This window comes from Saccostrea echinata, unplaced genomic scaffold (genome assembly GCF_033153115.1).
Source record: "Saccostrea echinata isolate AGI-Se365-2 ecotype Australia unplaced genomic scaffold, CSIRO_AGI_Sech_v1 ptg000052l, whole genome shotgun sequence".
Taxonomy (NCBI): Eukaryota; Metazoa; Mollusca; class Bivalvia; order Ostreida; family Ostreidae; genus Saccostrea; species Saccostrea echinata.
In genome coordinates, this window is record NW_026889801.1 from 12,530,692 (window position 1) to 12,602,780 (window position 72,089).

At 31.8% G+C, this 72,089-nt stretch overlaps 2 protein-coding genes across 2 annotated transcripts; both read left to right on the forward strand.

The window, feature by feature from the left end:
• The first annotated feature begins 32,419 nt into the window (after window positions 1-32,419).
• On the forward strand, window positions 32,420-48,597 carry LOC133204228 (uncharacterized). The gene is made up of 6 exons (XM_061339970.1): window positions 32,420-32,450; window positions 32,933-33,427; window positions 42,361-42,615; window positions 44,972-45,208; window positions 46,750-46,871; window positions 47,089-48,597. The coding sequence occupies exons 1-6, from the start codon at window positions 32,420-32,422 to the stop codon at window positions 48,439-48,441; spliced, it is 2,493 nt and encodes an 830-aa protein (XP_061195954.1). The 3' UTR covers window positions 48,442-48,597.
• A 21,154-nt stretch (window positions 48,598-69,751) lies between these two features.
• On the forward strand, window positions 69,752-70,931 carry LOC133204059 (probable G-protein coupled receptor 139). The gene has a single exon (XM_061339839.1). The coding sequence runs from the start codon at window positions 69,752-69,754 to the stop codon at window positions 70,892-70,894; it is 1,143 nt and encodes a 380-aa protein (XP_061195823.1). The 3' UTR covers window positions 70,895-70,931.
• The last annotated feature ends 1,158 nt before the right edge of the window (window positions 70,932-72,089 follow it).

The window sequence follows — 72,089 nt, forward strand, 5'->3', positions numbered from 1 at the left end:
AGAATTGCAACGTTCAGTAGCCCACATGGCTATCAAGGATTACAATTTAGTTTAAAACCCTGAATGGATAAAGACTCTAATGATACTTTTCAACCAAAAAATAATATAAAATAAATAATAAATTATTGCTTTTTCATGCATAGGTTGGTAGATATTAATTTAGCAGGTCTGAAATTTGATAAGCTAATGTTAATTCCTCCATTTAAATTTTGCTTGTTCCTAGACGCAAATCTTTATATATCAATTTTATTTGGTTAAAGAAATTTAGAATTATTTAGACTGACCATAAATTAACACGCCATTAAAAATAAAATCAATAATGTATAGTCTTACAATCAGAAAACATACACATATTCATGTGTATGGTTCACCATGTGTATATTGTATAATTTTATCGTTACTTTTAAAAACAGTTTTAGTTTGTTTTTTTTTTTTTCAAATTATTAATCAAGCAAGAATCTACATCTAAACATTATCCAAAATATGTACATGTATTTAGAGATAAACAAAATGTAGAAAATAGCTGCTATATAGCAATTTTGTAGACAATAGAAACAGTAGGCTTGATGTTTCCATGATTTCTCTTTACATCAGAGGTTGACCATTATGTGGTGCTGTGTCTGACCAGTCAAGAAGAATTTTTAATGGGGTTGAAAAGTGATACTTGAAATAATTATCTTCATCTGTTCCCCTGGAATAAAAAACATACATGTATACTTTAAATAAATTGCCTCAAAATTCCTGCATGTGTACTTAAAAAAAGCAGGCTTCATATCACAGGTGCTTGGGGAAGGGACCCCCCCCCCCCCTGCGTTCCATACCCCAAGGGTTCTCCCCGACTTTTTTTTTTTTATATAAAATATATTTTTCTATGACACATTCACAAAGTATTGCAATTGAAAAATCCAAAAATAATTTTAAAAAATCCAAAATATAATCAAAAAATTATCATAAAAAAAAGAAAATTGAATTAATTAAATTATAGTGTACTTACAGTTGCTCATATATCCTTCATCGATGTACTATTTGAGTGCAACCTTTCATAAGTGATGCTACTGTGTCACAGTCCTAAATTGTAACAATACATAGAATTTGTATTAAATTGAAGATTAAATTTACTTTTGAAAATGCGTGAAAAATGCGTGATTGCGGGGAAACGGTATTTAGAGGGGGGCCCATCCAAAATATACATCAGATTTAAAAATTAATTTTTTCTGGTGTGGCCTTGACCCCTACCCTGACACCAAACTGGTCGCCTCCCCCCCCCCCCCCCCCTTCAAGATTCCTGGATCCGCCACTGTGTACAACGTTACCAAAATATATATAATTTTTATATTGCCTTGTGTATATTTTTCATTACATACAAACTTAAATCTTCTATTACATTCTCCTCCTTTTGATAAACTTTGTCGTTATGATTTGCCAAAGTAAGTTGCTTTCTGAAGCAAGCAAAAATTCCTATAATGCAAATATATTATTAAGATATATATCTGGAATGTCCTGCTAACACGGTGATCTTTGAATATAGAACAATTAAGTCTATTATATAAAAAAGAATATTTAATTTAAACATTATGTCAATTTATTTGAAAAAACTTCTTACATGTAGTTTTTATACAAAATGAATATTTGAAAACATTCAAATTTATACCTGTGCCTAGGGTTGTCTAACCAATCCCACTGAGTGCCGTATCTTCTGCTTGTTTTTTTCCTCCAATTGCATCTTGCATTTTTCTCATGGGTTTTAGAGTATATGGAATCCCACATGATGGGAATGCAAGTCAGACGTCATAAATTTTGTTTCAATATTTTGCAAAGTGCTACATCATTATCAAGTTGAATGCTGAGAAAGCAGTGTCACCTTCATTTGATGACTTACTTTGTCATTCACACCTGAATTCCATTTTAAAAAGTTGAAAAACACATCATTTTTCTGTTATTGTTTCATGATTTTTTTCTGGCGTCTGTTTTTGCCACATGTTTTTATAAACTTCTTTCGACTTCAATACAGGAGAGTCAACAAAGGGAAATAACACCAGTTTAATTTTATGTCTTCAGTGCAAAAGAGTCAGCAAAGGGAAATAACTCTAGGTTAATTTTTAGGAAAAGTTATAATTTGAGGGGATTGGAATATGACTTTTAACTGATTTCCCCACCTCAAATCTTTTTGCATCTTTTAGATCTAAGCTCGATCTTACTAAAAAGATCTTTTTTCTAAGTTTCAATTGCCTGCAAAAATTAATATGCATATCAAGAAATAGGCACCTTTGTATTCATTTTTATGACAAATTCATGTAAATTGATCTGTATCATATGAAATACCTTGGGTTAAATTGAATAAAATTTAGATGCACAGAAACTTTGATTACTTAGCTATAAAATGAAACCCATGTTATGTTCATAACTTTCCTACATTAAGGAAGCACGGAATTATTTTACATGGTGATGACAATCAGGTCAGTTCTGCCATAACAAAATATTTCAAAGTCGTTGCTATGGAAACCAAGGAGGTACTGTCCAAAATTTACCCACCAATAGTCTTTATATAGGACACTCTCTAATATTATAGTGATAAAATAAAATTCCATGATAGTGCGTGGCCAAGCATTTTTGGTCCTTACAGAGAATTGATGTTAAATTTCAGTTCTCTTCCGATATACCAGAATTAAAGTACAAAGAATCGATTTAATATTACAATACATAGTATAGATCTCTTCTTAAATTGTAACTGTTTAGTGATATTGCCGATGGTAATGTAAAGAGCACGGTAAGAAATCTTAAACGAACCAACAGAATCCAAAATTAGTTTCTTTCTTATTTTTTCTTTTTTATAATTAATTGACAATTTTCTCTTTCAATTCATTGTATTATTAAATGATTGTGCATTTGCTTTTTGACTTAATAGTTGAAGTACTAACAGAAATATTTGTCTCTCATGTGTTTTTTATATAAAAAAAAAACAACTTCAAAAAATGACGTCAAGTTATTTTGACAGAGCAGCGCACTTTTACCAAATTATGTGAAGTGTTTGTGAAAACGCCTAAAAAGACCGAAAGTATGCATGAGGAAACATGTAATAAATCAGTGATAAGCAGTAATAAACCAGACGTGTCTAAATAGTAAAAGTAAATTGGACCTCATTAAAAGATAATTTGGAAAGGGACGGAAAAAGATCAATGACAAAAAACTTGACATGTAAGAACGTGATTGAGAGCGATCGACCGACGTCACACAATATTTTTAGAAATAATATGTAGTTCTTGGATTTATATATAAACTTGATTTGACACACTATACTAGTACACTTGGAAAAGAAATGGTATACGGATATTTCTGCTGAGTGGATAAAGTAAAACAAAGTGTTAATTACGTTTAGATAATGAGGGCCTTTTTTATGTATGTGACAATTCAAAGAGATGTAGGTACATGTAATGGAAATGACCCTGCAAATATCTTTTAGACACAGTAAAACTACAATAGTACACCATCCCCATTCGCAGGTATACGTCCTTTATTCTAGCTTAGATTAATTTCTCTGTGAAGGATGCGTATCAGAGACATTTCTGGAATGTAAATGATGTTCCTCATTATAAAAAAAATACTGATTAAACAGGAAAACAAATTTAATATAAAATAGCTCGGTATTGAAGTTAAATAACTTAAACCTATGCGCAGAAGAGGACACTTTCCGTATCAACTTCATCAAATGCCAATAGTATATCATATGGACGGAATTTTTACAGTAGATAAATTTTTAGCAAATCTGCGTGTAGATTGCATTCGCAAAAATATTTTTCAAAAAAATTAAATCAACAACAAAAAATGTAAACGAAAATTTTGCTGAAAGCTGGTGTCTATTTTTAACTCCGTGAACGGGTGCTAGTAAGCAGTCGACGTGATAATCCGTGATAATACCTTCACTGCATTCAATAACTTCCGATGTTTTGACATGCAGTATGTCTCTTTTAAAGTATTTCTCCAAGAAAGAGTGGCCAGTTGTTTTATCTAACAACTAATCCTAGCAAGACAGATTTTTAACGAGATTTGACTTAATAAAATGTTATGAAAACTTCAAACAGTTTAGATGTTTTATCTCTTCCAATATTTTTTATCTGATCATTAAATGGAGGCATCGTTTAATGATGTATGGATATGCATAATTTATTGCATGTACATACTTTCCAGATTTACGGTATTTTGTTTTTATTAGTAACCCCTCTGGTATGCTGTACAAAGGCACAAGGAAAGAAACTCTCTTATTTATAAAACTTAAAAAAAAAATAATAAAAAATAATTAAAAAAAAAGAATTAAAAAAGTTTTAAAATATGCGAAAACCTAATTACTGTTATATAAATAAGCTAACAGGTATCATCAGGCTTGAATTATCTTTCCATACTGATAAGACATTGATTTAAGTAGTTTTGGTTACGCAATTATTTACTTTGCAGGTAGCTAGAGTTTACCTTTCTTTATTTTTAAAAATAGCTCGGTAACTGCAAATTTACACACTTAAAAAAAAATCAGCTCAATATTCGACTCAAATACACTCTGCATTTAAAAAAACGCCATTACTGAAGTGATTCATGACATTCTTTATTATTTTACGTGCATGACGATCAAACAATGTTCGTTCGTTTAAAGGGTATAAAAGGGAACAAGATTATGCAATAGTCTTTGGACATTCATACAACTGTAGTGTGTCTTTTGAACACATGTCATTGGATGAAAAGATAAATGTGATATCGATAGAACAATTTTGGAGAAAAAAAGGTAATATCAAATTTTAAGGAAAAAAGGTAATACCAAATAAACTATTGTTCTTACATATCATTTCGTTATCAAATTTTACGAAAATGGATTAAAGTGCTCAACAGTCAATACTGGGTGTTGTATATAAAATACTTTTCTTTACGAAATGAATATCCATTTGGTGACGTCTAAATGATTTTAGAGACTTCTGTAACCTGGAGGGAATTCAAAAGTATTTTGGAATTAAAGCGTCTATGGAATTATTTTTGTTGTGCTTGAAAGGTTCTACTATCCCTGGTGAACGGTACGTGAAAGATTGCGAGTGTATGATACTCTAACAGTGAGCAAAAGGTTAACAAAACTATCTGAACAGATCAAAAGGTGAGCCAATTATAGCAATTTGCATCAACTCGATCGTTTTATTAAAGTATACATAATAAAGCTTCAGTTTGTTTATGACTTAAGTATCGTGAAAAGATTGTTTAAAAACTATACCGCAAGTAAAAACTTTGTATGAATATTTTTATATAAATATTTCAAAATATTTACCACTGATCTAAAATATAAACTTACTTTGATTTTTCTAGACCAAGGCTTGATATTTACGGAAGTCCATTGAGGCCAGTTCAGAGAAGGAAATATTTTTTATTGCGTTTAAACGCAAAAGATTGCATTTAATCGCAGTAATCATTGCATTTAAACGCAAAAGATTGCGTTTAATCGCAATGGATATTGCGTTTAAACGCAAAACACTTTGCGTTTAATCGCAAAAGATTGCGATTAAACGCAATCTTTTGTGTTTAAACGCAATCATTTTGCGATTAAATGCAATACTTTCTGCGTTTAAACGCAATGAATTTTTTGCGTTTAAACGCAATAATTTTTGCATTTAAACACAATAAAAAATATTTCCTTCTCTGAACTGGCCTCAACGGGCTTCCGTAGATATTAGAGAAAGGCCCCTAAAATTTTTTTGAATTTAAATACATAATTTTATAGATTATTATCAAAAGAATCAAAATCAGTTTTTACTAACTTGTCTTTATTGACGTGAAATGAGTTTGTATTGAAACTTTTGAATGATTGCAAATAAATATCAGAACTTCATGTTACTCCTGAAAAGATCTGTTCCAATCTAATTAAAATCAGACTTCTTAGATCAGCGCCGTATACGGCGCGGATCTGGTGTCTGATTTTAATTAGATTGAAACCTGTTCCTTCATATTCTCTTTATAATACTAATACCTCATTGTAACCCACTTCACTGGGAGTATACTTTAATGAACTACTGATTGAACTTGAACTTCAGTACCTCACCGATCAGTATGTTTGCATAATAATGTAAGTAATCATGGTCCTATTGTTCTTCAGAAAAGTTAAGATAGATTTTTTTCTCCAAAAATATTTCTATCTTGACTCTGATATCCTTATGTGGTCACATCCTAGCTACCCCCAGGGTCCATGACCTGTACAAGCCTGAACCTATTCTCGCTGAAGGTTCTTGCATATTGTTACGAGTAATCATGTCCCTACTGTTCTTGTTGAAAATATTTTTAAAGTTTTTCATATATTCTCATACTTACTATTTCCATGGATCCAAGATTTGACTGATTGGTTTTTACTTGATTTACGTCCCTAGCGTGCAAGAATTTTCAATTGTCACCAAATATTATAGGGAAGGGCTTCTAATTTGACTTGTATTCAACACTCAGGGCCACAGAGCAGTAAGGATTTTTCAGCTTTCCAACGCCTGCCGACACATGATACCTTAGTTCGTAAGGCCTTGTACGACAGACTCGCAGCTGACCTCAATGGTACCGAGCGTTTGGCAAAGGGACAGTTGCCACCTATTTCTTTTATCAACTTTGTTGATTGTCTGTCGCGCCATGACTCATTCATTACAGAACAAGCGCCCCTCCGACTGAGCTAGCGTGCCGGTGAACAAACTTGCTCTTCACTAGCTGTATTGTGCCATGCTAATATTGAGAATGTATATTTGTATTGTACTTGCATGTGACATTTTGATGCCCCTTTGCTGCCACAATCTTACCCTTGATGCCATCATTTAAACAAATTTGAATCTACATTGCAAATCATAGTCATATCTAAACGACTTATCCTTCTTGTCCTGACAAGATTTTTTTTTCCTATGTATTTTCATGAACATATAAATAGTTTATTATCCATTGTTGCCCAACCATTAAGGATATCATTTATGGTAATTATATGGGGCCATATCAAAACACAAAAATGACAAAGAAACTAATTTTGCGTTTTCAAAGGAAATAATAAAGGCGATGTTTTCGTGTCCCCCCCCCCCAGATTTTCAAGTTAAAAGAACATTGTGTCAAAATATGCATACTTAAAACCGTTGAACCTCTACTCAGGAATAGACAATATTAATCAAGAAAAAAATATTTTAGATAATTGTTGTGTTTATTTGTTAAGCACAACTATAAATAGAAATGCCAATGTCATCTCTATAACATGGCATTGCACACTTGTAGTCTAATCCAGAATTGAGATTTTGTGGTGCAATATGTTTTCATATAACTGATAGGTTATTTTATTCAATTGTTACCGATATCGTCTGATACAACGCTTTTCTAAAACATATGAGCAGATCAAATAGTCTCCTGAACTGGGAATTGAACAATTGCAACAGATGATTCTCTGCGTTTATGACTCAGTATTCTTCTAGTCCTTTTTTGTAAATATGAATTACCTACAGTGTACGAGTGATGTTTACATTGTTTTATGTTAATATACAGTTTATATTACACCTGATGCACAGATATGCATTGATTAAATGTCTTATAACCAGGTTACCTAAGAACTAAGATTGAATATTAAAGTAAAATTCACAACAATCCCTGACTGAAATGATTTATATGATATCATGATGTTTGCTTGCATGACATTCAAATCTAAGTTAATGTGTACTTTGGCCTCAAACATAAAAAAGAAACAGAAACCCCAATGGGTCGTTTCGCATTAAAAAAAATAAAAAGTGTAATTACGTTTACCTTCTTATAACGTATAAATGTCTTCAACAGACAAAAATTGTCATTTTTATGCCCCCACATCGAAGATTCGAGGGTATATAATTTTTGCCCTCCCGTCCATCCGTCTGTCTGTCTGTCTGTTTGTCCGTAAAAAGAATTGCCCATAATTTTTGATTGGTTCACATATTTCACATGTGTATTCCTTGTGACATGACCATTTTTTGGTAAGCATCATATTTGACCTTTTGACTTTGGAGTTTGACCCAGTTTTGCAATTTTTTTTCCGACCTTTAACTTGGCCACAACTTTTGAAGGGTTGATGATAGGGCTTTCATATTCCAAATATGTAATCGTCGTGACAAGACCTTTCTTTGGACACCAACAACTTTGACCCTTTGACCTTTGAGTTTGACCTACTTTTGAAAAACTTTAACTTGACCATAACTTTCAAACGCTTGGTACTAGGGCTTTCATTTTTCACATATGTAATTCTTGTGATCAGTCCTTCCTTTTGATACCAACAACTTTGATCGTTTGACATTGACCTTAGAGTTTGATTTATTTTTAAAAAATTTTAACCATGGCCATAACTTTTAGACGGTTGGTGCTAGGGCTTTCATACTTCACATATGTTATCCTTTTGACAAGACCTTCTTTATATACCAACAACATTGATTCCCTTACCTTTACCTCGGAGTTTGACCTACTTTTGAAAACTTTAACTTTGGCCATAACTTTTGAACGATTGGTGCTACGGCTATCATTTTTCATATGTGTATTTCTTGTGAGAAGGCCTTACCTTTGGCACCCATAATTTTGACCATTTTATCTTAACATTTATGTTTTTCTTACTTTTGAAAAACGTAAGCCTTTTCCATATCTATTTGTATCTATCTATCATATATATTTCTGTTTGCTGCAAGGGCTTTCATATTTCAGAGGTATATTCCTCGAGACAAGACCTTACTTTGAGTAGTAACGTATTAGATTTGCATTCGAGAAAGCTTAACCTTTGCCGTAAGTTGTCATACGGGGGTATCAGTGTTTCACAAACACATCTTGTTTTTGAATAATCTAAAACATCTTTTAAGTTTAAACACGATGAAATATAATTTTTTGTCAAATTAAGTATTATGTTCGCATTTCCCTTATGCAAAATTTATAAACGTGTTTATATAGAATATTGTCTTTAAATAGAAATAAAATCCTTCACTCTGCGGTGTTAGAATGTTTTATTAAACATAGTGATCGACAGTCGTTTGAACTTTAATAATATTTTGAATCAGCACTGCAAACACATGTACAAACATAAGACTTTTGTGCACGTTTATCTCTTAATGATGGTTATAAAAATATTTGAAAACAATGATGAACATGTATACAGAATCCATATACTAGTATAGATGTTTGATTGTATATTAAGTAATTACATGTACCTATGTGTTACGATCTATTTCAGAGATGTCAAAAATAAATTACCCAGATTTTGGTTATACTACGGACTCCTGTCCTCGTAATCATTCAGAATATACAGAATCAGCTTCAAGACTTAACTGCAGTGTGGACGAAAATGGACGTAATCGGTATGCTTGTGTACCTAATATAGATTTATCTGAAATTGTGGAGTTCTGCTACAAGAGGTCTTCAATTGGACTTTACGAAAAAGGTGTTTTGCGATTATTTCTGATTTAGTATTTGTCTCATATTGGCTCAATAACTTTTTTTTCAAAAAGATATAATTTTTTTTATAAATCCTTGTCTAATTCTGATTTAAACACTGATAAATAAAAAGTATAAAATCCATCAGATTATATTCCATTTTAAAGGTAATTTATATATATATATGTTTAATTGTCCCTTTGCTTCAGATGAAATACATTATTTTAAACTCATTTAACTTCTACATTAGTTTCTTTGTTTTATGTTCAAATTTCAGATAATATCATGCTTTCTTCTCAAATGCAGGAAATTGTCTAGCCGTTTCGGATCACGGGTATATGGACCATGTTGGATGTTCTGAGTTTAGGAAAGGATGTCCTCAAAACCATTATTTTATTTCTGACTTGTATAAATGTAAGCTAAATGTACAATATTACCTTTTATATATATCTATATGAAATATCACATGAAACACTTCAAATCTGACACATCTGTTTCATATTTGCAGATTTTACGAAAGAAAGGATTTAATGGCAGATTAACAAAAAAACTTTAAGATTGCCACTTTTCTATCTTCAACTTTCCTTTTTTTAAATACCAGTATCACCTGCAAATGGAGTTTATGGCTCCAACTTGATTCGATAAACAAGAGTATGTTCTACAATTTCTAAAAGGAGGCAAACTATTGACAAATAAGTTGACGATACAAGGATATCAACAGTCTCCTTAAGTCAACATTTCGCAAATTTATGGTCGATACAATGACCTTGTTACTTGTACCAAATACAATCTATCAATAATTCGAATGTTTGAGGACATTTATCATAAAAAAGCAATTAACTTCACATTGAATGTTCTACGGATTTTTTTCCGTTTACCCGATGATGACACACGGCGGGTGTTACCGGACAACAAGGATGCTTCATCCTCCATGACACTTGATCCCACCTCTGATTTCTAGCTCACCTAAACCGAAGGCTCAAGTGCGCTTTTCTATTCGAAATTTGTCCGTTGTTTGTCGCCGTTGTCGTTGTAAACTTTTCACAATCTCATCTTCCTCCCCAGAACTACTGGACCAATTTCAACCAAACTTGGCACAGAGTATCTATAGGTAAAGGGGATTTAAATTTATTCAATGAAGGGCCACGCCCTCTTTCAAGGGAAGATAATTACAAATTAGTGAAAAATAAATTGCATCTTTTAAAAATCATCTTCTCAAGAACAGCAAAACCATGATTGATCATATTTATATGGAAGCATCCTCAGGTGGTGTAGATTCAAGTTTGTTCAAATCATGACCCCCGGGGTAGGATGGGGTCACAATGGACGATCAAAGTTTTACATAGGAATGTATAGGAAAAATCATCTTCTCCAGAACAGCAAAGCCATAATTAGTCATATTTACATGTATATGTTAGCATCCGCAGGTAGTTAGGATTCATGTTTGGTGAAATCATGACCCCTGAGGGTAGGGTTGGGCCACAATTGGTAAACAAAGTTTTACATAGGAGCATATGGGAAAAACCTTTAAAATTCATCTTCTCAAGAACAGCAAAGCCATGATTGGTCATATTCATATGGAAGCATATTCAGATAGTGATGATTCAAGTTTATACGATTCATGACCCCCTGGGGTAGGGCAGGGCCACAATAGGCGATCAAATCAAAATTTTTATATTGGAGTATATAAGATAAATCTTCTTCTCAAACACAGCAAAGCCATGATTGGTTATTAACTATTTGGAAGTATCCTGAGGTAGTGTAGATTCATGTTTGTTCAAATCATGACCTCCTATGGATTGGGTGGGGCCACAATTGATGTTTAAAATTATGCCTTAGAATACATAGGAATCTTTTTTAAATATTCTTCTCTAGAACAACAAAGCTATGCTTGGTCATATTTATATGGAAGCATCCTAAGATAGTGTTGATTGAGATTTGTTCAAATCAAAACCCCCGGGGCTAGGGTGGGACCATAATGAAAGTTAAAACTGGTAGGAAAAAAGTCACAGTTAGTCATAGAAATGTATGAAATGCATCTTTAGTTAGTGTAGATTCAATTTTGTTTTATAGATCGGGACCAATTATGCATTAAAGCTTTTCAATACTGAATTGATTTTTGCTTTTTTCCTATCCACAGTGTTCAGATGAGCGATGTGGCCCAATGGCCTCTTGTTAGAGGTCCGTGCTTGCTCACCTCCTAAATTATATTATTCTAATGGAACTTTGAGCTTAATTACTGTTCGTTAACTTCATATTTCATTACAAAATGGCACTTAGTCAATAAATATCGTTCTCTGCAAAGATAATATACGTGTACAAACAATGTCCCATCTCCCTTTCTCACATTGTCCTTCTCGTGCAAAATCGTTTCTGAACTAATGGTTAATTAAGCCATAAAGTTAATGATTTCAGTCCATCCAAGTCCATAATCATAATATACCTATGGTATTAAATATTTGGTAAAAATATATAGACTTTTCTTGTTCTCATACTCTCTAAAATAATGACATTTATAGTAAGTTACTTATAATAAGATCTTGACAGAAAGTAAGGTTCTGCATTCTAGCAACCACATACCGGTTTCCTATCATAGCGAAGCAGAAATAAGTACGCATAACAGCACGAACCCTTCTAGATCTAGGGACAAGCAATTTTGTGCATTTACTTTATTAAAATGGGCAGTAAATCCCTCATCAACTTTTGATATAACATTTATTTAGAACGTTGATCTTGATAAATACTAGTCTCTTGTTACAAATAGTTTTTCAAGTTTACTTAACAAAGAACATTAAATAGTCTGCCTAAAATTTTACCAGGGCAATTAATGGGAAAACATCAATTTTATTCAAGAAAACGATCCATGTAGTGCAAGTAAAAAAAGTAAAACATGTAGAAAAATGTTATTTTACAAATATTGATTGGGTTTGGGGGCAGCATTAAGTATGTTAGCCCTGAAGGGATGAAAATATGCACGACGGAGGGAAATATTTCTGTCCCGAGGAGGCTAACATAATAAATGTTGTCCGAAAACACAGTTAATGATTGTTTTGTTATATGAAAACCAAATCAATTAAGTACCATTTTGTGTTAAACAAATAGTTTACATCCTATGTATTAATCTAAAATTTGATTGTAGACTATAGTAGTGTTAGCACATATTGCCATTTGTGTTGCTCGTTTTTTGTGACGTCATGTTTTGTTGGAAGTTTCGACGGTATCATTACGTCACAATAAATCAATGTGCTTATTAGAATCGAAATCAATAAAAATATTGGAAAACTCTCTTTGCCGGTCTATTATGAAAATTAAATGACCGTTAATATTTTTGGAGGAGCTTATATCAATTACGCTGACTGCTTCTCTATAAAGAGAATATAGATTTTATTTTTTACTGAATATAACAATGTATTACATTTGAAAAGAAGAAAACACTCGCTGTGGCTCTCAACTCGACATTTAGATATATCGACGACGCATTGTCAATTAACAATGGTTATTTCCATTCTTATATCGACACGATATATCTCGGTGAGCTTGAAATAAAAGATATTACAGAGTTTGACACATCTGTTTCACATTTGGATATTTTATTAGAAAAAGACGTTAATGGAAATCGAACAACAACGCTTAATGATAAACGTGATGAATTTAACTTTTCAATCGTCAACTTCCCTTACTTATGCAGCATTATAACCTTATCACCTGCATACGGGGGTTTATATCTCACAGTTGATTCGATATGCCAGAGCATGCTCTACGTATAAACAATTTCTTAAACGAGGTAAGTTACTGACAAACAAGTTGATGAAACAAGAATATCATCTGTCTCGTTTAAAGTCATCATTCCATAAGTACTATGGTCGATACAATGACCTTGACAGCAAATACAATCTATCATTAAGTCAAATGCTGACTGACCTTTTTCAAATTAATTGTCAAGCCATTATTTACACACTGAATTGTCGACGGATTTTTCCCTTATTTCCCGATCATGACAACGAGCACACGGCGGGTGTCACCGGTAGGCAAGGAATGCTCACTCTTCCATGGCACCTGATCCCACCTCTAATGTCTTAGAGGTCCGTGTTTGCTGCTATTTGTAATTTTTAATTGACGTTTGAGCTCGAACACTGTTCGTTATCTCCACGTAATTCATAACATCTCAGAAGTATTCTATATATAATTTACAGGCCATGTCATAAACATAAAGATACTTGTGTTAAAAAAATATATTCCTTTCGAGAAAAGTTGAAAATATGAGACGAAAGGTAAATACTAAAAGAAATTTAAGAACAGGCAGCACACTCATCGACGGCACTGGAAGTATTCTGGGTAGCAAAAAATATTTATGTTAAAACAGAAGTGACTGACAAGCAGCAGTTGAATTAAATGTTGAATGAAATGTATAAAATTCAAACTGAATCAAGGTCATAATCTACAACAAAGGTCATTATAACAGCACAGAATTTCCGGAATACTTACTTAAAACGAGGAGGTTGAAATCCCTGTAGCATCAGCTTATTTGTCAGTAGTCTGCCTAGGGTTAAAAAAGGATCGTACTCAGAACATGCTCTTGAGTATCGAATAAGCTGGGAAACATAAAAAATGCACCATACACAGGCGATAGTGGAATATTACTACGTAAATATAATAAGGGAAGCTGACAATGGAAAAGCTGAAATAATCTCGTTTGTCATGTAGTTTAGTTCTTAGCTGGCCCTTATCGTCTATAGTCAGAAAAACTTCCAAATATGCATATGGAAAAGGCGTGGCAGACCCTGACTGTGGTTTCATTCATTTCAAGTTCACTGGGATATATTTAGTAGACATATGAATGGAGGCAGCTATTGTTAATTGATAAAACTTGTCGATATATCTGAATGTCGAAGGCCACTGCAGGTGTTTTTCCTCTTATGTAAAAGTTTTTGAATAAATTTTGCTTCTTAGGTCGGATAATGATTAATGTCGGATTGTTTTATTCTTAATTTCAGATCCTGCTTGTCATGAAATAAACAAACAAGAACGATGTTTCTATGCTGATCCTGCATGCCCTGAAATGTAAAATACATGGGTGGGGATACGTGAAATATGCAAATTTTTATTCTACATATGGGGAACCAGTTTTGCTACTTTATGCAATACTTTTTAATTTTTTCTGAAATCTTTAAATAAAACTTCGAAATAATATATCATATTTACAGTATTAAGGAATAGTTTTTTTAATGTAATTTTTCGTTGTTTTACTGTTGATTTATAAATGATGTTATAACTAATCCAACAGATATTCCTTTTATAAAAGGTACATTGATTTTGTTACATGTTACAATATTCGTCTAGCCCTAGAAATTTAGAGGTAAAATAGGGCTAGATTTCGCATTATCAAAAACAAAAATCCCAGTCTTCTTTTAGAAAGGACCTTTCTCTCGAAATGTCAAACTGTCATTATCAGATAAGTAAAAGATTTTATTGTCTGAAATATCAATTATAGAATTTATATTTCGTCATTGAGTGTTTGAAACATCATTATTCAAAATACCAGATGCTCATTATTTTTTACATTTGCTATGCAATACAAACTAAAGAAGCTAGAGAATAATTTTAATTAAGTTGTTCATCTACAATCAAATGTTTAATTTTTCGAAACATCATTCAATCAAGTTTTGGTATAATGCAAACAATTTCGTTCCATTTCATATAAAAGTTTCGTAAATCTTATCCGTCGTTGTTATTTGACTTTTGTAAAACAAGGTTGAGAAAATGTTATCATGAATTTATATAATTTTCGCAGGACGTCATCTACCAAAGAAGTACCAATCAATCCTAAGAGCACAGAAATCTCAAACACAACTATGCATTTCTTCAATGACAATGACAACATTCCGGGAAAGTTTGGTTCTATTTCCCCAGAATTCATGGTCCTCCTCATCACAGGAGTTCTATTAATTGTCATACTGGCTGTAATTATGGCAGTAATAATTTGGAAGAAAAGGAGAGGAAAACAGGCATATCATATGCAAGGTATTCGTAAATTAAATGTTGGTATTATCATGAATGCATTGAAATGCCACGTACGTACCTTAAGACATATGCTGTTATACAGAGAACATTATAGAGAGCATATCTTGAACAGCATATCTTGATTTTAATATAACCACGCAAATGTAGAAATGTAAAGTAATGCAATGCAAACCATTGCCAACCTTAAGTTAACGAACAATGTCAATGAGCATGCCTTTAGGTATATCTCTATAGTAAATTTGTGATAAAGTTAAAAAAATACTTTTTTCTTGAAAAATTTCTTGCAGATATCGAAATGCCCCTCCTTTCGAAAGGTAAGAAAAAGAATAATACACGATAGTAGGTATTCTTTGAATTGGAAAAGAAATTCTGATATCTACATATTTTTTTTAATCTTCAACCGCGTCATAGACCGTTTGTAATATTATTTACAAATTTTTGAAATAATATCGGATTTGAAAGCTTAAGATGACTTTAGACATTTTTTTTTTTTGGTCTGTCTTTTGTCAGAGGAAGAAGTTCATCGTTATCAAGGAGATTACAGTTTGTGGGAAACAGATTACCCAGGTAATTTTAGAATATTATCAGGAATAAACGGTACAGAAAAGTAGTGAAAAACAGAATAAAATTAATATTTAAATCTTTTACTTTTGCACTGTATACTTATTTTTTTTTAAAGTTCATAATTACAAGATATATTCAAGTTGGTTAAATAAAAATATTTTCTGATTGGACGAAATCTGCGATACAGTACGAAGTCACATGACATCAACTTTAGATCTAATATTTTCTTTGTATTTAAAAAATGTTTTAACCCCTAAAAATGTGAAGAAACATGAAAATATTAATATGAATGAAATATTTTTATTTCCTTATACTAATTTTTATATTTTTAAAATATATAATTTTTTATAATATAATTTATACTATTTTACTATTAAGCTTGAACACTATGACCGATGATGTTATTTATAATTTCATACCAAATATTTGAAGAGTGATAATGACCGTTACGATAATTTATATAACCGTTACGATAATTTATATAACCGTTACGATAATCTATCAAAGACTGCATCTAAACATTTACATGCTGTACGCAAAACGGAGGTTGAGAAGTAAATACTATAAAATTGTTTGAATTTCATGTGATTCTTATGGAATAAGAAATTGTTGCCAGATCTGTTGATTTATTTTCATTGAATTATAATAAATTATTATCTTTATTGAATGAAGACATAGTCAGTTGAACATTCATTCCTCTGTCAATCGTTTGAATATAAATGAAAACGAACAGCACTACACTTGGACACTTAAAAAACCGAAGTTTTATTCAAGATCGAAGCTGTAACCAGAACTGACATCTATTATCTAAATGTAAATGCTGCTTTTTTACATTTCTCTGGGGTCGCCCGTCGGAGCAGTGGTTAAAGCGTTTGCTCTAGAGCCGCTTAGTAAGACGTTGATCCTTATTTTACGGGTTCGAATCCCACCGTAGGATGTGGAGACCGGTCTTTCTAATGAGACCGTATGAACTGAGGTCCCATGTCTCTGTAGGTGCTGGCACGAAAATGATCCATTACTGCTCATACGCCGTAAGTACAGGTCAAAATTTGCAGGCCTCCACCAGCAAGTGGTGGCGTCTTAATATGAGCGGAAAATTCCCGAAAGGACGCATAACAAACAGACACATCTCTATGTGCTTTTTGCGTAGTTATTCTTGAATGCATCTGGACCCATCTTGTTTTTCAGTCGTAGGGCGTTTTATAGTATGAGCTGTCCCGTCCGTATGTTTAATAGTTTATTTAATCACTCAGCAAAAATATTTTTTCCCCTCAAATTTCAAATCTCATTGTATGTACGTTACAAATATTATGTAACTTATACCAGTATACTTATACATACAATGCGTATATGAACACCATACAAAATCTACATATTTTTATGTAAAGTTTAAGAAAAAAGCTGGAAAGGTAGGAATAAAAGGGGAACAATGTACTGTCCATGTGCGAAATGAAAAGAAACTTTGTACATGCCTATGAATTACATAATATGATAAGTATTCTGCAAGCTATATTTCAAAATGCTGTATGTGTACAATTAGTATATAAAGTTTAAAGCATTTTAATCACAATTCTTCTCGTAATACTAGTATTTTTTTTTGGGGGGGGGGGTGATGAAAGTATTATTTTCCATTCAATCAAAGTGAATAAATATCAATGTTTACTTTTTTTAAATTACTTTCTATCTTTCCAATTCCTCAGAAAAGTTAAATATATTTCTTCATCCTTCCGTATATTCTCCATAGTGCTAAGTTTATTTGATTCCATAGGGAAAAAAACATAGCATTTTGTTTCAATTCAGTAATTTGTTTAACACTTCCAGCTTTAGACCAGAATATTAAACAAAACTTATTTTATCAATAGTTTTTCTTTTAAGTATGCCAAATCTTTTTTTTTTTTAAATTAATTCATTCAAGCAATTCATTTCTGAAATCAAAATTATATTTAAAAATCCTTAAGAAAAACAGGGTGCTTATCCACAATGCTTTTTGCCATATGTACCCCATTGAAGGTTACCGGAAATAGCCATGGGTTTGGATATAAATGGCCTCTTAATCTTTCTCTTCGTGAACTTATGTCGAAAACAAATCATGTCTGATTCATTTAGAAAAAGTTTATAGTTGTATATTATGTGAAATTAATCATAAAATAACCATTTCCGATGTATTTAGGTCTGTAGACATAACCCCCCCCCCCCCCCCTTGTGAAAGTTCAAATACTTTGACATGAATTTGCTAAACAACAGATTTCCGTATTCCATTGATTTTTATGATTTCTATAGTGAAAAACAAAGAAAAAAAGAACCATAATTATAGAGAGATATCGTTTTTGTTTTCCTAAATGAGTTATGATTTGTGAAAATCTATACTAATAGATTTATACATTTTGCAAATAAACTCCGAAATACCTGCACCAGAGTCCATACTTACTCCACTGATATTACACCTGTAAATGTTAGAATAAACTAATTCAACATAACAAATACGATAGCCAATGCAAGGAATCATTTATATCGTAAGTGATACTATTAATACTAAAGGGCAGCCAAAATGAGTCAGTGTAAAAGTAATGGAATGTAAAAAGAATTTTATTATAAATTGCTTAGCCGAAAACTAGAAATGTTGCATGTTCGCATGAAATTTCAAGTACAAAGGGAACGTACACTATGTATGCAAATCAAAGAGAAAAAAAAATTGTATATTTTCAGGATAAAATCAGCACTAAAACAAGATGTGTTTATGAAACACTGATGCCCCTGTATGGCAGCTTACAGCAAATGTTAAATTTTCTCAAATGCAAATCAAATATGTTGGTACATGTACCTAAAGTAAGGTCTCGCCTGTTAAATATGAAACCCCTAAAAGCAACCATCGAATAGATATGGAAAGGGTTAAAGTTTTTTTTCTAAAGTATATGTCAAACATTAAGGTCAAATGATCAATATTAACGTTGTCCAAGGAAAGACTTTCTCCCAAGAAATACACAAGTGAAATATGAAAGCCAAAGCACCCATAGTTCAAAAGTTATGACTAAAGTTAAAGTTTTCCAAAAGTAGGTCAAACTTCAAGGTCAAGGTCAAAGGGTCAAAGTTGTTGGTATCCAAAGAAAGGTCCTGTCACAAGGATTACATATATGAAGAATGAAAGCCCTAGCACCAACCGTTCAAAAGTTATGACCAAGGTTAAAGTTTTCTAAAAGTAGGTCAAACTACAAGGTCAAAGGGTCAAAGACGTTGGTATCCAAAGAAAGGTCTTGTCACAAGGATTACATATTTGAAATCTGAAGGCAATAGCACCAACCGTTCAAAAGTTATGGCCAAGGTTAATAATTTCCAAAAGTAGGTCAAACTCCAGGTCAAGGTCAAAGGTGTAAGTATCCCAAGAACGATCTTGTCATATGAATTACACATGTGAAATATGAAAGCCTTAGCACTAATTATTTAAAAGTTATGGCCAAGGTTAAAGTTTTCCAAAAGTAGGTCAAACTCCAAGGTCAAGGTCAAAGAGTCAACGTTGTTGGAATTCTAAGAAAGATCTTGTCACAAGGATAACAAATTTGAAGTATGAAAGCCCTAGCATCAATCGTTCAAAAGTTATGGCCAAGGTTATAGTTTTTTCAAAATTATGTCAAACTCCTAGGTCAAGGTCGAAAGGTCAAAGTTGTTTGTACCAAAAGGAAGTTCTTGTCACATGGATTAAATATGTGAAGTATGAAAGCCTTAGCTCCAATTGTTCAAAAGTTATGGCCAAGGATTAAAGTTTGGTAAAATTTTGCAAAGCTGGGTCAAACTCAAAGGTCAAGGTCAAAAGGACAAATATGGTGGTACCCAAAGAAAGGTCTTGTCGCAACGAATACACATGTGAAATATGAAAGCCATAACTCCAACCAATCAAAAATTATGGACAAGGTCAAAGTTTTTGCTGACAAACATACAGACGGACGGACAGGGCAAAAACTATATTCCCCCATAAAGGGGTGGGGGGGTGAGTAAAATGCATTTTCCTGTAATTTTTTGTTACTACACGTTTTGACGTCGTCGGTGTTGCGCCAACAGCTATTTTGAATGATTCGTCGATCAAGGATGAAAATGTCATTTATAGAGATATTTTATTGAAATTTCTGTGAATTTATGTAAAAATTATTGATTACGGTGCATACCAATTTTTAACTTAATAATATTAGTGAAACAAAAATTATTGAAAATGTTTGTGTTTTTTTTTTTTTTTTTTTTTTGGGGGGGGGGGGGGGGACAACCCTCGAATAATCAATACAAACAACAGGCCTATCGGACCTATATAACACTGTTAACAGATAACAATATATTTACAAATTCAAGTGTCGAGTTCATTTTTTCTATATAATAAAACTGTCTGTGTATAAGCTGAATGCATTTTTTTTTTACGTCTTTTCACTGAAAATTTGATAAAAAGAAATGATCAAATATTTGAGAATTAAGGCCTTGTATCAGCCTACACTGATATAACAAGAACATTTCCGTTAACCCCCTCATTTTTTTTTTCCTCAGTAGCCTGGACTGTTTTTTTTTTCTTCGCCATTTTCGAAAGAAGTGATAAAATTTATGTGTTATGCTTGAAATCTTAATTAACATGAACATTCTAAAAATACTTGAATTAGCATATCAACACTCGCGGTGACGCTGCATATACATGTATATTAATTGTAATGCATGAAGAATGTTTATTTAAATATATATGTATCACGTTCGTTCTGACTTCGTGGGGAGATGAATATGAATTTCACAATACTAGACTTAGTTAAGGAAAGTTGCAGATCTCTGGATTTTTTTTAGAAACGATGAACAATATTACAGTGTACATCTATGTCACCTTTTAGATCTTACATATTCCAAAAGTAAAAATATCTACATAAACGTGAGTAGGTTCAACATGACGTTATAGTCATAAATCACGCCTTAAAACGCAACTTTTTGGCAATATAAAACAACACTTTTAAATTCAATAGTAGAAAACATAACGAAACAACTTTTTTTTAATTTCAGATTTGAAATTCCTGACTAATCTGTCTACGTCTTTTAAAAGTTATCTGATTTTTTTTTAAGAATCTCTTTCCGAAAATAAAAACGTTATTATACTATATATTTCAATAGAAAAAATGTAGACGTACTATCAAAGCTATACCACGTTTACAGTAATATTGTATTTAAATCAAGTATAGACAAATTTGATAAAAATACAGATGTGTCGCAAATTCTATAAGGAACATTTTATCAAATTTTCAAGATATGTTTTCTTAACACAATTATTATCTTATTTTTGCTGCATAAATGAACTCATCGTATTTTAGTATAACTAAAACTTGCTTGGTAATAGTCATAGTATTACTCGTGTAGTTCAACCTTAATCGTACATTTGACGGAACTTTCCACTCTGCGTGATAATTAATATGAAAGCGAAGTAATTACACGTTTTCCACAAACATGATTTGGTTAGAAATCCTACTCCTTTTACGAACTTCCACAATATATCTATAATCGCCTGCGCCAGTCTCTTTTATGCACACATATTAACTTCTTCCTTTACTCAACAGTCATGAATTGAAACAAGAAAAATGTCGAAGTTTATTATATAATTATATTCAATACCCTGAGTTTCAATCAAGGTAAGAAAACAAAAGTAGTGTTTTTAAAAGCATTAAATAACAATTATCAAGCTTAGGACTAAAGCTAAACATATCAATTCAGCAATAACATTCTAAAATTTAACTTGAAATTTAAAATTAGAGTAAAGTTTATGATACTCTCCCGTCATGTAAGCTTAAACTTCTAGTGACTTGACTTCATACCTTACTAGCTCAGGGAAGTGACTGCCTAGGATGCACTGTGGTATTCTATTGGAAACCTTAACATACCCGCGTGTTTTTACGTTTTTTTGATATGTAAGCAAGTTCCAAAATTTGGAGTAAAACACTTCACTGTTTCGAACAGCCGAACTAAGTCATTGTGCATACGTATCTACTGAACTGGGAATATGCCACTTTAAAAAGTCATAAACAAGAATAGATATGGGTTACCCCATATCCAAGATATTCGACTTTTAATTTATTCGAATTTTCATTGTGTTCAGATGATTTCTAATAAAAAAACAAGTATTTACTGACAAAACGTCAGAGATACTCAAGCTGTAGAAAGTCAACTATAAAACTGCCATATACATAAATATCCTAAAATGACATAATATTTAGGCTACTGAGTTTCAACATCTTTTGTTGAGTAAAATATGCATATAGTAGGAAACAAACTGCATGTACATATATAACGTTACATGCATGTAGTGACTTTATCACAGAGTTGCACATGCATAAAAATAGTTTTAATTTCACATAGAACATAAACTAAATATAATTAATCGTATAATTTTAAAAATGTATTTAACGCCTCACTCATTTTCAGGAATATTTAATCCAAATAGCATGTTACAGGCCTATAGCAACGTTTTCAAAGTGAAAGGGGGGGGGGGGGACTCCCAAAAAATCCCGCGTACTGTGGGCCTGTGCTACATGTGTACCATCTAACTTTCCAATGATAGAATCTTCTGTAAAAAAAAAAAATTCAAAACAAGTCCAAGCCGTTATGGATTATCAAAGATAGCCCATTTTTATAAATAGCAAAACTACAGATCTATCAAGGATAGATTTTAATTTATTTTTTAATTTTGTGCTATTAAAAAGTACTATCACTCAAAGTATAGGCAGATGTTAAAGATGGTCCAACCTGTCACCTTTTAGAGTAATCAATGAACTCGTCCAATGATGCATTGACGGCCGTTGTTAAACGGGAAAGCGCGAGATCGGTTGCGGCTATGGAGCATCACTGAATATTCCTCCACCATATACTGATTTTGAATATACAGACGTTTTGAAGATAAACTTCATTTTTGTTTCTAGAAATGTTTTTATTTACAAAAATAGTACATTTTCGTGTTAGATCGATGACCATAACTCAGCCCCTCTAGCCCAGTATAAGGCTTCACCTTGAGTAAAAAACCTGCACTTGTTATGAAACTGGTGTATAGTTCTAAACTTCTTTATGTCCGTAGCAAGTACTGATACCCAGTCTCCTAATCTAAGCGTCACTAGGGAACGGTGCACACACCTGTTCTTGCAAGACCAAATAGCCTAGGTCTACACACGTGCGAAGATCTTTCCGAGCTCGGAAAATCACGTTGCTTTGCCGAGAAGTGTTTAACCATAATAACCATTCCGTTATTTAAAAAAGAGAGAAAAAACACACACACACAGTTAATGATTAACATTCTAACTCAAAAGAAAATATACGGCAATTAACGAACAATAATCATGACAGTAATATAATTGGTGAAAAGATTTATCATTATCAATCGAAGTGTGACCTATATATTTTCGTGAAAAAGACTGAGGAGGCAGCGAGCGTAGGAATATGAAAACTTTTTATTTGCTTTTCTGGGGAAAAAGTGATTTTCTGAAAATTTTTTAACGTTAATTTTGTTTTCTTTAACGTATTAAATATACATGATTATTCTTAATATTTGTTGTAATGTTTTATCTACTGATCATGAATGGAACTATTTTCTTCGGAACAATTGTGTGAAGAGTACCTGACTTTAGTAATATATCTTGAATAGATAATATGCACTGATCGAATATATTAAAAATGTGGTGAGTTGAAAAAGTTATTACATGTTTTGCAGATACAGTAGAATCACAAACCTTCGTCCCCGAAGATAAGAAAAGTGAAAAAGATAAACTTGCAATAGGTAAGTTCATTTTTGTATATCATGGTATTTATAGACTTCATACATGGCCGTAGGAACCGGGGGGGGGGGGGGGATGGGGCACGGAGTGCCCCCCCCCCCATAATTTTGCCGAAATATAGAATACTAGAAAACATATAGCTGCTATATGCTTGTGCTCCCACAATAAAAATTTTCTGATGACTTTTTTTTTGGCTTGTCAAGGAATTTTGGGTAGTTTATAGTGCCCCCAACTGAAAATGTAGACTGTGCCCCTTCCCCCAACTGGAATTGCTTCCTACGGGCCTGTCATATAAAATGGTGTTCGTCTTACAACATGGCCGTAGGAACCGGAGGGGGGCACGGGGGCGGGGGGGGGGGGGTGAGCCCCCCTAATAATGTTGCCGATATATAGTTTACTTTAGAAAACATAGCTACTATATGCTTGTGCCCCCTCAATAAAAATGTCTGACGACCTTGACCTTTTTTTCTTTGCTTGTCAAGAATTTAAGTGCCTCCTACGGGCCTGTACAGATAAACTCTACTACTTTTCTGTTTGTCCATAACCCTTACCTTTAAAAGAGAATGGAAAACGGATAAAGAAACACACATAATATACTATACGTGATCATACATCTTTGATGCAATTAATGCCCTAGCTTTATCAAATTAATGATTATTAGCAGTTCTCCTAAAAGACTTGTTAATGTATCTTCTGTAGCTTGTATGGGATGTTCTTATTGATATCTCAAATATTTTTAATTTTGCACATAAAATTTTGGGATAGTAAGGAATTATCTAGCCCGTCTGTATGACATCCCGTATGTCTTTCATTGACATTATCTAGTTCATTCATTATACATAACCGTCTCTTTCAGTAAGTCCGTAAAAATTGGGACAAAATCAACACACTTTGATTTTTTTTTTCGAAGTGCGTTAAATTTGGGACAAAATCAACGCACTTTCAATTTTTTTTCAAAGTGCGTTAAGAGTGTAGATCAACATTTTTACCATGGACACACTTAACGCACTTTGAAAAATATGTATAAAACAAAAATTCTGGACCTAGATTTTAGTAATAAACAGCATTTTTTTGTTATATTTCTTTCGAAAAAATGATGAATTGATCTACCTTCATCGAGAACGAGGAGAAGAGAGGTAGAAGGTCCCTCAGCCCAACTCTTTCTTTCCTAACCAAATATATGTATTTACATAACTGGTATGACATTGGTATACTTTCTCTCAATAAATTTGAGTTAAAGTAAAATAAATAAACAACAATTGAGATAAGGTTTCCCCCCCCAAAAAAATAATAATAACGCACCTTATTTTATCAAAGAAGAGATGTCCAAGGGCCATGTCACTGATCTAAGCAACAATAGCCAACTGATTATACTTTGGCCAAAGAAGCTTTACAAAATCAAATACAGCATATTAAAATGCAGTTGTTTTTCATCCCTTTTCTTAATTTCAGAGCGAGATCTTCTGCAATATCTTGGCGAATACAGTGTGTGGAAAACAAAAATATCAGGTACTTTGTCGTATATAACGTTATCTTTTTCATGGGAGATACTATCTTATTTACTAATTGCCCAAGCGTCTCAATATGAGTGAAAAATTCTCGAGATGGACGTTAAGCAACATACAAACAAACAAAACAAACTAATTGCCCAAAGTCATTCAAAACAAATGAGAAGATATATTTATTAATTTTGGGGAGAAAACAGCGATTTTACTTCTCTTTGTAGATTTCATTAATTCTCTAAACATGTTCTCACAAAAACACCTTTATTTCAACAGGGAGAAAATTCTCCTTTCACCTAATTAAGCAACTTGTGTTTTTACTTTGAAAATATAATTACCGTCTTCCTTGGAAGACGGTATACAGAGTTGAAGTATTTTACAGTCTTCGGACTATGCACTTCCTCTCTTTTGTGATTGGTAGAAATTGCATGATGAGAAAATTTTCAATTATTTCATTGGTTGAAATGCTGTTCAAGGCAAGGGAGATAATTTTCTGATGGTCTAATTTTCGTACGACATAACAATTTTTCTAGATTTTCAATCGTAAAAAAATATGACAAAACGAACAGTGGAAATTGGCAGCAATTAATTCGAAATAACATGCTAGTTTTTTATAGCAATTACCAAAGAGCATTTCTTTATTTTCAATGTAAACAGAATTGATTTTTATTGCATGCAAGCTTTACAGCTTGTACATTCTTTTTCCCTTTGTGTTGCACTGTCTTTCTAATCTCGGCAGCACTCGGCAACACCTCGGCCGAGAATTGCCGAATGATCTCTGCAGCAGTGTTAAAGTTTACGGAGACAGCCGAGCATATGTTAAAGGGCTTATGTCAGAAAAAAACTAATGAAGAAATACAAAGCCAAGAAGTTTTCAAGAAATATAAGACCTGATAGGTTTAGGTCAGTTTACTGTTTAAGGTTGTTGCTAAAGACGGTAAGCTTTTTTAAAAAGCTCTACTTGTTATATATTAGAATAGATGAGATATATAATTAATACTGTGGAATCACTAAACGTCATGGTGGCTCAATATTCGTGGAATTCGTGGGTACATGTACCATGCATTCACGAATTCACATCTTCAACGAATTAATAATTAGGGTTTTAGAGTCATCTATCCTTTGGAGAAATGAGTTAACCCACGAAATCACGTCACCTCGTTAAGCAATCCACGAAAATTTGCCCACACGAAGTTCCAGTGATTCCACAGTACTTGTTTAAAACATTATTTTTAGTGTCTCATATGGCATTTAGAGAGGTTGATAATTAATCATATTGATTTGTTATTTTATTCTCTTGGACCCAGTTGTAAAAGCAAGTAACAAATTTGTCTTTGCTTGAAACGCTCATTATTAGTCTGTATATACTCGCCTATAAGTCGGGTTTTTAGGTCACCTGAATTACTCAGGTGACCCAATGCTACTTCTTTTCGTCTGTCGTCATCCGTCGTTCGTCGGTCGTAAACTTTTGAACATTTTTTGTTTCATCTCTGGAACCAGTGAACCAATTTCAACCAATTATGGCATATAGCATCTATTGGTATAGTGGAACAAAAATTGTGAAATTCGTAGCCCCTGCTCCCCTGGGGCCTAAGAGGTGGGGCCAAACCATAAAAATTATTGCAATCTTTAAAAATCTTCTTTTTTACTTTTGGACATCAAGCAGTCAAACTGTTGGAATGATTGTAATAAACATTAAGCCCTTTATCTAAATTGTGAAATTTTATAGTCCCAGGATCAGGGGTTCTGATGCAAGGGCGGGGCTCCCTTGACAATATACTGATAATGCATTTTTCCTTAAAAAATCTTCTCGTCTGCTCCTGGGTGTTCAGCAAACAATCTAAATGCATAGTTATGATGAGCAAGGATGCTTCTTCCAAATTGTGAATTTCATGGTCTATGGACTAGGGGTTCTGGGGTTAGGGCGGAGCTCTATTGATTATATAGTGAAAATGCATTAATTCTTTGAAAAATCTTCTCTGCTCATGGGTATTAAACAAACTAACTGAGTACATAGTAATGATGAGAAAGGATGCTTCTTAAAAAAATTGTGAATTTCATGGTCTCTAGGTCAGGGGTTCTGGTGTTAGGGTGAAGCTCTATTGACTATATACATTAATTGTATTAATAGAGAAACTTAGATTTAATTCCTCAAGTGTCTTTCTAACCCATACTCTCAATTTCCTTTATAAGGAGGAAATTCATGAAAATCATATGTCATAAATAATGTCATGAGTAATAGAAATATAAAAATTTTTTGTCACCAACTAAAACTTAGATACTTCTTTGAAATTGGGAAATTTTGATCTTAGTTGTAAAGTATTTTGTGTAAAGGTCCACTGGTTAATGAACAATATGTTGAAATTCCATAGGTACTAACTGTGCATCGATATAAGCAGATCTGTTTTTGTATTCATATAAATCATAATATATTCCAAAACCTTCTACATGAAAAGAAGAAGTTTCTTGCTTTTGTCCTCAATTCGACATTTCGATAACTGTAGGGCGTTTACAAATTGATAATATTCATTTCTTATTCCTACGTTGATTCGATATATTCCTTTGAATTCGAAATAAAAAAAGATGCCACATAGTCTGACACAATAATATTTTGGATATTTTCTAGAGAGAAAAATTAATGGCAAACAACAACTTAACTTATAAACGTGATAATATAAATTTTTCTATCGTCAACTTCCCTTATTCATGTAGCAGTAATATTATACAATTATTGCTGGTTTTTTAGGTCAATATGATGATTTAGACACCTGAGGAGTACAATATTCACCAAGCCCGAAGGGCGAGGTGAATTTTGTACTTCGAAGGTGGCTAAATCATCGTATTGACTGGAAAAAAAACAGCAATAATTGTTTTATTATATGATTCAATGATTAAATGACACACACTCATTAAGCAATCCATGCATCTTACTTGTTCACATCTACTGAAGTACTAGCCGAACATAATGAAAGAAACGGGGTTAAAAACAACCAATTGAATTTTTTAATTTTAGTTTAGGTGCAATGTAGAAAAATAAATGCCAGGCATATATATATATATATATATATATATATATATATATATATATATATATATATATATATATATATATATATATATATAGGATTGATTTCGAGAAAAGGGGGCATTAAATAGAAAAAAATGACAACCTACCTGAAAACAAATATTTGACTAGCCCCCCCCCCCCCCTTCCCAAAAGGAAAAGAATTCTAATTCTGCCAACTCAATATATTATTTGGTAGGATGAAAAGGTCTATATTTAAAAAGAGGGGAGGGGGGCTTTTATTGAATTTTTTTATCCTTAAAATTTAAATTAAAACTTACATTCTCAAAGGTAGGGAGAGGGGCAATCCTCCTGTAAACCCTCGCCCCCCGCCATAAACCCTGACCCAAGAATCAGAATCAACGTGCCTAAATGTTATATTCATTTGAGTGGAAGTCAGGTGCAAGTGAAATTACTTTCCAAAACTCTTTGCATCAATTAGGAATTTCCGGATCTATTTTTGGTCCAATGTAGAATGAATAATTCCTTATATTGACCTGGAAGGTCACGTGCAGGTCAATATAACGTATTTTTTTCTAACATTGTTGGATCTCAGCCAATCAGAGAGATGGGAATTATTCAATCATATAATAAAAAGCCATTATAAACTGCATATGGAGTCTATGTCTCCCATGGTACATGGTATTCGAATCGCAAGAACATGTTCTATGAACGAACAATTTCCTAAACGAGCCAAATAATTTGATGATACAACGATATCAACAGTCTCGTTAAAAGATACAATTTATCTTTAAGTCGATTGTTGGCTGACGTTTTTCATTTCAATTGTTAGGCCATTATTTTCACATTTAATTGTATACGGATTTTTCCGTTTACCCGATCATGTCGAAGAGCACACTGCAGGTGTGACCGGTCGACGGGATATGCTTATCCTCAGTGGCACTTGATCCCACCTCTGATGCTTTTAGATTTGTTTGTTTCAATTGACTTTTGAGATTGAATTCTTCTCGTCATCTTCATATTTTTCATTTATAGTGTTGGTACATATATATATATATATATATATATATATATATATATATATATATATATATATATATATATATATATATATATATATATATATATATATATATATACAATCATTCCTACTAACTTCAAGAATTACAACAAAATAAGGCTTTTTTATACAAATGTCCAGCAACAAAAAAGTTCAGTGAACCTTTTCACAAAAAATCTTACGACATATTTTTATCTTAAGTGAAAACTTATGATAAAAATCATTTTCACAAAAACTTTTAAGAAACTCCTAAGTGCAAAATCTGTCGTAACTTTACGAGAGCCCCAACCCTCTCTTAAGTATTTTAAAACCGATTTTATTGTAAAAATATAACAGCAAAAACCAAAATACACGTTAAATTGAACTTTTTAAAGCAACTTCCAATAATATTTTATACTTTTTTCACAATCTTTGTCGCAAAATTAAATGAAATACACTACAAAATATTTACGATGTAAGTTTCACTTAAGATTTTCGTATGACCTTCTTTTACGTCAGAATTGTGATTGTGACGTCAGATTTTAAACTTCCTCGCTTCACAAACGATTGCATTCGATATTTGTAGTCAATAATGTTTGTTATGCTGACAAATGTCAAAAACTAAGTTTTATTTTAATTTTCACCCACTTATTTAAGGATTATACAGCATATTTAGGTCGTTGCTAGGGATGAGGTCTATCGTAAGTAAAATCTTAAGTTCAATCTGCTACGAATGCGTTCGTGAAACGCACTTAAGATATGTCGCAAGAGATTCTTAAGTTAAAATCTTACGCAAAAACTTAAGATTTTTTTGTGAAAAGGGCTACAGTATTTTAGTGACTTTTAAATACAATATAAATTCTAATATTTCTACAATATATCGTTCGGTAGAAGTAATGAAATCTTTTTTTTTAACTGTAGATCACATTTTTTTTTTTTTTTTTTTTTTTTTTTTTTTTTTTTTTTTGCAAAACCTTAATTATATTTTGCTTGATAATATTTATAAGCTGGACAAAATTCCCGAATCCTGTTTATTGTTGAATATAATCTTTATGAATTAAATTGCACACATGTACAAGAATTTATAATTTGAGAGGAGACGGTTTCGTGCAAACATAAAAATTTCCTCATTTGGCATTGTAACATAGTTTCCATCTAAACATCTCTCAAACGTCGAAAAATAGCTCTTGTTTACGTTTTTCACAACACTTACAATTATATTTGAAGGTCAGGTTATATCTGAATCATCTGTATTAACTTGCATTATTTTAAATGTAATCATGTTCTGTTTTACAGATACGTTTGCAAAACTTTCTTTTGACCAGAAAGCTGTGCTTTTTTGTTTTGTGTACTCTGACCATGGTCCCCCTGACTTTACCGACGAAAACATCATGTTTCTCCTAAATGTGACACGACTGAAAACCTTTGATGAACCTAAAAGTATAACACAAAGGAAAGCCCGGCAGATTTTGAACGAACTGAAGACGCGTAAACTCTGTATGAATGAGGACGGGCTAGACGTCAGTGAGGACACTAAAGATGAAATTATGTTCTCAATGGTAGAGCGTTCCCCTGCAAGAAGTGACTTCAATTTATTTTTATTCAATTTTAATATTACATGGAAGTACTTAAGATGTCATGGCTACACCAGGAAGCCTAGAGAAAAGTGTATAATAAGTCCAGGTGAGATCGTTGATTATATCATCATACGGCGTCTACAAATGGACATACTGAATCATGTCACTATGGAGGACCCACGCATCCATAATGAAATTTTTCAAATATGTAAGTTTTTTTTTATCGAGAGTATCAAATATTCCGGTAAATTACAAGCTTTTTTACGTTTTTTTTTTTTTATTTCAGTAAAAAATATAGTTTACATTTGCAAAAAGTGTATCGATCTTTTAAATCGATTAAAATGATTTATAAAAAAAATTCCCTTCAAAAAATAGCCTTAATTTCGTTGACAAAGATAGTAATAAACCAAATTATGCCTTTTATAAGATTCTTTTTCACGTTCTGAAATGCTAATGCATGTATTTTGAATACACTATAAAGTCTTTCTCAATTGTAACTTAATAAAGAAATATTATGAAAAAATATACCATTAAATTTTAGGATTCGAAACCATTTTAGTCAAATTTGATATATACGATGGAAAAAATCTTCTCAGTTAAACTCCAATTTTTAAAGACAATAGAAAATTACGATTATAAATTCGGTCATTCTTGAAATAGTACGAAGGCTTTGCACGTAGTTTTTTCCCAAAGATACATGTGATTCTAGTTCGACTAATCAATTCCCGATTATGTGCTTTTTTATCGAGTCACTTCATTGATCTAAGCTAATTTGAGGACCAAGAAATCAATAAATGATAAAAATGCAAACTGATGAAGATGATACCATGGGATAGACCATAATTGTTTATCATTCGTTTATTACTGTCTGAGGAATTTAACAATTTGTAAGTATACAAAAAAAAAGTTAATAAAGAAGACCAATAAGATGGTAAACACAGAATGCTTCAGGTATTTTCATTTATATTTACTAAGCAGTTTAATAGTGGTAAAATATACCTACATTCTATTTAATTTTTCGACATAACAAGTATAAACACGTAGTTTCATCTCTATTGAATATATATTGTATAACATAATTTAAGTCTACGTGCATACTATCGAACGAAAAAAGACATTGTTTCTAGTGAAAAGCAGCCTCGGAATTCAGTAAACCACATATCTCTATTCCAATAGAATATCCAAGATATAAACTATACATGGAAAGTCTTCCTTATTTTCAAAAATATTTTTTGAGTAATTTAGCAATTTAAAGGTCTCGAATTTGACGATTTTTTTTTAAATTTTTTATCTAAAATAAATCTCGCTTTGATAAAACATTTTAGATAGTTAAATGTCACTAATTGGGAACATATTATGCGTTGATTTTTGACAATTATATTACTTTCAGTGAATATTCCTCATAAAATTTTAAAAGAGCAAAAAAAGGAGAGGGAGCAATTTTTGGATGATCTAAAACTAGAAGGACAATCTCTGCCCTATAGAAGTAGCTATCGAAACCATGTACAATGGCTCTCAAGGTTTTGGAGACCAAACATTGTGAGATCATGTATAGGTCTCCTACCACATCATGATATTTATGTCATAAATAATATCGCTTACAGAAAACCAAGTAAGTAAAAAGAAATGAAAATATGATAAGTATTTTTTGTTTTGTTTTGATTTGTGAGTTATAAAAAGACCCACGAATTTATGCCCTTAATTCACGGAATTGTAATTTTCAAAGAAATAACAACTTAGCTCTTTTTCGTTCACGAAATCAAATCCCCACGAACCAATCTTTTTCCTCTCGACTATTGAAAATTTGACCTCACGGAAATATGTGATTTTACGTATATATTACTCGATCAGGAGAAGAAGGGCACAGCAAGTGTGAACGGTCGACAGGAGATGCTTACTTCTCCATGGCACCTTATGGCACCTCTGTATTTCAGAGGTCCTTGTTTTCTCTTCTCCCAATTTGTATTATCTTACTTGTCTTCTGTGTATGATTACTCCTCGTTTCATCCCGTCATTTTTAGGTAAATGTCATGAACACGAAGAAACCGTCAGAAGTCTGCTGTATTGCTTATTGTTTGCCGACGATTACGTCTTAGATGTCAAAAAAGATTCGTGCAAAAACCTTCTTATGAAGATCAGAAATAGATATTTCGTAGACGCTGCTGCATCAGATGATACTGACATGAAAAATCTTCCAGATGATTACGTGGAAATGCATGACGGTTTGTTATCTTTTACTTGCAAAGAAATTCGACATGATGTCATGTATGCATTTATTACGGAGTGTCTAGTAGAAGATAGTGATCTTGAGTTTTTTCTGACTACTGCGTCACGTTGCGTGATATCGGAATACTGTAGATCGTGGAAATATAAGAAAAGAGAAGACGAGAGATGCCTTTATATACCAAACAGACCACAAAAGATGTATGACCTCTTTATAGATAAAATGGAGATGGACATCATCAAACATTGTACTGTGTCAGATAGAAGCATTCATTCTAGAATAAAGGAGCGTTGTGAGTATGGTTGAGATAACTGAGTATCTTATTTCATTTAATACACGTGATTTTGTTCATAATTGTATTCATCTTTTACAATAGAACAGTTTGGGGTAAAGCCTCCTCAGGAAACCCCGTCCGCCGGTCGTATACTTTTGAATATTTTTCAGCTTCCTCTCACAAACTGCTGAACTAATTTCAACAAATTTGGGTATAGGCCATCTATCTATGGGCAAATGGGGAGGGGGGCAAAAATTGTGCATTTCCTGGTCTCCCGGGGGGGGGGGGCTGAGGGGGGGTAATCCATAAAAGCTCTATTGTTTTCTTTAGTCTACATGGTGATAGTGACAGGTGCAAATACATAAAAGTAAATAGATCAACTTTTTAATTTTTTGATCCATGAGCATCTTATTTCTCTTGTTTTTTAGCAATTTTTCTGCATTTATCAGTTTATTGTTTTTATGTTAACATCTTAATCTATGAATCTTTAACAGTGTTTTATTACACTCAAGTTACCTTTAAGGCACTTGGGCCTCTTGTTATAATATTATAATACACCAATAAACTGCTCTTCCCTACGGAAGCGTATTAGTGCCACTTGGACACATTTTTATTTTTCATTTTCAACACATTAATCTGTAAATTTTACACTTTAATCTGTATCTGTAAATTTTACATATTAAAGCGTACAAAAGTACACTTTGATCTGTATAATTTACACCTTTATCTGTTTAATTCACATAATCAATTTGGCCCACTTCGTATACATCTTAAGTAACACGCTATAAAGCCAACAGACCATGACTCCTGCATGATAAAATTTGATTTTGATTTCTTATTAACAATAAATGTGGAGAATAATTACTTGTCAGATATTATATGTATGGATATAAAACAAATAATGAGCAATCTATTAAGATTAATATAAGTGAGACTGTAGAATATTTGAAAGAATTATGAATTCAGTGGAAGTGAAGAGCAAATCAAACACACATATCCTCTCATCGATCAATGAATATGACATTGATATCATTATACGCAAATCATTTAATGCACTCAGCAGTTCAATTATTGAAAACATAAATTGAGGTACATTCTACATGTATTATGGCAACAATTGAATAACTTATTGAATCGAAAATTTTAAATAACCAATTAATATATTAATATGAAAGTAAATGTATAAATAATTAAAGTATATGAGTTTATATTAATTTGGAACAACATAAAAATATCCTTTGATTCAATGATGTATCTTTATTGTTACGTTCTAAAATCACCGTTATTTTAACTGTTATATTTTACTTCATGATCATAGTCCCATAAACTTGCAATATCAATCTGAACTGCAAAAGAAAAGACAAAAATATTCGAAATACATATTTTAACTGTTCTTCGCTCTTTACTAAAGTTCTAAATAAATGTACTGGATTGGGAGCAGATTCCCGATATTTTAATGGGGGAAAATCACGAGGCCCATGATCAAATCGCCCATCCTCACTTATCATATTATGAAAACACTTATGAACATCTCAGTTTTATACTAATTTTTTAAATGTCACAGGTTAAACACCATGCAACGACCGCTCGATTATAACAGATTACAGTTTAAGTTTTTTCTGATTAAAGTGTAAAGTTTACAGATTAAAGTGTAAAATTTAGATATTAAAGTGTAAAAAATATAGAATAAAGTGTAAAATTTACAGATAAAAGTGTAAAATTTACAAATAAAAGTGTAAAATTTACGCATTAATGTGTACATTTTACAGATTAAAGTTTAAATTTTACACAATAAATTTTAAATTTTACAGATTAAAGTGTAAATTTTACACATTAAAGTGTAAAATTTACAGATTAAAGTGTAGAAATTGAAAAATAAAAAGTATCAAAATGGCACTTATACACTTCTGTACTTCACAGATTTTATCAAATTTTAAGTAATTCATGGTTCACCATTTACAAGACATTCCATTTTATGGTTAATTTTATTCAGAGTTGTGTAATAATTTAGTACCTTGAACATTTCAGACAACCGAGATTCTTAAAAACAACCGATTATTATATTTTTCCAACCAGTATTAAACTTTAATGTTTCACTTTCTTTTTAGCTCACCTGAGCTGAAAATTCAATTGAGCTTTTCTGATTACATTTTGTCTGTCCTTCTGATGAAAGCTTATGTGTGCTTTTCTGATTAAATTTTATCTGTCCTTCTGTTTGTCCGTCCGTATGTCTGTCCGTCTGTAAACTTTTCACATTTTCGACTTCTTCTCCAGTATCACTGGGTCAATTTCATTTTCAACCAAACTTGCCACAATGCATTCTTGGATAAAAGGAATTCAAATTTGTTCAAATGAAGAGCCACTCCCTCTTTCAGGTGGAGATAATGAAGAAATAGTGATAATTTGGTGGCATCTTTCAAAACTCATCTTCTCAAGAACAATTGGGCCAAAAAAAGTCGAAGTTATTTGAAACCTTCTTTACATAGTGTAGATTCAAGTTTATTCAAATCCTGACCCCAGGGGTAGGCTGAGACCACAATCGGATATAAACTTTTAAAATAGGAAAATATTGGGAAAAAATCTTGAAAATTCTTAAGAAAAGCAAAGCCATGTTTATCCATATTTATATGGATGCATCCTCAGTTAGTGTATATTCAGGTTTCTTCAAATCATGACCCTCGGGGGTATGGTGGGACCACAATGAGGAATCAAAGATTAAGATAGGAATATATAGGAAAAAATCTTCAAAAATATTCTCAAGAACAGCAATCCATGTTTAGTCATATTAATATGGAAGCATCTTCATGGAGTGTAGATTAAAATTTGTTAAAATCATGGCCCATGGTGTTGGGTGGGGCCACAATGAGGGATCAAGTTTTACTTATATATATATATATATATATATATATATATATATATATATATATATATATATATATATATATATATATATATATATATATATATATAATGAAAAAAAAAACTTGAACAATCGTCTTCTTAAGAACAGCAAAGCCTCATTAGAAAATCAAATGTCGGGACAACTTTTATATTTAAACTTTTTAATACTGAACTGATTTCTGCTTTTTCGAAGCCAAAATAATCAGATAAGCGATGTGACCCTTGGGACTCTTGTGTCCATATATTGGAGCAATTATTTTCACTTCAAGAATGTGTTCTATGTTTTCGATTTCTCCACACAAGTTGTCATAAAATTTTTGCACCTCGGTGTTCCATTTGCTAATTCTAAGATTATTATTCAGCAGTTTGTGTGATAATTTATAATTAAATAAGCAGTTTGTCTATCAAACAAGTAATTTTCCGAAAAATGTTAAACCATACTTATCTAGGAATGTCAAATAAATCTTTCCAGTATTTTAGAGTAGCAGGTTGTTGAAATTTCTTTGATCTTAAAATTTTGTAGAAAAAGAAGGATTTCTGAATTTTAAAATTACATTAAATATTTCCAGAAAATAGTACAGAATGAGAAATTCTAATGTTGACATTCTGAGCTTTTCTGTATTCAAAATCTTAGAGAACTTGTTTAACACTGATTTCACTATAAATGTTCACAGAAGATGTTTCTTTTGTCTAAATTGTTTTCTAAAAATTGTGAAATATCTTGTAATCTTTCATTAAAGTCAAAAAATTATTTTGTGAATAAGACATCTGATTTTATCCATTTAATTTTGTAGCATTCCATACAAAATTATAAATTATTCTATTGATTTGTTTGTAATATTCCTCAGTAGGGTTTGGAATAATATAGCTATACACTCTACTTTTGATATAAAGAGATTATTAACAACTTCTTCCATACCACAAATTGTTAATTTTGTTCCCCAGATTTAATTATATGAAAAATACTGTTTATTTTATTTTACCCATTTCTTTCCTCACAGAGAATTTTATTCTGTCCTATATCAATTTCAAGTGTTCTCACTTGATCATGTATTACTTTTATTACATAGACATTTTTGCATGTGTTTTTTAAGATCCTAGAAATATATACTCAAAATTATGTAAATTAATTTTAGGACCTACAAAACTTGAGAAATTATGTATAATATCTATCACATGTTTAAAGACAATAAGTCTCTTAGTTGGTTCATTGAATCGTCAGCATGTTGAAACATGTTAATTTTACATTGATTATTTATTTGAAAGCCTTTTACCTGTTCTGATTTTATTGTTCCTATTGACAAGATTTCAGTAGCTAGTATAAAAACATGTAACAATGCAAAAATATGAGATCCTTGTCTTATACATTTTGGCATTCTACAAGTGTTTAAAATGAAACCATTATTATCATTTACTCTTAAAGTAGGATTATTAGATAAATTTATAATCCATTTATAAAATTTGGACCAAATCAAATTTCCCTAAAGTTTGTTTCATAGATTTCCATTCAACAGTATCAAAAGCTTTTCTTCAAAAATATAAAAGTATTCTATTCTCGTCATTATCTTCACAATAATCCAATATATTTTGAATAAAAACTATATTATTATTATTACCTGTTTATTGGCTTTTATTATATACTGACTGGTGTTCATTTATGAAGTTAGATATAACACTAGCCAAAACAAATGCAATAATTTTATGATTATAGTGTGTTGGGCTGATAGGGCTGTAGTTTTTTGTTTTTTTTTAAATAACTTTTATCAGCTTATAATAAATCAGACTAATAACAGCTATTTTTAGACGATGGTGCATGTAGTTCACCACATTGTAAAAATTTTAAAAGCAATAATAACTAATTCTTTATATCATTCCAAAGTATTTTGTAAAATTCAACTGGTATGCCATCTAGACCGGGTGATTTCTTGTTATCCATACTTTTAATTGCCTCTTCTCTGAGATTAGGTCTTTTTCTACTTTAACTCCATTCATTTCCTCCAATTGAACGTACAATGAACAACAACACACTATTCGGACATAGCAACTTCACGCACCAGCTTTATTGTACCATGTACATCTAACATGTGAAATATAAAAATCCATAATTATAACACGTACATTATAAAGTTGGATTGAAAAAAAAAGATTTTGCTTTACGTATCGTCCTAAACTGGTATTTAAACAACAAATCACCTCTTATATACCATTGTTAAGGAGACCGATTCTAGAGAACTACGTGATATAACCAAGCATTCGCAAACCTTGCAACTCCGATAAAGGGATTCATTATAACAATAAGTAGAAATTGAGTTCTGTCTAATTCATTCCTGTAACAAAAGAAATCTTATGCCTCATATATTCTTTGTTCTTCAGTATACATGTAAAGCTTTCCCTTTATTTCAGTGTTTTTTAAAGTATTTACTGATGTCTTAAGACTTGGAGTTTTGTGCGTATACAATTTTTCATAAAATTTACATCGTCTCAAGATATCATTACTACTAAAGAAAGAGTGATGGTCTTGGTCAATTTTTTCTATAAAATTATTTTGTAGATGCTTATTTTCTAGTTTTAAAAAATAAGAGGAGCACTTGATCCAGTTTGCTCTAGGTCTGACATATGCTCCTTCTGATTTATTATCATATTTTTCATGTAATTTTCTTTTACTTATATTATTTCATTTAAAGATATATAATTCTTTATTCGATTTATCTACCTCTTTGTCTTGTACTCCTACTTTTAGTTTAAGAGTAGGTTATACAATACTCTCTAATAATAAGCTATACCAATTCCCATAGTTCTTGTGGGCATTTAACATCTCTAAGCACAATTTATTTTTTAACAATGTCTTTCAGTTTCTTACAGAAATCGTCATGTACTAAATATGTGCAGGTGAATTAAGGCTCGGTATAGGCATTTCTATGCAAATAATCTAATTAAAATGCTTATGAATTATATCTATTACACAGAGAAAGTTAAAACTTATCGTCTAATACATACTTGGTACCCACGACATGAGATAGCCAGTACACATTATGACGTCATATTATGACGTCATTGTTCTTTACTACACAAGATTATAATGGATATCAACAAAAATGCTTCGGCGCAAGGACATGCTCTATTTTATTTAACTGAAACAAGGTACATTTAGAAGCAAAATATTCCAAAGTTTGCTGGTATTGCTGCACAAATATCAACAGCTCAGTTGTATAATTTCTATTTGTAAAGTTTTAAGTTGAATAAGGGTAAAAAATATACAGTCCAGTATAAGTTTCCTCAAATTCCGATCAAATGAGAAAATGCCTAGGATTTGTGCAGTAGTTTTAATAATGTATAGAATATTCTTCTTAGGATTATACAATTTTTATGTAAAAATAAATAGGGTAATCCCTTGCGCCGAAGCTGTTATGTTGATGTGTTTCATAACCTCCAGTAGGTAAGATCAGTGACGTCATAAAATGACGACATAATGTGCTCTGACTTTAATATATCGTGGGTACTAAGTATGCATAAAAAAATAAATGAACCTTTTCTCTGAATAATAAATAAACCTCTTATGCGTTTTTATTAGCTCGTTTGCATAGAAACGCCTATGCCTAGCCGTAACTCACATGCGTGAAGTATTCATTTTTTTCAATATTCCCAAACTACCTCTCCAGTTTTCTGGAGAATAAAAGCTATTTTTAGCCTTGGTTGATCACTCATTCTAGCAATGTTTACTCAGGGACAGTTCTCGAGGAAAAAGAAGCCATGGATAATTAAAAAATTTCTGAAAATGAAAATTATCTATTCTGCAACATGAAGTATTGTTTGAATATTCAGCATTTGTTTTTAGAAAATAAAAAAAAATTGAGCATAGCCAACTACTCTGGAGAAACTGTTCTTCCATGCCATATATATGTCCTAGTTAAAGTGATGAAAATTATTCAAGATAAATGGTTTCCTAAACAAGTCATTGATTTTCTTATTCACTTATTACATGTATCGATAAGAGGTTGACATTATTTACATTGTAATAAATATGCTGTCGGTTTACATTTTTTCTTTCATTCTGAATATTTGTATATTTATCAAATTATTCATGATATATATCAAAATTATTAAAGATGTTTAGCTTCGAAATATGTTCACGGAGCGTCAAAATTTACTTATATACTCCTAATAAACTTTATAATGTCTCTACTTATATCTTTGTAAAGTACAGTTAAAACAAAATTCAACATTAAAAATTAAAGTTAACTATTTTTGCATCTTTTCATATGTTAAATATTGTTTTCATATACTTTTTCCTTGAACAGAAATCACCTTGCAGAATACATGTAGTTTTTTTTTTTTTTTTAAATAGATGACGTCGCAGGAACAAGTAGTGAAACAATGTTTTTGTTGCTTTTGGAGAATATTTTAAACGAAATCAAAAAATGCTGAAGAAAATCTTAAAATATACCTGCAACAAAATGAATTATCAATAAAAATCTCATCAAAACCAATTAATAACTTTATAGAAAGTTATTTGTGCTTCAGTGTTGAGAAACTTGTGAGAGGAGATTGAAGCAATTGAAGATTGTAAATACTCCGAACTAACTTTTTTACTCGAATGTTCAATCAAACTCTAAATTCTAAGTGGTATGGAATTTTTAGTATTGGTAAGATACAATAGACTTTACGTGATATTGACAGGGAGATTATTTTTCTTAGGCATGTTCTGTGGTGACAAATTTATTGATTTTTATGTTATTAAAAATAATAATAGGTTGATATTAAAATTCATAATTTAATATGTTTAACGAAAGAAGATGGAAGAGTTTTCAATGTAAATATTACAAGTCCATGTATTATGAAATCATCAGAAATTATCAGAAAGACATGCATGTATGCTGAATTCTGAATCATGTTGCTGTTACTCCCTGCCTTTCAGTGATATTCTTTGAAATATAAAATTTAGCTTTTAGTGTCGCCTGCAGAGCAGAGCTGCACTAAGGGATCACTTTACCTGGCTTCTGTCTCCTTCTGTTACACCCTATGTCTCAAGATCTCTAAGAGATATGGATTTGATATTTTGTATATATATTGCTTGGCACTATGGCTTTTGTAAATTACCATGGTTACCGACCTCAAGACCTTTGACCTTGACCCTTAACTGGACCTTTACCTACTTTTCAAAATAGCTCACAGTGACGATATACAGAATATTTTTGACATTTAAGAGGCAAGTCTATGTATTGAAGCATGTGCACTGTTTGTCATAAGACAATATGAAAAATATCAGCATTGCAGTCAACTTGATATTGACCTTTAACGTACTTTGCAAAAACTATCTCGCGCAGTTTGATTAAACTTATGACTTTTGAATTTTGACAGGCAGGGTTTAAATAATTAGCATTTATACATGTTTATAAGTTCACAATAGTGTACTTTGAAACCGTATGATAAATAATTACCAGACAAACTTATATTTTTAAATGCCATGAAAATACATCGGGTTCGGTATTCCACAACGGATCGTGTAGACTGAGAATTTCAGTAAAGACAGAAGATTCTATCGCAGACATACTATCCATGATTGCCATTTTTCTTTGCAGGCAAATGCATAAACTATCAGTCTATCATGCTTATAGTAAATAGAAAGCTGACCACTCTTAGCTTTTTTTTTACACCTTTAAAAGCTACAAAGCAGGCGACACATGCATTCCTGGGAACACTATAGTTTATTATGGCATACTATGAGATGATGTATATTTCGAAATCACGTACATGCACGTGTGCTTTAATCTGATTTGCTTATGCTCATTTTGCTATATGTGCTTTGTTATTCCCCGAAAGAATACTTTCGCAAATGCATTGTAAAAAACTATGTTACAAAGAGTTTGCCTATTTCAATGAATAAGTTGGAGGGAGGGGGGACTTCTCTAACGGAGTCCGTTACAATAGAACTTGTTAATTATGTTGTCTCTTACACTTGAATATAATTATATATTGAGATTTGACTGTAATTGCATAATTATTTACATGCAATAACGAAAACTATATATATTACTGTTGTAATTTTGCAGTGTCAGTCCCAGAAGAAATATTTAAATGGGATCTGGAGGCTAGAAAGCGATACGCGGAGTATGCTGGTAGAGGAACACAGACTGTCCATCAAGCTAGAGGGATGATTGTAGGTTGTGCTGGGGCTGGCAAGACAACGCTACTGAGACGACTGCTCAGATGGAGTGAGGAGAAAATATTGAATGTGACACCAACCGAAGGAGTAGATGTCCACGAAGAAATTTTTGAGATTGGTGAGGAAGGGAAGTTATTGAAAGGTAAAGTTTTCTCTAATTTTAAGTGTATATCGTAGGTTCAGACGTGTTTTCTAAGAAGGAGAAGATAGTTAACATCTTCAGACTTACCTAGTTTGTGTACCCCTGTCAGTTGAGCGACTTAAGGTCCAGAATTGGGTGATTGAAATTGATTGAAATTGACTTTATAGCCTCCTTGTATTATTTACATACCTTTACCTGTAAATTCCTGTAAGCTATTCCACCAGAAAATTGATTAAATGAAGTCATCAGTAACGTTAGAAATAATATTTAATTTCTTTAAATCACATTAATTGTTTATGAATGGAAAGAATGATTTTCTTTAAGACTGTTTTTCATTCAAAAATGTGATTTTTATGTAACAGTATTCACTATTATTTCATGACTCTGGTGTTTATATTTCAACATCGATCACATTACTCAGATAAAAAAGATGGTCAAATAAAGGAAAATTATAATCATGTTTCTACACATGTAGATATGATAGTTAAAAAACTGCTTATCTGTTTAACAAACAAAATCATGCTAAACTCTGAAAAATGTCACTTCAGGATTAAATTTAATTTAATGACTTATATATTGTGATGCGTTAACATTTTTCATATTTTTTGCAAAATGCATACAATAAGACGTTTATTAATGTACATTCTTATTTATTTTGATTGATTACTTCTATAGATTATGTTTTCCTCATATGTTGTTTCTATAGGTGTACTACATATTTAAGCATGTAGTATATTCCATTAACAAAACCAATTGATCAATTGAAATTCACTGAAAGTGATACAAAGAAATGTCACGAAAGAAGGAAAAACAAAACACATTTGGTTTATGTAAAGTATTTAAAGAACTAGAGTTCCTTCAGGTAATTCTTTTTTCAACAAAGAAAACTTCCGTAACACACACACACACACACACACACACACACACACACACACACACACATATATATATATATATATATATATATATATATATATATATATATATATATATATTTATATATATATATATATATATACTTTATGAAAAATCCAATTTTTTGTACAGTAAGGTTTTGATATATCCAATGAAAAAATCAAGAATCACAAGACTCGAATAATCAATTTAACTGTAAGCGCTTACTGCCTTTTAATGGCTCTTCAGACAGTTACAAAATGTAACTGTGATTCTTGATTTTTTTCATTGGATATATCAAAACTTTACTGTACCAAAAATTTTTTTTAATTGTCAATAAGATAAAAACATGTACAATATGCACTTTTTGTGTAACTATATAATTGATGTCATAATTAAAAGCAAATAAACTTTGGGGGCAATTTACCCCCTCCTCAAAATTAAAACTAATCTTAATAAGACATATAAAGATTATTTGGATCTAGTATACCGGTACGTTAAATTATGACAAAAATTAAATGCATTGACAAACTTGTAAAAAGGGTTGGGCAGTATGTACATTTTGCTCTTCTACAATTAGAATGCCTGTCCTATTCCTTTGGTGCAATGGATTTATCATGGTCAGCTCAAGCTAGACCACCTCAATTACTGTTTCATAAACATAGTCAGAAGAAAGAGGCTGGTTTTTGGAGTACTTCTCAAAACAATACATTGTTTAAATTGTTACATAACCTTAGAGGCATTTTGTGTTTTGATGACACTCTATTCAAAAGGTGGCAATTATCTGTTTACATTGTACATTAATTAGTGGGTCTCATACTGGATTTTTTTTAAAGGCTATTTTTAAAAAAGTCTTTAAAATATTATTTTAAATTAAATCTGATCTAAAATATGCATAAAAATTTAAATGTATGGTGTTTGTACTTTCAACAAAAAATATATTTAAATAGATATAGAGAGTATATTTAAATAGGTACTTTTTTTCATTCATTTCCATTATTTAAGAAAAAAATTTAATCTTAACATTTATTTCCGTGTCCATTATCATATTTTAAAATAGGTGTGTACAAAATAATGCTTTGTTATGCTATGTAATGCCAGCATTACTCTTGATTTGAGAAAGTAATGTATTACATTACCATTATATGTAATGCAATTTTATTGGCATTACACATTACTAGCATTACTGCATTGCATTACCATTACTTTTAGCATTACCAAAAGCCTTATATATATATATATATATATATATATATATATATATATATATATATATATATATATATATATATATATATATATATATATATATATATATATATATATATATATATATATATATATATATATATATATATATATATATATATATATATATATATATATATATATATTTATTTATTTATTTATTTATTTATTTATTTATTTATATACTAAAGAATATGTTGAAATATGTTGAAAGCTCAGTCCTTGGACGGTACGCAAGTCAATGAAGAAAACCTAGAAGGATATGTTAGAAAGACCTTAACGTTCTTTGATTTTGGAGGACAATGTGCATATTACGCATGCCACCAGATTTATTTGACCAGAAGAGCCTTCTACATAGTTGTTGTAGATGCTTCTAAATGCTTGGATGATGTCGTAGATGAAAATGTATGCGATCAAAAAAACAGCGTTTTCTTTGGATGGACCTATGGTGGTAAAGGAAGTCTTCTCTATTTTTCTAAATTAGTTTATAAGAATTTTTAATTTTGCTTCTAAGTTTTAGAGTCTGACTAGTAAACCTGAAACGGAATAAGTTATTCCCTTAAGTTTGAATTTGTCTTAACCTTGCACAAAGATCATTTTGACATGATCAAGATCATAAGCTTTTCTTTCCTTATTTATGCACTAATATTCCGCTATCACCTGCACATGGTATTAACGTCTCCCAACTTATTCAATACTGAAGAGCATGCTCTGAGTACGATCAATTTTTAAAACAATGCAGGCTGCTGACAGAAATGTTGATGTTAAAGGATTTCAACATCTTGGCTTAAAGTCAGCATTTCCGATATTCTTTATAATGACCTGAAGCAAATAAACCGTCACGGTCGCTCAGAGCGCTTGCTCCGTGATCGGAAGGTCGTCAGTTAGAATCTCGGATGCGACTGACCTAAGTTGATAAAAAATAGGTAGCAGCTGTTGCTTCGCAAAGCGCTCCGCACTTTGAAGTGAAAGTTCAGACCTTAAAAACGAGGACCTATCTCACGGCAGGCATTGACACGTTAAAGAGTCCCTCACTGCTTAATGGCCTTGAGTGTCGAGTAAACTTAAGGTCTTAATTTGAAGCCCTTCACCGGTATATGCTGACGTCTCTAAATGCGTGAAAAATTCTCCAATGGGACGTAAAACACCATACAATCAATCAATTGTTCATAGCAAATATATAACCTTTCATTAGATCGCATTTGGATCGTATTTTGGCTGACGTGTTTCATACCAACTACAAGTTTTTTTTTATATTACATCATGTAAATTTGATTATGGAATGTTTCGTCTACCTGATCAATACATAGGGCACACGGTGGGTGTAACCGGTCAACAGAGGATGCTTACTTCTCCTATGCACCTGATCCCACCTTTATTATTTCCGGGGGTCCATGTTTCATGCCCTGTTCCCATATTTGTATTGTTTGTAGATTTTTTTTTTTTTTTAGATAATTTACTGTTCGTTATCGTCACCTTTTTCATTAAATATTTTAAAATTCTTGTATAGTATATACGTGTAAGCTTACAATGTAAGAAAATTAGCGAATCTCATATTTGGCACAAAATAATGGTCTGAGTGTAGGGTAAGCCATAATCCTGATTTAGGATCATTTGGGAAAAGCAAATTTAACAAAAAATTTAGAAAATGGAGAATATTACTCTATTTCAAAATGTATCTGTTTTTTTTTTTTTTTTTTTTTTTTTTTTTTTTTTTTTACTTTAAATAACATTGTTTGTAACGTTTAAAAACATGAACTTCGCATAAAGCTGCTTGTCCTGAACCTTACAAGACTCATTTTGTAAAGTTGATGTCAAAAGAATGGAAGCATTAAATTCTACACTGTTCTGTTACCTTCTAATAAGAAAAAAAAATAGAAACTCAACCTTAATATAAGAAAAGTAGGCTAAGATCAAAGGATATACCTTAACCAAAGTAATTTATAAACTATACCACATTTGTTTTACAATCACATCTTTTCTTTTTATTAGAATACTTTGTTTTCTGGATAAAGTCTATTCATACATATTGTGGAACAGAATCGGAACAGGACCATCAACCAGTCGTTATCATTGTAGCTACACATTGGGAGAATGATCAACGATTGTACAAGGTTTAAAATATATTGTATTTTTCTCTTCATTGGACACAAACTAAATAAGATATGTATAAAAAAAAAATAAAAAAAAAATTTAAAACAACTCTTGCTGATTTTTTGGAAAAAAGTCTTTTATAGATATAATGCATTAGAAAAGATTGTAAAAAAGGATAAACTTTATGTCTAGTACAGGAAAGTAGTGAGTAATATTTATACTTTTTTTATGTTTTAGAATAAAGAAGAATTTATAGAGAAATTGCAAGGCAAGATACCGCGAAACGCTAATTTGCTGCAATACATTAGAGAAGACCGTTGCTTTTTAATACATTTTCCAGTAGAACCTCTTGACAATTTAGAAGAGTACATCAGAAACATTGTTAGAAACAAAAGGTGGGAAGAAAAGATTCCGAAGGAGTGGGCCTATTTTGAACTTGAAATTAACCAGAAAAAAGGTAATGAAAAAATACTGAACGAATTAGATACAGCAACGAGTATGAGCAAGAATGAGGAAGGCAGTTCAGGCGACACCATTCAAGAACAAAGAGAAAAAAAGGACATGTTAAGATTTTATCATGATACTGGAAAAATCCTGTACTTTAACGAAGAAGGCTTAGATAAATTAGTCATTATTGATGTACAATGGTTTATAGATGCTTTCAAAAAAATTATAACAGACAAACTACACATGAAAGGCATTCCCTGCTCAAAAGAAAATTTGGAGGACTACTACGAGACTGGAAATTTAAAAGATCAAGTTTTAACAGACATTTGGAAACAGATGAAAATCTTACGGGAACAAAGAATAAACGATAAAAGTAAAGATACTAAAGATGATGCAATGGATGGAAATGAAACTGAAGTCCCTGATAATGCATATTTTAAGCCTGGAATCAGCAATCATAGAGAACATCCAAAACGAGACCCTGTTAATGACCCCCGAGATTTTCTACTCTATAAGCCGTCAATCTTGACTTTTATGCAGAGACTTGGTTTGGTAGCCACTGGTGAGGAAGCTCACTATATACCATGTATGAACCATAAAATCTTTGATGAAGAAACCCAAAATGTAATTCATGAATCAAAGGTCAAAACATCCATTTTAATTTTTCAGTTTGAATTCCTTCCTTACTTTTTTTTCTTTCGCTTGGTTGTGGCCTGTATGCAAAATAAAGATTGGAAGGTACTCAAAAGTCAAAAGTCGTGCCTTTATAGAAATGCAGCATTGTTTTCGTCAGGTGACCACCACATTGCAATTGCCGCCACAGCAACTTCAATTCAGCTTCAAGTTTACCAGCCAAAACCCGAATGGTCTTTAGAGGTTCACAAAACTATCGAAATCCAGAGTGTGACCGAAAAGATATTGGAGAATATCACAGCTACTTTTCATAGGAGAATCGAATTCGTTAGAGGATATAGCTGTAAATATGAAACTGATCAATTAATAACAATGGAAGTTGACGACAGCCATTTTATCAGAGAGCAAGACATTGTGAAAGGAGATAATGAATTATGCCCAATACATCAAACTAAAGATCGTCATTTTGTCAACATGAACAAATTGACCAAATACTGGAAGAAAATATAAACAAGTAGTAAATAAATACATAGTGTTGGATTTTCAAATACATCACTGAACAAACACTATTAACTGAGCTTCCAAATGTTTTCTCCTACCACACCATTATTATGTATATGTAGTTAATTTTTGACATGGAAAGCTGACCAGAAACATAATGTTTAACAGAGCTTCTAATGCAGATTTATTCATTAAAGATTAAGCTGAAGCAATATACTCAGGGTCAAAAGTTGTTGAAGTTCTAAACTCTCTCAACGGCGAGTATTGTTTGTGATGCACAAGCAATTATTCTTGCAAAAAATTCAATGTTGTTGGTTTCCTACAGGGTGTCTCATAAGATGTTACATTTTGAACTTTCATTTCGACAAACACAAGAAAAAGATACAGACAAGTGTTCTTTTTATCAATATGATGCATGTTTCCATAAGATACATTATGTACAATTGCCTACTAAAATATTAAACACTGGACAAAATCTAAAACATTAATGAAAATTAATGCAATATCTAAATTACGTCATTTTTGTTACGTTGAATTTCACAACGCCAAAAGGCCACCTTACATGCCCTAAATGATCTCCAATATTTCGACAACAAATGAAGTTGCCTCTCGAAATTTATATAAGCTTGTCACACATTGTTGCTTAGACACTCCTCATTTGAAAGTTTATGTTTCTTTTGAGATCATTCCGTATCTGCGGTTTAGGATTGTAGACCCTGTTCCTGGAGAACCCCCACAGAAAAAGGCCCAAAGATTGAGATTTGCGAATGCAGAGGTCAAACTCTTTTTATAGGGTATTGCATGATTGAAAATTTGTACGGTGATAACTATATATCATAATTCAAGTTCAATATATGCTGGAAATGCTGATTTTGCCAGCATCAATTTCTAAAAACATCCACCTGTCACTTTTCTCAGGAGTTTGCTAAACTATCTAAGAGTCTCCATTTCACCAATTAAATCTTCGGTTCTTGAAGTTCTTAGGCTTTTTGGAGTACCTAGTTATTTATCTCATATTGTCCATCCCTGTCCTTCAACCTTCTTACAAGCCTGATGATAAACACCCTAAAAAGCTTCCATTTTTTGGAATATTTCCTTCATCAACTTCTAAATGAAAATTGGCGAAAAAAGCAGCTTTACAATTCAGAAATATGTTGATAAGTTATATGCCTATTTCAAGAAATATTCAAATTATGACATCGGGATTTATGGGGCATTAATAATTGCTATACCATGATTTTCTTAACTTTTTCATTTGGAACAAAAATGCAGAATTTGATGTTTAAAATGATAAATAGTTTGTAATAGAAATGTTAAAGGTAAGAAAAATAATTAGATTTAAAAATGAAATATATATATTATGAAATACCCAGTACGAGATATTGAGGGTAATTCTGTGAAGGCGGCAAACCGGACTGGGACTTAACTATCACCGATTTTATTATCAGTCTCTTTTACAAAGACATCATTGCAAATTCTCTATTGGACAGGTTTCTTTGTCATAAAAGATCACATTTTGTTACTGATTTTAAATACCAACTACCTAGACTTTACATCATTGCTGAATGTACCACGTATATATGTGTGTCAATGACCATAATAACTTAGTAGTATTTTATGAAGTTTTTGAATTGAATATGCAAATCGAATGAACTGCTTTTATACTCTATACCTTAGATGAAATATATGGGGATAACGAACGGTATTCAAGCTCAAAAGTTCATAAAACATTACAAAAAAGGAGCAGAGCAAACAGGCACCTCCAAAACAGAGGTGGGATCAGGTGCCATAGAGGAGTGAGCATCCCCTGCCGACCGATTACACCCGCTGTGTGCCCCTTGTTATAAAATATACAGAAATATCTGTTGACAATTCAGTGTGTAAATAACGGCCCAACAATTTGTATGAAAAACGTCAGTCAGCATTTGACTCAATGATAAATTGTATTTGCTGACAAGGTCATTGTATCGGTCATAGAACTTACGAAATGATGACTTTAAACGAGACTCCTGATATTCCTGATATTCTTGTTTCATCAACTTGTTTGTCAGTAATTTACCTCGTTTTAGAAATTGTACATGATAGAGCATGCTATTGCGTATCGAATCAACTGAGAGATATAAACCCCGTATGCAAGTGATGAAAGTATATTGCTGCATAAGTAAGGAAATTGACGATTGAAAAGTTAAAGCCGTCACGTTAATCATAAAGCTTGTATTTTAGATTACCATTAACGTCTTTTTCAAGTAAAATATCCAATATGAAACAGATGTGTCACACTCTGTGGTATCTTTTATCTTACGCTCACCGGGATATATCGCATCGACATAAGAAAATAATGGAAATGAAATGAAAAAAAATGGAAATTACCATTGTTAATTGACAATCGTCGTGGATATATCTAAATGTCAAGTTGAAGGCCACAGCAAGTATTTTCTTCTTTTTACGTATAAGATTTTGGACAAAATCTGCTTCATATGAATACAGAAATAGGTCTGCTAATAACGGGGCGCAATTGGTTACCATGGGAATTCCAACAGATTGTTGGAAGACCTGTAGCCCTTTTAACAAAAAATCTTACGACATATTATTATCTTAAGTGAAAACTTATGATAAAAATCATTTTCACAAAAATTCTTAAGAAAGTCGTAAGTGCAAAATCTGTCGTAACTTTACGAAAGCCCCAATCCTCTCTTATTTTAAAACCGATTTTATTGTAAAAATATAACCGAGAAAACCAAAATACACGTTAAATTGAACGTTGTATAGCAACTTACAATAAAATTTTATATTTTTTTCACAATCATTGTCGAAGAATTAAATGAAATACACTACAAAATATTTACGATGTAAGTTTCACTTAAGATTTTCGTATGACCTACATTTACGTCAGACTTGTGATTGTGACGTCAGATTTTAAACTTCCTTGCTTCACAAATGATTGCATTCGATATTTGTTGTAAATAATGTTTGTTATGCTGACAAATGTTAAAAACTAAGTTTTATTTTATTTTCAGCCACTTATTTAAGGATTATAAAGCGTATTGAAGTCGTTGCTAGGGATGAAGTCTGTCGTAAGTAAAATCCTAAGTTCAATTTGCTACGAATGCGTTCGTGAAACGCACTTAAGATGTGTCGTTAGAGATTCTTAAGTTAAAGATTTTTTGTGAAAGGGGCTACTGGTCTCCAAAAAACAATAGATGTTGTCAGTCAGAAGCATCTTTTTAATGTCAACTTCAGATTACTTGTGTGTACAATCAGAATGTTTTTAACAAAATAATTTTGCAAATGACCAATGACAAGGTAAGGAAATTTACGAGTTCCATTTTTATTGCAAAGGCAGCTGGCAATAATATCAAAAAGCCTGTTCTTTAATTTATCATGGGGAATAGTTGTGTATAAAGTTGAAAAGTCGTAAGTTGTTGAGCTGTTGATTTTGGTAAAATCTTGTGATCTCAAATTTTCCAAAAGTTCCTTGGAATTTTTAAGTATCCACATCTTATTTACACCACTTCTCGAATATATTGTTGCACAGTACTCTTGAAGTTTCTACTTCACTACTGTTAATATCTTAGTGAGGAGTAAAGAAAGAGGCTTGGTTGAAAATTTACTGGAACCCGCTATATATCTTTGTTTGTAAGGATTTTTATGAAGTTTCGGAATCCAATATAGATATGGTAATTTAAATTCATTTTGGTTGTTTTGAATATTAAAAATATTCAAAACTGACATATGATTTTGAAGAATTTCTTCCTTAGAAAGGGAACTATGAGTGTAAGTTGGATTACCACTTGTGGAATTAAATCCAAGTTCCTCTAAAATACATTTAAAGACGTACAACACACTGGGGGAGATAACTCTTGCGATTTCAATAAAACGTTAAACACAACGTTAAATTTGGCGTTAATTACGAAGCGTCAAAATGACGAGCGATACGATCCCGATGTAATTAATTTAAAAAAAAAATAGAATAGAGGTTTTTATTGTGGTTTCTTTAGGAATACCAAATCCTATCTTTGATCATTTGCGCAATTGCCATAAATCTCCCCCCATCCATAAAAAAGAAAAAAAAGATAAGGTCCTTAAACTTCTTTAATGTAAATTTAGTTCATTAATTCTTTAATATTGTATTTATGATATACATAAAAGCATTTTTTTAAATCTAAAAATGTTAATGCTACTCTACATTGCTTTTTTCCCGTTACAGTCGGCCGCATAACATTGAGAATAAATATTACCGGTATGTCTAAATATTATCATATTACGAAAATAAACATTTTCTTGCTTTTCTTTTCTTTGAAAAAAAAAAATAGAAAGAGTAACCGTTTTCAGAAGGTCACTGGTCAATTAGAAACAACTCTAGATCTAAAAATGTAGAGGTGTATGTCTTTCCTCCCCTTAGCTGAGTTATTTCTCCTGTTTTCCGCCGAAGAATTATGTTTTTTTCTCCTCACAAATACACAGTCTGTGACAGGTACATTTACAGTGCGTTGCAAGGAACACAAGAACTGAAAGCCAAAGTTTATACAAATTAAAGTAAGTATCAACAGTGAAAAATTACTTACTGAAACTTATACAACGGTTGCACCCCATTGAGAAAATGTTTTTTTTTTATTGTAAACAGTTTCAGTTCGCATTTCCTTGAATAAAAACAAAACGATTTATACCAATGTAGATGATACCATTGTAGATGATTCAGGCACATGAATAATTTTAATATTGATAAATAATTTACAATTTGGTACAATTGAAGTTAATATGGACGAGTACATCTTTTCCATTTATTGAAACAACAGAAGGATACAATATCCGGGGGGGGGGGGGGGGAGCACCCCTCTCGTTTGAAAACAGAAATAATTTAAAACCTATATGTACATATATTCCATTTTCATCACGAGAGAGTTGTACATACACCACTGTTGTTCACTTAAAAAATAATATTCAATGCAAGTAGAAGTCATATAAAGGTTTGAAACTACACCTGTGTGCATGAACTCCAAACCGGGCACGTGGCCATAAAATCCTAAGAAAAAAAAAGTTTTACTAAATATAAATATAAAAAATAATATTTAGAATAACATAAAATATTAGTAGTCAATATTTAATCTGTATACACGAATGAAGGACATTACTTTAAGAGTTCAATATGCCAATTATATATATTATGCAGACGTAACCGATGTTTTGTTTTTTTTTCAAGCTCGAATGTCCTGCATTGCAGAGAATAATGGAGAGGGGGGGGGGGTCTTAAGATTTCAGAAATTGCTCATTCATCTTCATTTAAATGCAGATGTAAAGTTTTATATTTGTGATAAATATAATGTTCATTACATTTTTAGGTAAAAGATATTTTCCAGCCAGGAATTTTTACTTGATTTGTAGAATCATAGCATTGCTTTTGTCCCAAGTCTGAAAGACGCTGTGAGAAACGTAACTTACGGAGAGAGGGGGAGATTTTCCGCTATAAATTCAAAACGCTCGTTTAAAAAAATTTCAAAAAAATATCAAGGACATTTTGATCATCAGTTACAAGAAGTAATTATTTTTTTTTTCAAAATTAAACGACAGATTTTTTCATAAAAAAATATTTCATTTGAAAATCACGCAATTTTCAATGCAAAAATAAACCATAGTTTTCATTTTAAATTCTTCAAAATCGTTTTTCTCGAAATGTACCTATACAAAATCACTTTGTTTGTGTGTTTAATAGCTAAAAGAACGATTCAGCAAATTTTGATAGCTAGGCTAACCTTAAATATTTTAAATTAAGGGATTTTATAGTTAGTTGGTTGAAATTTTTTTGTACTCGATCAGCCAAAGGGGGGTAACTTTAGGAACTTCCTGTTCAAATTCGGCTCGAAAGATTTTGACCAAAATGTACATACGTATAGCAGATATTTTCATGTATAAGATATACAAAAATAGCGAAAATTAAACGACAGGACATTTTTGGGGTAGGTGTGTTGTACATCCTTAATATAATAAGCCTTACAAACAAAGACAATGTTGTTACCTGATATTCGATATCCAGGCCCTGTAAAGTTTCTTGTGATTAAAAAGTTTGGAAGCAATAGTCGATGTATAATTGTAGGAAATACAAGGTGTAGTCTCTAACTTGAAATATGGTGGAATACAAGATTGGACCCTTTTTTGATTAAGAATATTACTTATATAAACCGCGTCAATCCCTTTGTTGGCATATTAAAGTTTAAGGAAAAAACGGATTGCTTTAGCTGCATTTTGTTCAGTAAAACGTGGGGGTTCAAAAAGCCTATGATTAGCAATATCCATAATCACAGATACGAGTCTATATTCTGGTGTCGAGGAATCAAAAAATGGACTTTCCTTGACCATTTCAAAAGGACTATTTAAAAGTTTCAAAGAGACAGAGTAAAGTTTGGTGCGAATATGATGTAGACCTAACTGTTGATTTACGTAAGGTAGTAATGAATCAAAAGAGACATCGTGTAATAAAGGTTTATTGTAAGACCACATTCAAGATCTGACAACAAATGTATTTTTTTTTTTTATTGAAAACTTATCAAAACATTTGGTGGCATTGTACTTTTTCTAATTAAAACATTTTATATTTATAATGAATGCGTTAACATATAAAAAAAAATTAACTCATATAACACTTAAAGTTCAGGAACATTTCCTCCTGGCACAGAATGCGGTGTTTTTCTATTACATGGAAATGAGCGGAGACATTTAAATTAGATACTATAAAAGAAGATGTTTGACAGTACACACTGCAGAGAATTATAAAGATAATCAAATGTTCAAAGTAACTTTCAGTCGAAACAAGAAATAAATGTTTATAATTTTGTATAAATGATTTTCATTTCTTAATTGTACTCTTTTATATTATGTATGATATATTAATGATCTTCTTCTCGGGGGGGGGGGGGGGGGGGTTGCTGTTTAAAGGCATTTTCTTACTTATAATACCTTTTAGTGTTTTGCATGGTGAAATTAAAAAAAAAATGAAATTAACCATGTACTGGAACGAAAACTACAAGACAAGATTAAATGAAATTCACGACAAAAATAACAAATAATAAAACTTTGACCCTTAGCGATAAAATTGGAAGTGGATTATTATGATTCTAAAAAGGTCATGAAGAGAGAAGAAATAGAGCACAATTAGGTTGTTCAACAAAGATTTCATCACTCAACCTTTATACACATACATTTAATAAACACATTATATATAAATAATTTAATTTTGTTTGTATTCTAGCCTCTGATTGGTTAATATCCAAAAAGGAACATAAATTATTTCTGTATAACCTGGTTTGGTATGGGACACTCCCCACCACCCCCACCCCCACACCGACAACCAGCTGAATCATCTGTATCCATACAATCCTCTCATTTCCAGTCCTAGGGATTCATGGAAAATTCCAGATTTAATAAATGTACCTTTAACTTCAAACAATAATTCGATCTTACCACATGTAAACAAACAACAAGATTGCTATGCCTATGTTATAATGTATCAGTTTTTACCTCCCCTCGCTTCCCATCACTTCCGTTACTACGAAACTTATGTTATTGAGCGGAAAAATTGAACTAATAAAAAGCAACGAAATTTTACACCCATAGTTATTTAATGATTTTAAAATTAAATTATAAGGAATGACTCTAATTCTTGGCCAAATTATTCGAGTTTAACCTATTTTGGGTCAGTTTACGCTGTTTTATAATCCGCTTTGCGGATTATAAAGCGTAAACTGACCCAAACTAGGTTATACTCGAATAATTTGGCAAAGAATTAGAGTCATTCCTAAAACATATATTGGAGATTGGAAAACATTTAAGAGATTCTTGGAAACAATTTTTAGATGACTGTTTCCTACTTTGGAACAAATCAGAAGAATTTCTACGAAAAGTTTATATGTTACTAAATTCAATAAATCCAAGTCTTCAATTGACCTTGGAGCACAGTGATTCTTCCATACCTTTACTTGACGTCATGGTCATAAAGCAAGACTCACATATCTTTACTGATATTTTTTATAAAACCACGGATACACACCAATATCTAAACTTCACCTCGTGTCATCCTACACTCACAAAAGGAATATCCTTTACAGTATAGCCAGAAGAATTTACGATTGTAAAAGATGCAAATACTAGGAATCGAAAGTTGACAGAACTAAAAACATTTCTTCTTACACAAAATTATCCAGAAAATCTTATCCTTTCTGTCATAGAAGAATCCAAGAAAATCCCGCAACATATTTTAAGAACAACCAGAAAAAAAGGACAAAGATCCCTTTTTTATCCCTTTTGTAACAACATATAATCCAAAACATATTGATATATTTCAAGAGGCGAAAGAGAACTCTACAATCATGGAAGGGGACAATGATCTGCAACACCTTATGCAGAAATTGGACTTAATTCACAGCCAACGACCACCACCCAATTTAAAAATATTATTAACCAGAGCTAAATTCAACTCCATTCCTGAACAATACAAGTATCAAAATGCGGTGATCCCAGATGTGGTACCTGCCCTTATCTACGAACAGGATCCTCTATTATTTTCAAGTGTTGAAAAACATTTTTTGTAAATGAAAACATGTCGTGTAAAACCAAAAATCTTCTTTATTGTATAACCTGTAACAACTGTGGAGAGGAATACATCGGTCAAACCGGATCCCAATTAACCGCCCGAATGCGCGTCCACCGCCAGCAAATCGATAATCCGAGCATCAGAAACACTCCATGCAGTGAACATTTCGACATTTGCTCTCAAGGAAACCACTGTGTCTTTCCTTTTTATAAACTTAGGAACGATTCAGTTGTAATGAGAATAGTGAAAGAGAACTACTGTATAAATCTGTTTTAGATACTATGACGTCATTGATTTCTTCCTTCCCTGCAAAGACTCTCATGACGTCATAGTTAACGTCACCAAGTAAAACAAATCAGTTCAAAGTATGTACACCTGGACTGGGTTGCTCAAAACACTGGTTAATTTTGACCACTGGTTAAGTTAGCCGGTGGTTAAATTCTATATCCACTGGCCAACTAACCACTGGTCAAATAGCTGTTCAAAATAAAATTAGCCCCTGGTTAGTTAACCACAGGTTAAATGATTTAACCAGTGGTTAGTATCCCACAGTGCATTACAATTGTCCACTTGTCAACTAAAAAAATGGCTACGATGGTAAATATCATACGAGTGAAACGTGAGAAGTTATAATGTTACAATTGTATTAAAGAAGTGGAGAAATGCCTATAGATGTAACAGTATGCTATCGACACTAAACAAACGGTTTTCGTCTCAAAAAGTCAAGAAAACACAGGTTTAGCTAAGAATTTAACTAGACTGTGAATTCAAGTAGAGGATCAATGAGAACATAGAGTGGTATAGGAGAATTAGCACCACGGCGAAGATGGATAGTAGGCTGTGTAAAATAAGACTGATGTTCTAGCCTTCATTGAATCTATAGTGTTCAAGACAATGCATAATGACTCGCCATATCTCTTCGGAATTATTCCTATTCAATACTTGGCTATACTTACAAGGTACGTACATCAATTTGCGTCATCTCATACTTAAGATTTTCCATCACTAATAGGACCTAATTCTCTATCCTTAAATATCCATCACATATATAATACTCTAATATTAATTCAAAGCATTTTACAATAGAAAAATATTTACCAAGAGAAAGTTTCAAAAATGTAATTAACTAAGCAGTAATTAATTAACAGAAATTGCATTGAAGTCTATAGAGACAAGCGAGTTTTTTTAAAATAAAAATTCAAATAATAAGAATATCAATAAATACTGTGGTGGAAAAATGCATTAAATTATTAAAAATAGAATGACAATTGAAAACAATTTTTTTACGTACCGTAAAGATTTTTTACAATTGATTTTTATTACTTAGGAAAAAGAGGGAGATAACTCTTCAACAAAGGTCAAGGTCATAAATTAGGACACTTTCCATTCTTACAAGCTAATAGTAATAAACGGGAATTATGTCTAAATATACTGCGTGTCTAAATATACTGCGTATTACACCCGTACGCATCTGTTATGTATTCAAATTCATTGAATCTGAGGCTATTAGGGATGGAATACCTTAAATAATAACTGATTGAACACCTTTACCTGTTATCACCATGTAAACGTCGTCTGCTATGCATCCGAAGAAATTCGCACTGGCTGCGTTCTCGATTTAAAAAGTTGCCAGAGGGAATTCATTTTAAACACTTACATGTACAAAGAAAAAATAAACTTTCGTAACATTTATATATGTCTTAATAACACCGATAGTTGGTAGTCACTACTATTTGCACCTCTGTAAATAACAGAAATGTCATGGTCGAATACATAAATAAAGTGAGTTCGTCACTAAGGCATTTCTCTCCGGATCCGTACCCATACACTGTGTAAGTAAAATGCATGAATGCATTATCCAAAGTTTATTACATAGATATCACACCTTTTAACAAGTATCAATATTTAGAGAAAATAAAAGACTATATATTGATATCTATAAATATCAAATGCGCAAATCATTTTCTATAATTATTTTTATTTATTTATAATTACAGAGGGACCTAGTCAAAATGAATGCAAAATCAAAGGAAATAGGGGATACACTCTTTATTTCATGCATCATGCATCGCTTAACAAAATGGGGCCAATAAAAAATCATTGCCATTAGCGAATGAGAATTAATATTGTAAAAAAAATGATTAAATAAGAAAGCAAGACATTTGAAGAGAAAAAGGGGGGGGGGGGTCGATTCCCAATTTATTTTAATGTATTTTAGTAATTTATGTTTGGTTACCAAACTAATATATCAATTTATTTGTATTCCTTATTAAGCCTATATTCATATGACAAACAATTTTATTCATACATATATTGAATATCATCATTTATCAGCGGGTAGGGGAGGACCATTTGTTGAAATTTTTTGCAGCGCCAACAATTTTAGCCTTGAAAGACCCATTCAAAACATACTTGCTGATGCTGAAGACATGAAATCCTATCTTATCTCAGATACTGCTGTTATCCTCCCTTCCGTATTGCTGCAAAGCCATATCTACTTGACTTACAAATGACTGTGTCTTTGGTAGTACTCATCAACATTTAATTCATGATTACGATGCATACAAGACTTTGTTTCTTTCGTTATCCTGCAAAATTTACAAAAAAAAAAAACAATTTAAATGTAGCCATGATTATCCACTGGATAAGAGACCTAATCCACCTCTGTGGAATGGTTAACTTTGGCCAACACTTAACCACTGGATAGCAAAGTTAACCAGGTGATAAATTCTGAGCAACAGAATTTAACCAATGCGCTAACCAGTGTTTTTAGCAACCCAGTCCTGAAGACGGATTGTTAAATCCAGAAAGGCTTGCGTTAAATGAAATTTGGAAACTGTGCATTTTCTTTTTCTTTTATGATTATATATATATATATATATATATATATATATATATATATATATATATATATATATATATATATATATATATATATATATATATATATATATATATATATATATATATATATATATATATATATATGTATGTATGTATGTATGTATGTATGTATGTATGTATATATATTTGAACTCGACTCAAGTTAGTAATAAACCAGTTAGTAATAAAATTTAATTCTTCAGACTTGTAACAAAAGTTAAAAATTTGCTGAGTAACCGGGGACCAGAGATGAGCCTTATTAAGACTGTTTCTTTATATTGGTATTTTTCATCGTTTAGTTGCAAAAGAAGCTCCCAAGCAAAAAGTGTTTAAATTGAGAATAATGCCCTTAGCAAGCACCGATATGAAGGTTGCAAATATTTCGGAGCATTTAGTTACATCATTTGGATTTTTAGTGAAATTAGTGGTTCAATGTATTAATAAAATTATATCAAACGTAAACAAGGAGTAAAACAATATTCATATGTGCATGACAAGGAGAATATAAAAAACATTCAAGCAACTCTATCAATATATGACGATAAAAACAAATAAGTTATAATATAGCTACAGGGTGTTTCATAATATATGCTTCATATAAAGAAAGAAATACCTTTAAATTTTTTACTTACATGGATTGCACAAGCTGAAAACTCTTGTTTCAATTCAAAATTCTCCACTTTCTAACAAAACAAACACTGACACACGTTACTTGATTCAAATCTAGATTGTTGTAATAATTAATAGAATTGCTACATGTAACCCGATCTATAATAATGTCATTTCAAACCCTAAATAATTAGTCAGAGAGATTTTCTAATACTGAGTGGTCAACTATAGTCAACTCTGCAAGATCTCACAAAGTTGGAGTGTTTAACAATGGTCAACTCTTTTCTCGCATGAAATTTTCAAAGTATTAGCATTCAACTAATGGTCAACTTCGTGAAAAGCTGTCAATTGACGGTCAACTAACCATTTTATGGGAAAAAAACCAGTTGACAACTTTTCAGAAAAGCATACAACTCCTAGTGGTCCATTGTCTTAGAGCATTCAGTTAACGACTAGTTGACTACGAGTTGACGGTCAACTAGACATTTTCGTATGGGAAGCCACGCTAGTTCTGAAAGGTCATACATGTACATTTACATGAAGACGAACGAAAATTAATATTTATTACAAAGGAAAAATTAAAGAACGTCAGTAGAAGCATTGAGTTATCATTATACTTTGATCACCTCCCCCATAGGAGTGGTACATGTATGTCATAAACAATTATCCAGAGGTTTTTTTCTTTCTGTTTGTCTCACTGCCAACTTCATTCTACTATATCTGCCTTCTTCAGGTGAAAATCAATTGAAGTCTTCCTGTAATATCGAGAGTTTTGGAATTTTTTTTTTATCCATTCACAATCCATATCTTGTTTATGCTTGTTTTAATTAAAGTAAGATTAAGATATTTCTGTGTAATTTTCGTTTCCTAAGTCAACTCCGTTTCAATGCTAACTTTCATCGACTATTACGAGGGTTGTCCCAGGAAAACGCGAATTGTTTTAAATATTTCATAAACTACCTGACCAAAATTATTCATTTTTGACACAATGTTGGGAACAGATATTTTATATTTATATTATATTTTATCCAAAGGAAAAGACTTGATACACTGGTACACAATGTTTCTTATGATTTAAAGTTAGCATATACGTTGTACATCTAACATATTTTGCATACCTTTTGGTAATAAGAGATAAAAGTTCCTGAAAGGATTTCAGAATTTTTTTCACCATTTTATTTTACATAAAATAGTACAAAGTAGTCAGGTCATTATCATGATCAAATATTTTAATGTGAGTTATTCAATACTTTCAATTGTAAAAACTGTTTTTACGAGATATATATATATATATATATATATATATATATATATATATATATATATATATATATATATATATATATATATATATATATATATATATATATATATATAGTTTATATGGAGAGAGAGAGAGAGAAGTTTTTCTGACTGTAGCAAGTTGCAATGATACAACCTTATTATCTAAATCACTTTAAAAATTAGCTTTACAATATCTAATAAGAAAAGCTTTTCAAAATTCATATTTGCACATACTCTGAATTCTTATATAAAAGCATGATTCATGATGTTTTAGATGTTATGAAGATAGACGGTTTGATATATTAACTGGATAAAAATAATTAAATATCCCTATACTACAGGTAATATCTTAATATACACTGTTTCACGAAAAAAAGTCATCGAGATATTCGCACAAGGATTTAATTTAATTTGCAAACAGACAAACAGTATCAATCAAAATCCATGAACTCTTTTCATCTCTTTTGGTGTATAAATTAGCATTTTATTCAAACTGTCCAGTTTTCTTACTTTTCTTTACCGTTATATGCTTTTGATCAAAATAATTTGAAATTTCCTTCTCTATATCTGAATTAGAAAAATTTAGTTGAATAAAACCTAGCCATCGTTTCTGAATGGCTGGGTTTTTAAATGCAAATCTTTAAATTCATGTATGAATTGATTAGATTGACGGAGCATTCCATAGTCAAATTCAATACAAAAAAGGGTATGAAACAAAAAAAAATCATGGAAATATTGGAGGCTGAAAGATTGTAAAAAATATATATACATCTAACGGTAAATCATGTCTTGCAGAAAACATTTTTTCTTTTCTCCCTTCTTTTCTAAACTTTGTTTAACGGAGGAATTACAACTCCTTACTCTTCTCCTGAAAATCGCTGCGATTAACCGATACCATATATCACTTTAACAAACTTTTAAAAGTTCAGAATTCTTCATTTGCATTTAGTGGTTTGATTATTTTTAACATAAGAACATGATATAAATATCAGATAAACTTACTGGTAAGAAAGAAGAATATTCCTATCATTGTGTTAAATTGACTTTACATAGTTACTTCTTCAAGAAATCATGTCATACTAAACAATGACAACCGGAGGCAGGATACGTGATCCAATCTCATGTGATCGGTATTGAATTTTTAATTTATCTTGGATATTGATTAACTAACAATAAATGCATAAAGACAATGACAGGTGTTTGATATTGATTAACGTACTTGATGTAGATGTCTTCACTTTTTTCAAATAATAAATGGGTAGATATTCTTTATAAGCTAAGGTATTTTATTCATCTCCTTTTGATGAATGTCAATTTAATAGGACTGTAAGGTAATTTTACTGTCACCTGATATATTGTTTTGCCTCTGAATTTAATAAATCTTTACCAAATTTACCAAAAGAAAGAATTTAGAAAATATTTTGATATCCCCTTATCTAATGGTATGAATCTACGAATTAAACACGCTTTCAAATCAAAGGCCTGACGCTATATTACTATTCATCTTGAATTATTATGAACCAAATTCAAAAAAAAAGTATGAAAAGTCTAACCTGTAAGTTATTTAAAAAGAATTCATTTCCTGGCTTCGTTGCATCACATTCTTTCGGAGACCGCTTGCATTACTTTAACACTAATGACAGGAAATCATAATTAGTTTTCGGATTTTGTTCTTAACATGCCTCTCATGGTGAAAATATCATATATTAATAGAAAAAAAAGATTATTCAGCATTTTTTTATCCTCCACATGTCTAACATGGACCAACATTGCACATAAAAAAAATATTCTTTTTGGCTACTAGATGCTGTCATAAGACAGTAATACCTGCACATAAGCGTTTGCCTCTAAATGTCTGAATAATGAACACAGAACAGGTTTCTAAAATCTATATAAAATATATTCATGCATTAAATGGAACAAAAAATGCACAGGAGAACATGTGGCCAATAGGCCTCTTTTGTTAATCTTTCAATAATGAATTTGTTAAATTTACCAACCTGAAATTTAAGAGTCCTTTTTTAGGAAAGATTTTTGGGAATTTTTTTTTCTGTTAAAACCCGAGATAATAACCACCAACCTCAAATTTATCTGGCCTGGGGGTTATAAATTACTTAAATATGTACTCCGTAACTCATACCCCGTACTCCCAAACCATACTCATGTTTACCGCATGTATAACAGCTCCATAAAAACCCATATGGATGCAAAAATTTTCAGCTTAATTGTAATTATCTGTAGTACAAACACATGACAAAAATTATCTCATAATGATTCAAAAAAATCAGGCTGGAATATACTAACTTTTTTAGATAAGTAGATTTCGAGTACAATATGATTAGTAGATAAGCGACTGAAATCTTGATTTCACTCATAGAAGATTTGTTTTAGACATGGCCAAATAATAAAGTTGAAAATAGAGAAGGAAAAAAAGCTGCTAACACGAAGAGCTTTACGCATAATGAATAGGGAGGATGAAAGCAAAATGTTTGATCAATAATAACTTTTCCTGAAGAAGGTATTGAGGTTTTTCTCTTTTTTTTACTCAGCATTTCTCGCTACATGGGTTGTTACCTCCTTACCAGGGTGTAATTTTTTTAAAAGATATATAAATGGTAGAATTTAATATATATCTTGTTTTAATTTGTTTTATAATAAAATAAATAATTTTCTTATATATATATATATATATATATATATATATATATATATATATATGGGGGAGGGGGGGTTTGTGTGTGTGTATGTGTGACTTGTCACTTGAGCATATTTCATGAGGAGATTTCAAGGAAAGGAAGTCAAAGAAGTCAACGTAATAAGTCATTTTGATTAAAGCCCTAAAAATAATAAAAAACTATCTCAAAAATAAAAAAAAATCTTTCCTTACTTTTATAATGTACATGTTTGGGCTCAACTAGGATATATGGATAAGTAGTACTGGTAAATATTTTCATACGCCAAAGGGATGAAGAATTAATTTGCAATGCTGAAGAATATGAGGAGAGGCGTAAGAACATTTTGGTAAAATTGTGGACATGTAGACAGGTTGAAAGGTCGACAGGATGACAAGTCGACGGGTTGACAGAATGTTTGGTTGACAGGTCGACAGGTTGACAGATTGTTTGCTTGACAAGTCTACATGTATTCAAGAAGAAATGTCGACAGGTTGACAGGTCGACAGGTAGACGAATCGACGGGTTGACGAGTTGACATGTCGACAGGTAGACGGTTTGTTGGGTCGACAGGTTGACAGTTCGACGGATTATTATCTCCAGTTGGTTTGGGCACTACCCCTAATCCCTCAGGTGGGTTTGAGGACTTACCCTTATCTTTCCGGTGGGTTCGAGGACTAAACCTAGTCTTTCCAATGGGTTCTAGGTCTAACCCTTAACTCTCAGGAGATTTCGATGATTAACCCTTATGCATCAGGTGTGTTAGAGGACTAACCCTAAACTCGGTTGGGAGGGATCAATTGAGTGGTTTTACAAGACTTACAGTAATGTCTTGTGTTTGTTTGCGCATGGCAAAGTTTATTAGTTCGAGAGGATGTTATGAGGGTAAAAAGAATATCGAGAGGTGGTCAACTTTCGACCCGTCAACTTTTGTTTTGAGATATAAATGAAACCTAACCGGTATCAACTGTTAACTTTTTTAAGTGAAAATAGTATCCCAATGGTGTCAACTGTCGACCTGTCGACCTTTGTTATGATGGATAAGATTTAGCAATGTGGCGTCGACCTGTCGACGTTTATTTTGAAAGATAAGAGTTTAGGTGTCAACTGTCGACCTGTCGACCTTTGTGATGACAATACAGGTTAAGTGTCAATTTTTCCCATTCAGGGAAAAACTCTTCTTGTGGACTTTTTTTCTTGTGGACTTTTTGACGTAATAAGGCAAAACACTCACTTTTTGTGTAATAAAAGGAACTATTTCTTTCCTTGTTTTAAATCTGAAAGATGTTAATCGGTTTTACGGATCTACTTTTCCGTATACCCTAGTTGAACCCATGTTTGAACCGGAAAAAAAATGTATTCGTAATTGGACTTTCCATTATATTGTAATATTTTCATTACGATCTTAGTTATCTTTATTGTGACTTCATAATAGTATTAGCTTCCCTGTGTATAAACATGCGTGGATATACTTGAAAATATTATCCAAAAAAAATTCATAGTAAAACAAAACACACATCTACGAAAGCCCAGAAGGCTCATTCGAGATTCGAGTTTCGAAATACGAGATTCAAAATTCGAGATTCGAAATTCGAGTTTCGAGATTCAAGATCCAAACTAACCAATCAAAAGCCGGTTTAAGATTCAATTACTCCCCTTTGCAAGAAAGAGTGTTATATATATTAGAATGAAATTAGAAAAAAAATATTGGGTTTTTGGTCTCCAAAATATGCTAAAATTTATATTATAACTTCTTAAACATTATAATAGATTTATATCAAGAATATCTATATCGTATTATCTACTTTGTTTACAGGATTGATGTCATAATAATAAATATTGTTCATCGGATTCAAAGAGCAAAGGGCGGGGGGAGGGGGCATATTGTAGTCGATGAGAATTATTAGTGTGCAATTAAACAAGTGACTAGCGATTAATGATAAATAGTAATACGGGTTTCAAAGTGGATATAGTTTGTGACAAGGTATTAGAAAGTGACCAGTGACCAACACGAGTTTTAAAGTGCAGTGGCGTAGCTTGGGGTCGATCAATGTGGAAGCATAAAATGCTGGGGGAGGGGGGGGGGCACAAAGCCCCCGTGGGACCAAGGCGAAGTCCTGGGGACTCTGGCGGCGAAGCCCCTGGAAGCTGGTGCATTTTAGACAAGTGACGATCGACTTTAAAAAGGTTAATAACATTTTAAACCATAAAATGTTAAATGTTAGTTTGTTTTTTCTAAATACTTTTTAGCAGCAGTTCTCCCAGATGTCCTTATTATTAGCCTGTTATAGACCTACATGCATTTTACATATATTCAATGTTATACATCTTACACTAAGTTTGTATTATCCTTTATAAAATGCTTTTGAAATTTCAATCATACATGAATGTTTTCATGAACTTAAGTCTTATGAATTATATATTGAAATGATATTCATAAATTTAATATAAATTAAAAAATTAAAATATTAAACAAATAATGCAAACTTTTTCTACAGTTCAGTATTTTCTTCGGAGAGTGTTTCAAATTTATTTTTGAAAAGCATTGTAACTTTTTATGAATTCATTTTCCCCCACCGAACAATGTGGAAGCACGTGCTTCCGTGCTTCAATGGAAGCTACGCCACTGAAGTGGATGTAGTTTGTGACAAGGTGTTAGAAAGTGACCAGTGACCAAGTTTGCGAAACCAAGAGACAGCCCCTTAAGTACAGATAGCTGAAATATATATGCTTAATAAAGATAATGATTTTTCTTTGTTTTGGCCCGTAGAAAATAATAAAATAAAAAATCACTGCAAAGCCCCCCCCCCCCAAAAAAAAAAAACCGGGTTATCACGTTATTAGACGTTATTTTTGAAAGGACACAAGAATAAAGTTGCTATGTTTTCTATAGTAATTTATATCGGTAAAAAATATGAGGGGAATATGGGTTGGGGAGGGAGAGAATGGCTATGTTGTTTATTTTATTACAACGGTAGACAAAGTCAGTGTCAATCTTGCGATGCATGGGCAAAATAATTATATATTCTATAATAAGGAAACCGCTCGGGTCTCGCAAGATACATAACCAATCAATACACAAGTTTCAATACATGATGTAATGGCCATAGAGAAAAAAAAGATATAAAAGTATTTAATAATGATAAAAAAATTTAATTATTTTAACAAAATAATGGACCCTTTATACACCTTCAGGACTTTGAAAAAATCGTATAGCCTAAAGGAGTACGCATTAAAATTACTTAGTTCATGTACGCCTTTTTAGTGTACACAGAAAATCTTGAAAGACATCGTAGAAGTGATAAAAAAATCGCGTTTGCTTTCCCAATGGTGTATATTCCATATAGGCAAAAAGGCTGTAGCCTACACATCATTTTCTTGATGTAAAAAAATATTTATTGATACATGTATTTGGTTGAAAAATGGGGGAAAGTTGATCATAAATCTTATTTATTTACCAGTTACTAGAATATTTTTTCATCAAAGGCAATAAAAGTATTTTAAGCAATGCACACTTTTATGCCTATCCAACCTTTACAGTATACAAAACTTTTGATTTTTAGGTTGGGTTAGTATGGAGTCAAACATAAAACATTTTAAAAATTATATAGATTATTCAGTAAAGAAGTTTCCATAATTTCCAAGCACTGTGTAAGGATTATAAAATTTCTCAATTTTATTAAAAGTGGTCATGAAGATTTTAATTTCTGTATCATTAAAATATGTTTAAATGATTTATAATTATATTCACTGGAAAAATGACAATGATAGATGTCTCCAAGATCGCAGAAAGTGGTCCTCCGACCCCCCCCCTTCTATTGAGAGGGGGCGACTCCCTCCTTGCCTATCTGCAATTCGGCAATGATGCGCTTTAGGTGAAATCTGTGCCTTCATATTAGCGTACACATTAGCCAAAGGGAATATATACCACTGTATCCCAATAGGAGAAATACATAAAAATTAAGTTTTTAATTAAGGCTTTTAATACTTGAATTAATTAAAAATTATATATACAATACAGACTGGAATTTATTTTATTCCATATCAAACAGTAGATCAGTCTAACTGCATAAATCCACTCTTAAATGTAACGAAATGTATCCTTAATTTAATTCCTGTGCAGTGTAAAGACGATCCTTAGTATTTCATATCAATAATAATTATTTTCTCCCTCATCAATGCGCATATTAAATAATTTATCGACATGCTGATTTCGCAATTCAACGATAAGACCATATAATATTCTATATACATGTATGTATCTATTGTTTTGTTTAATGAGGAAAATAAGATTTTATACATATTTTTCAAAACATTACCCAAAATTCATTTCTATTTTGTTTTGATATATATAAAATTTTTTCTTGCATTATTATTCAAGCAAATGACCCATTTGTTAACAATATATTCAATGATTTCTTGATAGTGAAAACTTAATAAAGGGGAGTAATCAAATATTGAATCCGCTTTTTGATTGGTTATTTTGGATCTTGAATCTCGAAACTCGAATTTCGAATCTCGTATTTCGAAACTCGAATCTCGAATGAGCCTTCTGGGCTTTCGTACACATCAAATGTACAGATGAGGCAATTGCACTATATGTTGGATCTATCTAGATGGCAACATAAAGTGGTAGAGAAAGCCTGAGTAACAGTACATTTTCTGAACGGGTGATACCTGAACGAATCGATCGATATCGTCTGATACATGGCTGATAGTGCTCTGCAACCTGAGCACAATGTCACACATTATGAAACCCAAAATTGTAAGAGATATTGGAAACGATTGCAAGTCCAATAACAGACTTCGCCAGTCGTCTGCTAAGTGATCTCTTTAACTACCTCAAAAACAGTAGATGGAGTTCTAATTTAAAGCATTAAAGCATGGTTTTTAATCCACACTTTTTTCGAATTTCTAAGGATCCATGTTCGAATTTTTTAAATCTTATTGCATAACCACATGCCACCAAATTGCTGATCAAAGCATAAAATATTAGAATAATGTAAAGAGTTTAAGAAAAAAATTATTTTGATTTCTCTCTCTCTCTCATCAATCCATCTTTAGGAAATAAATGATTTGATTTTTGCTTAGTGCTTATGTAAAAAATACAAACCTAAATAGATAAAAATAGACATTTATGTTTCCTGGTTTAAATTGAGTGGCAGCAGCAATATCCGTAGTCATATCTTTTTAGCAATTTAATCGAGTTGTTCAGCGTCATGCTATAACATTTTACTCCTTGAATTTGATTTTAAAAATCATATCAAGCTATAGTGGTACAGCAAGCATGAATAACAGTACATTTTCTAAACAGGCGATTCCTGAGCAAGTCGTTGGATATCGTCTGATACATGGCTATGTCAGCGGGACAATCTGCTTCATTGGTATCATTTTTAATATTCTGAATGGTTTTGTTTGGTCCCAAAGAACAATGAGAACCTCGATCAACATTTTGCTGACGGCTTTATCCTTCACTGATGGTACGACATTATTTTTCTACCTTGTATATGCAACATATTTTTTTACAGTCACAGGACCAAGTGAGTTAATTTATCATTCCAAAGGATGGATGTATATCGTGGTCATATGCTTTCACGAGTTCATTGCATTTTGCACTATTTCTAATGGGCTGACTATATCTCTAGCAATCTTCCGCTACATGAAGATTTGTCACCCAAAAGCTGCAGAAAGGTATTGCAATAGTAGAAGAGCAAAACTGGTAATTGTACTGGTTTTCATTTTGTCATCATTAGCCATGGTGCCGTATTATCTGTTTTACGAGGTGTACGACTTGTCTCAAGAAAATTTGAATTTGACAGGGTACTGGATTCGAAAAACAACATTTGCTAGAAACCATGTGGACTTTCAGAGAACAGTACTTTGGTTGTATGGAATGATATATAAAGTAGTCCCGACAATAGCAATGATTTTCCTTAGTGCTTTTCTGATCCGAGAGGTCTATGCTGCAGGGAAACGGAGACAGCATTTACATGTAGCAAGCCCAAGTAGATTTCAACAGACCAAAATTAAAACCGGGTACAAAAGAACAACAATTATGCTTGTGATCATTGTTTTGATTTATGTTTTAATGGAATTACCGGTTGGAATAATGGCAATCTTTTCTGGAATGGAGGATGATGAAAGTCATTACTTTTATTTTTTATTATATTCTCATGCAGGTCATATTGTAGACATGACTGGACTCCTCAATGCCACTGTTAATTTTATTGTGTACTTTTGTATAAAAAAACAGTTTCGTTTCGTGTTGAAAGAAGCGATTTTTCAAAAGAGAGCAAAAAGAAATGACCCCCGTTACACTCATGGTGAACGTACGTGTACAACTTTGTCACATGACATCACAATTCACATGGAGCTCTCTACCTCTCCCATTCAAGAGTGCATGGCCTATGTAAATCAAACAGAAAAGTGATAGGTCTGAAGTGATAGGTCTGCAAATTTTTGAGAGATTGTTAATCGCTTCAACATTTTATTTCGAAATACATAAATATGTAACGTTCCATTTAAAAAATTAATATTATTCTCAAGAAGAAAGGAAGCAATTGTACATTTTTAAAAAGAAGTAAGTATGGTATTGGCTATATTGTGCTCTAAAAATCTTACGTTTTCAGAAAGGTTTGAATATCAGTTGAGTTTATGAATGTGATAAATCATGAAAGAATATGGCATGGTGGAGACTACTCTGGAAATATGAAATCATTAATACGCGAGTTTCGAGATTGTAACTCTCCTACGATAGAGGCGCAAAAAGTATCCATATCAGCATGGAAGTGGGACAGGTTGTTAATGTATACAATCTTGCATAAATAAAAGAACGATGGCTATGGCCTTTAAAATTTATTTGATGTTATAAAAAGATGATAATGCTAAGCAGTGATCATTTTGATGATTTTATAAAGCTCTTCTATACATATTTACAAAATTTACTTTCAGTTGGATACTTGAAAACGAAAGAACCGTCATAGTCTTTATTTAAAAAAATAATTCTTTGATTGTACAAACCTTTTCCAGAAAGTTGTTTGAAGTTATTATAAGGAAAAGAGTAATTCAGAATGCCGACGTCCAATGATCAGATGCGTGTGTATTTATTAGAGATTTATATCTATTCAATCGTTTGATAAGTCTTATCCACTGATATTTTCTTTTGTTCCGATTTTTATTTCCTTTGGTTCCGTTTTTTTAAATTTATTTTTTCGTAGAAAAATTGACGCCTTTACTTTAATTCAGTAATGGGTACATACCGACAATCAGTTATCATAGACCGTTATATCGATAATGCAATGCATCCAATATATAAATAACTGTCCCACCTGCCTGCTTACGCGGAAACAAAACTCCCCTCCGTAACGAAAGAGCGCACCAAGGGAGATAATCTCGAAACTTGCGTATTGGTACATTTCGAAGTTTTTAGCAGAAAAAGTCTAAAAATGACCCATTTCAGGGGTTATTTTCTTTAAAAATGTTGTCCACAGTCATTGCCCACTTCGATTTTGGGATGCGCTGTCTAAAATTCTTTGAAAAATCACTTTTTGGGGGTGGGAAAGTGCGAAGTTGATTCAGTGAAAAAAAAATGCAAAACAATGTGTTGAAGTGTACAGTTGTATTAT

What these genes read in the sequence shown, in the direction of transcription:
- LOC133204228 (XM_061339970.1), top strand. Translation starts at nt 32,420, where the DNA reads ATGGCTCTCAAGGTTTTGGAGACCAAACATT. An exon ending in CTTTGGATGGACCTATGGTG is followed by an intron (nt 45,209 to 46,749) that starts GTAAAGGAAGTC and finishes TCTTTTTATTAG; the next exon opens with AATACTTTGTTTTCTGGATA. An exon ending in ATGATCAACGATTGTACAAG is followed by an intron (nt 46,872 to 47,088) that starts GTTTAAAATATA and finishes TTTATGTTTTAG; the next exon opens with AATAAAGAAGAATTTATAGA.
- LOC133204059 (XM_061339839.1), top strand. Translation starts at nt 69,752, where the DNA reads ATGAATAACAGTACATTTTCTAAACAGGCGATTCCTGAGCAAGTCGTT.